Source organism: Talpa occidentalis, unplaced genomic scaffold, assembly GCF_014898055.3.
Source record: "Talpa occidentalis isolate TD23 unplaced genomic scaffold, MPIMG_talOcc4v2.1 talOcc4.12, whole genome shotgun sequence".
NCBI classification, from domain to species: Eukaryota; Metazoa; Chordata; class Mammalia; order Eulipotyphla; family Talpidae; genus Talpa; species Talpa occidentalis.
In genome coordinates this window covers 42812762-42884153 of record NW_023601212.1, presented here as the reverse complement: position 1 = coordinate 42884153, position 71392 = coordinate 42812762, and the positions used below count along the sequence as shown (strand labels likewise).

Genomic DNA, 71392 nt, shown 5'->3' with positions numbered 1-71392 from the left:
TTTTTGAATAGATATTTTACCTCCTTTGTTAGGTTTACTCTTAATAAACTCCATTATTCTTTTTTAAAAAAAATATTTATGCATACAAGAACTGGGGTACAGGCCAGAGGTGTGTGTAGTGGGGGGGTGAGGTGAGAGGATTCACCAGAGACAGAGTAGGGAATGGAACAGGCTGATTGACTAAAATGCCCTGCCAAGGGGAGCAGGGGGTGAGCAAGGAGAGGTCTGCTGGCCATGTGGGTATCTCCCTGGCTGGGGATCAAACTCATGCTGCAGTGGTTGCGGACAGCCTCATAGGTTGCATCTTAAGCCCTTGCACCACCAGGGAGGCCCAACTCCATTATTCTTATAGGAATTCTTATGCCTTTTCTCATGGAGTTATATTATTCTTGGAGTGTTTCTTCATTTTTAAAATTTTATTTCCCTTTTTCCTTCTCTACCTGCATTCTAATTCTGTGACATTCTCCTGAGTTTTTAATCTCCTACATTTCTCTTTTTAAATCCTCAAACTCCATTTTTAACTTATATAGAGTTTCATTTTCTGTCATTTCATTGATTTAATTTCTAAGGACATGCATTTTTTTGAGCTTTTTTCCATTTCTTTGAATTTCTTTATTATTGCAATTCTAAACTTTGTATCTGGTTGGGATAACATAGCTTCCATGTCTATGATTTGGAGTTCTGGAGATTTTTTTCTCTGTGTGTGTTGTACTATTCACTTGGAGACTTTTTTGCCATTTCTCGGGTTTTTCCTTCTGTCTATAATTAGCTTTAGAATCCAGCAGTTATATGTGGGGTTTCCTCTGAGTGTGGATCCTCCCTCCTCACTGTTCAGGGTTCTCACCTATGTGGGTAAGCCCCTGGCAGGATCTCATGAGCTATTATAAGAACTCTGGCCACTCTGGCTCACTCCCTGGGGTCTTACCAGTCTGTGCAGTTTCTGGAAGGGGTCTTATAGGAAGTCACAAGGACTTTGTAGGTCTAGGGAGGAGGTGGGGTCCCATAAAAGGTCAAGAGACTTTCACCAGTCTGGGCAGGCACTGGCTGGGTCCTCCAGAAGGTTACAAGCCTCTGCAGGTCTGGGTGTGGGCTGGCAGGTTCTCATAGAAGTTCACAAGGTCTCTAACCACTCTAGCACACCCTGACATGGGTCAGGGTCTCACTGGGCAGGAGCTGGCAAGATCTCACAGAGAGTTGCGAGGTCTCTTCCAGTCTGGGCAGAGGCTGGCAGGGTCCTGTGGAAGGTCACCAAGTTTCTTGCTACTCTGGCATCCTCTCTAACACAGATCTGCTGTCCCACTAATTTGAACAAAGGCTCCATATGCATTATCTTTATCAAATCATCCACTGATGAAAACTTAGATTGTATCAAAATCTTAAATAGTATGATTAGTGCTACAATGAATATGAGACTCCTAGATGAGGAATTTAATAACCTAAGTTAGATTATATGACTTTACAGCTTTATTATTTTGCATATCAGCCCAATACAAACAACACCTGTGATAGTCTAGGTACCCCCAGAAGCAGACCTTGACACAAATTTCAGTGGAAATCAGTTTATTTAGAAGGGGGTTATAAAATAAAATAAAACAAAGGGTAGAAAAATGAGAACAGAAATTAATCACATGTTAACAAGCAGGTTATCCCTGTGGCAATTTAGGTTCAGTTCCACTGGGAACCCCTGGAGGGCAGCATAGAGCGTTCACATCAGAGGGGTGAGGGAACTGAGGCACCACCAGGTCTTTGTTCAGGGTTGCTCCTAGGGCCACTAATTCCCCAGTGCTCCTGACCTGCCACACATGTGAATTCCATATGCTTTGGTGGACATGGGTTGCTCCGTAACAGACACAAAGTCCTCAGACCAAGAGGGGCAAGCACTGGCTCAAGTGCATCAGTGCAAAGAGATATGGAAGAGTCTTCATCTGCTATACCTGGTTTTCCTCTTCAGCTCTGACAACTCCTTGTGGTCTCCATTTTCTTCTCCAAATCTAATATTGGAGTTGTCCAGGAATGCAGCCTGGTTCTCTTCTCTCTCCTACATGATTAGGGGAATCATGTGGTGTTAAATACCACTCCCATACCAACACTCCTTATATCTACATGCTAGATAAGTCATTTCCTTGGAATGCTTATCCATAAATCCAAAAACCAAGTTTCAATTAATGTGAGGAGCTATGTTAGCAAAAATGTCAGAGAGATAAGCTCCAGAAACTCTCTCTTTCATAAGGCAATAGGAAAACTAGCAAAAATAGTCAGAATCCACTTTCAGAATGCTGGGAAGTGAACCAAATGCTTGCAGCTACCAGGGAGTATTTATTAAAGAAAAGTGACTAAATATCAATAAGGTTAGCTGTCCCCTTGTGGGGTGGCAATCTTGGGAGCAGTGAGGGACGGAGGGAAAATAACTCAAAGTCCAAGTAGTGAGAGAAAGAGAGAGACCTAGAGGAGTTATATCTCTGGAGATGTAACACCTTCCCCAATGGCAAGTCACACTTTTACTTGGGGGTCAGATTCAGGGACCTTGGACAAGTCTGTGGAGGAATGTGCTTGGTGGGATGGGGATTGGGCATGCGCAATAGTCTGGCACAAGTTAGGTGGGGAGTGAATAGGGGCCGTTGCTTGGGGAGTCCATTGTTGCTGCTGATTAAAACATCCTGTCTCTATTCCTTGTTAACAGTTAACTTCCTGTCAGGGTGGTCTAGCTGGTTATGCTAATCTGGCCATAATGTCTGCCTGCTGTTATCAGCAGATATCCTCATACCAAGACTTTTGTCCTGGTGAGAGGGTTCCTGCCTGACTCTACATTTAGTTTAATCAGCAGCAACTTTTGGCGGCAAGCAAAATCCCAAGTTCAAGGGGGGCTGGGAGGATTCCACAGATAGCAATTTTGTGGCCTTTAGCACTTGTAGTGCCATTCCCCCACACTCCTGTTTCATGGTAGCCTTGAACAATAACAGCCCTAATTCTGAAAGCAGCTGGCTGTCACCAGAGACAACAAGGCAGAGTAGAACACTTTCAAAGTCTCATTCCCAGAGAATTGTCATTATTTTCCCATCTGGGGGTTCCCTAGAAGACTCCATTTGCAAGGGTGAGCGTACTTGACCTGACTCAGGGTTCACCCAATACAGAAAGTCTCCTCCCTGTGAGTCCTGTGTTGACCTATAGGCAGACATCTTGACTTCATGGCTGCCTGAGACAGTGGGTAACAGCTGAGACAAAAAGTAGTCTAAACAAAAAACTGAGGAGATGAAATGTCAGTGCAAAGCTCAACTATAGTCCTGGGAACCTAAAAGGTCACACACATGCATAAGGCTGCGTGCAGGTCCATGACTCTGCTCGTGACCACAAAAGACCTGAGAAGGTGCTAGGTTCTGACCTTTGGCTGAGGCTCTACCTATAAAACTCTCAGAGTTGTCATCTGCTTGGCCGAGTGTTGAAGGGAAGCCGCAGTATGTACAGAGGGCCCCTCAGCAAACAGGGAGATTTGTTGTTTCCAAGCATTGAGGAAATCACTCTCTGATCATTAGCTGATCACAAAGCTAACCAAGTAGAAATTTCTTGGACACACATGACAAAGAATAGAGACTTCGCAGAAACCATTCAGAAAAGTCATTAAACAAATAAACACTTTTAAAAACTACAGCAGGCAGCAACAAGAATAGCAAATCCTCAGGAATTGGGGGAATCTGGTTTTCAAAGTTGCTACATATGATATTTGAATTGTTCAGTTTTCTTTTTTTTAAAAAGATTTTTACTTTTATTTATTTAGGCATACAAGAACTAGGCCAGAGTTGTGGGCAGTGTTTGTGTGAGAGTGGGGAGCAAAACAGGCGGATTTATTGAAATACGCATCTGAGGGGAGCAGTGGGTGAGACAGGAAAGGTCTGCCGAACCATGTGGGTTAGCTTCCTGGCCAGGAACCAAACTTGTGCTGCAGTGGCTGCTGATAGCTTCATAGTGCTGAGACTTAACCCTGTGTCACCAGGGAGGCCCCTTTGAATTGTCCAGTTTTCAACAAGAAAAAAATCATGAGATATGAAATGGAATAAGAAGTCCTGAAAACACAGGGGGAGGGCCTCCCCTGGTGGCGCAGTGGTTGAGTGCTGAGCTGCGAAGCTGCCCGCAGCCTCTGCAGCGCCAGTTCGATCCCTGGCTGCCAGCGAGGGTCCCACACGGCGGGACATACCTCTCCTGCCATGCCTGCTGCTATTTCAGCAGAGTATTTTGTCAGTCTGCCTGTTCTGTTCCCCGCTCTGGCTCTGGTGAATTCTCTCGCCCTCCCGTGCTTCTGACTATACCCAGTGCTTGTATAAATAAATAAATCTTAAAAAAAAAAAAAACACAGGGGGGATTGTAATAAAAAAAATTGACGAAGACTTTAACATCAGTTATTCTAAGTATGTTCACAGAACTAAGGGAACCATGTCTAAAACACTAAACAGAGCATGAGACTATCAATTAAAGACATAAACATCAACTAAGTCATAAAAATTATTATAAAGAAGAACCAGAGAGAAATTATGGTGTTGAAAGATATAACAGCTGAAATTAAAAATTCACTAGAGGGACTCCACAACAGATTTGGGTGGGCAGAAGAAATAACCAGCAAACCGTTAAGATGGATCAGTTGAGATTATACAGTCTGAAGAATATACAAGCTAAAATGTTTCTGCTCAGCAAAAGAAACTATCATTAAAACAAGAAGATACCCCACTGAATGGGAAAATATTTGCATATCATATATCTCATCAGGGGCTGATATCCAAGATCTACAAAGGACTCACATAATTCAACAAAAAGAAAACAAAGAACCCAATAAAAAAATGGGCACAAGAGCTAAATAGATGCTTCTCCAAAGACAATATATACATGGCCAACAGACATGTGAAAGTATTTTACATTACTTATCAAGAAAATCCACATCAAAACCACAGTGAGATACCATCTCACTCCAGTGATGATGGTCCCTATCAAACATTTAAAAAATCCAGAAACAACAAATGTTGGTGAGGGAGGGTGAGAAGAAAAAGGAAACTTCATACACTGTTGGTGGGAATGCAGATGTATACTGGTCCAGATTCTATAGGAAATATTATGGGGATTCCTCAAAATATTAAAAATTGATCTAACATATGATCCAGAATTCCATTCTTAGGTGTCTACCTGAAGAACATAAAATCACTAATTTGAAAGGATATATGCACGCCTATGCTTATTGCAGCACTGTTTACAATAGCCAAGTTGTGTGAACAACCTAAATGGTCACTGACAGAGCAGTGGATTAAGAATATGTGGTATGTATACACAGTGGAATACCATTCAGGTATAAAGAAATTGAACTCTTGCCATTTGTGACAGCATGGATAGAATTGGAGGGGAATATGCTAAGTTAACTAAGTCAAAAGGAGAAAGAAAAATACCAGATGATCTCACTCACATGTGGAATATAGAGAAAACAAAACAAAAAAAGGGGAACAGACAAAGTGAAACAAAATAAACCCTAGAAATATGACTGCCTAATCCAAGTCATTAGAGAGGGACAGAAGGGAGGTGACATTAAAGAAGGTTGGGGGCACAATGGTTTGTGGTAAAGGATTATGGTGGTTAGATGGTGGGGGTGGGACGGATCTGAGGAGGTGTGAGCTTATTACCCTAAATCATATAAAGTGTTGTAATACAGTATTACCTCAATAATGGCGGGAAAAGAGTGATGGAAAATTAACAGTCTCAGAACTATGAAATACCGTTATACATACCAATGTGAGAATAATGGGAGTCTCAGAAGGAAATGAGAAGAGGAAGCAGAAAGAATATTTATAGAAACAGTGGTTGAAAATATTCCTTAGTGGATAAAAAAATAATCTACATATCTAGAAGCTGAGCAAATTCCAATTAGGATAAACACAAAGACATTTATCCCTAGAAATGTCATTACCAAATTGTCAAGTAAGAAAAACAAAGAGAAAATCTTGGAAGCAGCAAGAGAGAGAGGTCTCATCATGTAAAAATAACATTAACAGCTAATGTGGCATCAGAAACCATGGAGGCCAGAAAGCAATGGTATTATCACCATTTATTACCTGGGTCCTGGGTATCACTTACCTTGGTGGGAAAGATGGAACTAATCAGATAGCTTTGAGCTCAAAACCTTCCCTTAAAAATAGATCTGTGAAACTCTGCAAGGGAAATGCAGCCCTGCATAGAGTTTAACCTACAGTAACTTGAAAGAAAAAGCAAGCAAGCAAACAAGCAAGCAAGAAAAAAGGAAAGAAAGAAAGAAAGAAGAAAAGAAAGGAAGGAAGGAAGGAAGGAAGGAAGGAAGGAAGGAAGGAAGGAAGGAAGGAAGGAAGGAAGGAAGGAAGGAAGGAAGGAAGGAAGGAGGAAGGAAGGAAGGAAGGAAGGAAGGAAGGAAGGAAGGAAGGAAGAAGAAAGGAAAGAAAGGAAGGAAAGAGAGAGAGAGAGAAAGAAAGAAAGAAAGAAAGAAAGAAAGAAAGAAAGAAAGAAAGAAAGAAAGAAAGAAAGAAAGAAAGAAAGAAAGAAAGAAAGAAAGAAAGAAAGAAAGAAAGAAGAGAGAGAGAGAGAGAGAGAGAGAGAGAGAGAGAGAGAAAGAAAGAAAGAAAGAAAGAGAGAAAGAAAGAAAGAAAAGAAAACTGATTGTCAGCTCCTTTCCTCTCTGCTGAAAAAAGATTTACATTTTGGGAAACAGCAGAATAGAGATCATGAAGAAGGATAAGAAACTGGCATGCAGTCCAATACTGGCCTCTTCATGGGATGCCAGGTCCCTGGCTCAGAGCCTCCATACCCCCACGTCCGTCTTGGCACCTGAGACTTGGACTGGGAGAAACTGCTGGTGCTGCTGCCCTGGGTTAAAATCTGGTGATTTCTTTTTTCCCCTTACATCATTATGCATTTTTGTACAGTAATTGGTTTCTCCCCTCAGGTGTAGTCCCTGTAGTTCTCCCACCACCATAACACCCATGATGCATCACCATAGTCCCCTTTGCTCTTCCATCCCCTGTTTTGACCACTTCTCCTTCCCCTCCCTCGCGGCACACCCCAGATCCATGGTCACCCTGCAAACCTTGTCCTTTTCCTGAACAAGGACCTATACTCCTGGACGACAGGAGACAAGGCTGCTCAGACCACCAGGAGCAACCCAGAGGCAGGCAGCATGGTGGAGCAGTTCAGGAACCTCCCGGAGGGCAGGTGTGTGGAGTGGCTCCACAGACTCCATTATTCCAGAACTTTCTAAGGAATAGGAGACTGTCCCGGACTCCCCAGACTGGGCTGGTCTCTGGGTCCTGTGCTTCCTCTTCCAGATTGAATGTTGTGTCCATTTTGAGGATGGTCATGTGAAGCTGCTTCAGGGTCTTATAATTCTGGCATGGGGACCTAATTTCCACACAATGTCAGAGGGAAGTTCCTGAAGAGGACAGACTTTAGTAGGTGGTTGGTCCAGTTCCTCTCATCTCTTTTCTTCATAATTTTCCAGTTCTGTGCTCAGTCTTCATAGTTCTGGAAACTTCCATGTTGTCCAGGGGGTTCCTTTAGGACTTCATGGGCTACCTCCTCCCTGGCCCTCACCTGATGTCTTCCTCCCCCTGGTAGAAAAAGGAGGAGCCACACTCAGGCTGCAGGCAAGTCTGGACCATGGGCTTGACTCCTCAGAGCCTGGGATAGAGGGGACGGAGCCTCTGGGGGAGATCACCCATCCACTCCTCCCACCGTCTCATCTCTCATGGATCTGACCAGGCTGTTTGGATCTATCCCAGACGATGACAATATCCAGGGCTCTGATTTCTCTTGCTCAGTTTCTGAAGGTGAGACCCTGGAGGCCTGTAGCGGGAGGGTCTGAATTACTTCATGATTATTTTCTTTCACAGTGTGAGATAGCTGCCTTGTGTGGATCTGAGTGAGGTGGGAGCCATCCCAGGGACCAAGTCAAGGTCCCAGCACCTGGAGGTGGCCCCCTACACCAGACTTTTGTGATTTTGAATAGAAACCTGAATATCCAGGTTGAAAACCTTGCTTCCCTTATCTGAGATATGACCTTAAGGAAGTGAAATGAAATTATTTTCTATAGAAAATACATAAAATTGGAGTCCTCCATTCCTGCTTATAAAACAAACTTACTCTTCTTTGGCAAAAATCAGTGTGTGTTCTTCAGTAAAGGCTTGATACACATGAGGCCACTCTGAGAACATTCAGAGCTGTCCTGCTCAAGGGTCAAGGACAGCTCTCAAGATGGTCCTAACAGTCGGAGTCTTCAGGTCAAAGTTATCACCTGGGGCTCAACAGTTGATAAACTTGGTAAGAGTTTATCAGCAAAACTGTATTCCCACTGGAGAGCAGCTTCAGTTGTTTTTGGGAAATACCAGAGGCAAGCTGCAATTGACCTGCGACCATCCTCTATTCAACAGCCTTAGACAAATTATCCTCCATACTCTTTCCTTTCAGAACTGGGCTGACATCTGGAAACATGACAGAAGCCATAAAAGCTTACACTGATAAAAGTGCACAGTCACCTGGGAGAGGAAATAGTACAAACTTTAACAAGTATAAAATTGTGACTCAAAAACCATTCCCTTCTTGAGAATAATCTTTAAAATGCAGTTATCTTGGGCCTCCCCAGTGGCGCAGCGGTTGAGCGCTGGGTTGCAAAGCTGCCCACAGCCTCTGCGGCTCTGGTTCGATCCCCGGCTGCTCCCCGGCCACCGGAGGAGGGTCCCACATGGTGCACAGACCTCTCCTGCCTTGCCCGCTGCTCCCCTCAGCAGTGTGCTTCGGTCCTTCTGCCTGCTCTGCTCCCCGCTCTGGCTCTGGTGAATTCTCTCACCCTCCTGTGCTTCTGACTGTACCCAGTGCATGTATAAACAAAAAACAAACAAACAAACAAATAAATAAAACATGCCTCTATAAAAAAAAATGCAGTTATCTTTTTTCTTACCAAAGAAAGCAAGTAACAACTCAAAGGTCCCTAGCTCTGAGTTGTTGCTTTTTCTCCAGAATATGGGTAATCAAGTTAACCATCTCCATAGGTTATATCCCCACCACAAGGCAGAAAACATCACCAAGCCCTATGAGTGCATTGCTGGTGTCCAGTGGAAGGATAGTCCCTTCACTCCTACTTAGAAAAGATTCTTTCTAAAAATATGAGGTGATGGAAAAGAAACTGATGGGCTATATTGATCAATGAATATATAAACTTCATGGACACAAAGATAATAAAATTGCCTTGTTAACGAACTTCTTGAAAAATCCCAACCCCACATCGACTAAGATGTCTCTAAGACATTATGACTCTGGAGAAATATAAGTGTACAACATGTACAACAGGCTACAGATAATTTATTACCTATTTATTGTAAAGTCAAAACTCAAAAAAGTTCAAAGTAAGTATTTATTTTTTAATTTATATATATTTTACATCATTGTGCATTTTAAAACAATGTTTGCTTCCCCCCCCCTTAGTTGTAGTCCCAATAGAATGCACCTGTGCACCATCACCACAGTCCCCTGTGCTCCTCCTTCCCTCCCTCTGATCCCTCTCCCTCCTTTTCCCCTGCAGCATGTCTCTGGTTTATAATTGTCCATTTTTGCTTTGTTGTGTTTTGTATTGTTATTTTTTCCCATGATGTCTTATTTGGTTTCCCTATATTCCCCCTATAAGTGAAGCCATCCGATGTTTTTCTTTTTCCTTCTGGCTCATTCCACTGAGCATAATCCCTTCTAGCTCCATCCATGTTGTTGTGAATGGCATGAGTTTATCTTTTTTGATTGCTGAAGAATATTCCATTGTGTATATATACCACATCTTCTTGATCCAGTCATCTATTTTTGGGCATTTGGGCTGTTTCCAGGTTTTACCTATTATAATAGTGCTGCAATAAACATAGGTGTACAGGTGTTCTTTTGAATCAAAGTTTTTGTGTCCTTTGGATAGATCCCTAGTAGTGGAATTGCTGGGTCATATGGTAACTCCATTTTTAGTAGACTGAGGAGCCTCTAGACAGCTTTCCATAGTGGTTGGACCAGTTTTCACTCCCACCAGCATTGTAGGAGAGTTCCTTTTTCTCCACATCCTCACCAATGTTTGTTGTTGCTAGCTTTTTTGATATGTGCCATTCTTACTGGTGTAAGGTGGTATCTCATTGAGGCTTTGATATGCATTTCCCTAAAGCAAGTATTTAATGTCATTAAGGGTCATCATTTTACTTGTATGGACTGGCTGCAGTGCTCTTTTTAACTGTACTTATTAATATAAATCCTGTACTGTCCACCAAGAGTCAACATGTTAGGATCATAAATTATTTATGTTTGCAATGTATTTCACTTTTATAAGAAATTAATGTATTCTTTATTTAAATTTTTTAAGGATTTTGAATCCAATTCATTAGTTTGTATTATATATGTGTTTGATTTTGAAGTGTTGTTTTAATTTATACAAAGACTATATTTCATAAGTTTAAGGGTATGAAAAATGCTAGAGGGCCTCCCAGGTGGCGCAGCGGTTGAGTGCTGGGTTGCGAAGCTGCCCGCGGCTGCAGCGCCGGTTCGATCCCCGGCTGCTCCCCGGCCACCAGAGGAGGGTCCCACATGGCGCGCAGACCTCTCCTGCCACCCGCTGCTCCCCTCAGCAGTGTACTTTGGTCCCTCTGCCTGCTCTGCTCCCTGCTCTGGCTCTGGTGAATTCTCTCACCCTCCCGCGCTTCTGACTGTACCCAGTGCTTGTATAAACAAAACAAACAAACAAACAAAATAAATAAATAAATGAAAAACATGCCTCTAAAAAAAAATAAAAGAAAAAAAAAAGAAAAAAAAAAAGAAAAATGCTTAGAGTATTGATTGATGTTTTTTCTTTTTCTAGTTTGATTTTTCTTGGAAAACTGGGTATTAAGACTTTCAACCTTTAATTTCAGGTCACCAACTTACAGGTTATATTATTTCATTGATAAGAAATGAGATAAGAGGTTTGACATGTGTAAAATTAATTGACATTGGGACCATTAATTTTATGTTCTATCACATAGTAGTTATTTATAGGAAGGTAAAATCAGAAATGGCCTATTCCTTATTATGATTATTACTTCAAATCCAGTGTTTAATGTAAAACAAGAAAGTCATCTTGTCATATCTTAATAAATCCAGAAAGAATAAAAGAAAAAGGAACTCTTCTTTTATGAGCTGATACAAGGTCTTCCTAAGGCTTTTTACTGGTGTATTTTATTTATTTTTTTTTTTATAAATATTAAATTTTATTTTTATATTCCCCCATACAATTGCAAACGCCCCATTCTGACCCCAATCCTTCCCCTCCCGCCCCCCACCCCCCAAAAAGTGTCTCTGGTTCATAGTTTTTTGTTGATTTTGATTTTCACTTTCTTATATTCATTTTCCTGGTCCCTTATTTAAGTTTTCTAGATTCCTGCTATGAGTGAGACCATCCGGTATTTTTCTTTTTCTTTTTGGCTTATTTCGCTGAGCATGATCCCTTCCAGTGCCATCCATGTTGCTGCAAATTGCATGTGTTTATCTTTTTTGAATGCTGAGTAATATTCCATGGTATATATGTACCACATCTTCTTGATCCAGTCATCTATTTTTGGGCATTTGGGTTGTTTCCAAAGCTTAGCTATTGTAAACAGTGCTGCTATAAACATAGGAGTGCAGGTGCTCTTTGGAATTGATGTTTCTGTGTCCTTTGGGTAAATACCTAGGAGTGGAATTGCTGGATCATATGGAAGCTCTATGTTTAGTAGGTCCAGAAATCTCCACACAGCTCTCCATAGTGGTTGGACCAGTTTGCACTCCCACCAACAGTGCACAAGAGTTCCTTTTTCTCCACATCCTCGCCAACATTTGTTGTTGCTAGTTTTTTTAATATGTGCCTTTACTGGTGTATTTTAAAGTGTAAAATGCTGGGATTCTGCACTGAAGTTTAAGTCATATGAGTCAAGAAGATTTAATTTTCAGAAATTATAACTATTGTGTATGTGTTGAAGGGTGAAATGTATACATCTAAAAAATAAAAGATTCCATTCTGGGTTTTTAAAAAAGATCTAAAGTTTTTTTTTTTGAGTTTAAAAGTGTCTTTTAAGAAAGCGATAAGGAGGTCTTGACTCAGAAATTGGGCTTAAATAGGAGGAAACAGAGCTGGAACATGATCCTAAGCCCCTGTGACAGAGTGTTTTTGGGTGAACTGCTCACAAAGCTGGGTAGCGCCTAGCCTCTGCATCCCACACCTGCTAAATAAAAATTATACAGTGATTACAGTGTCTTGAAAGTATGCTTGGGCATAGTGGCAAGGTGGTGGGACCAGGGGCCTTTTAGTCTGAACTGGCTTCCATGGGACATGGGATTCAGAGAAGAGGCCGCCAGGTCAGTGCCCATCCAGGTGGGGCGGCAGGTCTCTTCCTGCCTCCTTGGGCAAGTTCAGGGTCAAGAAGAGGTGATCTCAGCATTGCTCTTTGTCTACTTGCCAGCTTTCCTGTCCCTCTGCCTCTTCAATGGCAGCTTCCCTGTACTCACAGCCTCCAAGTGTCCCAGCATGTCAGTTACTGTGCTCGATGGCCTGTGTAGTCATAGGAGATGAAATCTGAGTAGGTGGACGCAACCTCTTTCATGCTGTCTTATGGCTCTTTAGGCCTGGTTTAGTTTCTTTATCCTGCTCATATCTCTTCAGATTTTCTGCTGTTGACTGAATAGCAGTATGAAACCCTGCCGCCTCTGAGCTTGACCTGCTGACCCATTGGGATGACACAGTTCAGTGTTGGTAGAAAAACACAGTCAACTAGGAATCCTATATCTAGCAAAACCATTCCCAGATAAACAACAAAACTGACAAGAGTTTTCTCTAGCAGGACTATCTTGCAAGAAATCTTAAAGGGAGTCCTTTAGGCAGAAATTAGAGGACACTAGAAAGTCACTCAAATCCACATGAAAAAAATAAAAAGGATCAGTATCAGTAAAGGTAACCACATAGGTAAACATAAAAGGCATTATAAATATGTTTGGAACTCATATCTGATTGAAAAGATTTTTTTAAAAAATTTATTTACTTATTTTATGCAAGCACTGGGTACAGTCAGAAGTGCGGGCAGAAGTGCGGGAGGGTGAGAGAATCCACCAGAGCCTGAGTGGGGAGCAGAACAGGCAGACTGATGAAATACACTGCTGAGGGGAGCAGCGGGACAGCAGGAGAGGTCTGCGCACCATGTGGGACCTTTGCTGGCCTGTCGGGGATCAAATTGGTGCTGCAGAAGCTGCGGACAGCTTCACAGCCCAGCGCTCAACCTCTGCGAGGCCCTGAAAAGATTTCTTAAAGCAAGAATTATATGAGTATACAGTGTATACTGATATTTTTCTGACAATGAGCCATAAGGAAAGATGTAATGGAATTATATAACAGAAAAACATTCATATACTTTTGGGTGTTATCCTCCCATTTGGGAGAAAAGCTGTCGGCAGACCAGAGCCAGACTGAATGATCAAAAGGGAGGCTTTCAGAGGCTACCAACTAGGGTCTCCTGTGGGGGATATTCAAATCCCATTAAAAGTATGTGTGACACACACTCATGCACACACTCACTATCACCTGTATTAGCCTCTAATCCAAGACTTCTCAAGTCTTGTATAGTATATAGAGAGATCACTTTGGGATCCTAACAAAGTGCTGAATCTGATTCCATACGTCTGGGTCAGGGTCTGGGAGTCTGATCTCTCCACGGGGTGCTGGTGCTGCGGGTCCTCTGCCCACACTTTGAGTAGCGAGGCCCTTAGCCCACCTTCTAACAGTGACATGGGATTGCAATATTCATTGCCTTAGCATCTAGGGATTGGGTGACTCAGGGAGATCAGAATCCAGGAGGGAGAAATATACAGGCCAGTGATGACATTACAATGTTATGTGTTAATAAAAGTATATAGAGGTGTATATAAGTACAGGGGGGAGAAGGACTAAGTAGAGGGGATCAAAAATTAAAAAAATAAAAATTGCTGCAGCCATGCGTGGATTTCTATCAATGAGCCATTTTGACAGACTCTGGGAACCATTTTGACAGACTCTGTGACTAGCTTGGCAAGACTGTACTTAGCATCTTAGATGGCGCCCTTTCTGTGTAAAGTGATACATTTTCACTCACTTTTGTATTCTGTCTAGTACAGCCCTGCCATATAAGTGCTCCATAAATGCTTGTTGACTGAATAAATTATCCATTTACTTATTTAAAAAAAAAATTAAGGTGGCATCACCTAAATTATATTTTAGTAAATTATTACTTGTAATCTCAGCAACTCAAAAACCTGTAATAAAAGAAATGACAAGGGAGTTAAAAGAATACATTAGAAAATATATGTATATATTAAACATAGCACAGCTAAAATAATGGAAGAATTGAAGAACAAAATGCATAGGACATATAGATAACACATAGCAAAATGGTAACTAACATCTACCTTGTCAGTAATTCCATTAATGTTTATAGATGAAAACTCTCTAGTTAAAAAGCAGATACTGGCAGAAAATATAGTAAGACATTGATATCTGTGTATGAGACACACATTTCAGATTTAAAGAAATATATAGGATGTAGGTAAAAGCATGTAAACAATATGATGTGTCTATGAGATGGATACACATATGAGAAAAGTACGTCAGGCCTGTGAGTTATGCCATGCAGAAAAGAGCTGGAATAATACCCAAAACTGTAAAACTTCTAGAAGGAAACACAGATGAGGTTTGACCTCATTCTTGGCAAAGAATTTTTGGATCTTGGACACCAAGAGGGGGGCTTGGGAGGGGGGTGGGGGGAACTTCGCAGTAAAGAAAATCAACAACAAACAGGAAAGGCAACCTACTGAATTGGGAGAAAATATAGGGGCTAATATCCAAAATAGTTAATGAGCTCATAAAATGCAATGGCAGAAAAGCAAGCAAGCCAATAAAAAGTGGGATGAAGTTCTGAACAGACATTATTCAAAGAAGCAATGGGAGCCATGGAAGCCATGGACGGTCCCTGAGTCCAGGAGGACACAGAGTCTCCAGTGTAGGGCACCGACAGGAGGAAGGAGACAAGGCAGATTTTTGCAACTGGTGAGAAAGAAGTGGCTTGAGTTAGAGTGGGGCTGAGGGACTGGGGCGGGGGTGGAGGGGGAGTTGGAGGGGAGGAATAGAGAAGATTCGTTGACTCATTGATTGCGGAGACAGCAGGAAGAGGGATCCAGAGTGATGGGGGTCTCTGAGAAGTGAAGCCTGGGCAATATTTGTACAACATCAAGCAGCCCACTTCCTCCTTCAACCCTTGAGGGCAATGCCTGAGGTGCATCTTCCTTGAGGCAGTAGCCTTGCCTGGGGAGGCACTGATGGCACCGAGGAGTGCTGATGGGTGGGGAGGACATTTGTGACCATCATACAGACCATCATCCTTCCCCACTTTTCTGTCATTGGAGTCTGAAGGTGGGGAAGCTCACCCTGGGGAAGGACAAAATCTACAGGATATCTCCAGTCTGAGCCCTGGAGGACTAAATAGCAGCTGTGAAGCCCCTGGGGCAGCAGCTCCAGGGTACCCTGTATAACAGGATGGGGCCCCTAGCCCTGTCCCTCTCAGACCCCAAGCAGGGAGTGAAGTAGACTGGCAATGTGGGAATGTCCCTAGGCCATGGTGAGTGGGAATTCAGGACATTTGCCTGAATGGTGAAGCTGCCCCTCCCCCAACCCTAGCCCCTCCCCATGTGAAAATGAGGGAGGTGAAATGAGAAATTCAGCGAGCTAGAGCATCACCCTTAGCAAGTCTTCTTCTGACTATCCCATTAACTCTGCAAGCCTCCTCAGACCCCTCGGTTACCCTTGAAGTATTCAACTTTTTCTTTTTTTTGCCACTTATCTTCTGATAGAAGATTGTCACATTCCTTGCTTGGTACCTGATTCCCTTCCCTAGAACTTCCTACTCCCCCAAGGCTGCGGTCTCTGCCTGCTTCTTCCCTGCTGTGTCCTTGGGTCCACAGCAGCAGCAGCACATGGCCACAGGGCCGATGACCAGTGTATATGTGTAAAAGGAGAGGAGAGCTGGCAACACTCACAGCCTTAAAAGCTCAGCCACCAGAGCCACTTCAGACTTCAAATCCTGCTCCAGTACTGAGGCCGTGGGCAGATTAGCCCTCATGTCTACTCCCCAGCTGTGCAAGCTGAAAACAGTGACCCTCGCAATGCACACAGGGAGTCCCAGGCCAGAGGGTTTGTAGGGCTGTTTAGGTAATCTTACTGTTACCTGTGAGCCCACCAGATAATCACTGTCCACTTTCACAGGTGAGGCTCAAAGAGGTGAAGCCAGAACCCAGGGCTACTCCCCTAGTTACTAAAGTTACCATGTTCAAGTTCAGGCTTGCCTGATTCCACTGCAGTCCCTGCAGGTCACTGAAGGGTTGTCTTGAGCACAGGATTTCTACCCTTTGTAACAAGGGCTTTTATCAGGGGATAAAAAAAGTTCTGGGTTCATCAAATCCATTGTGGCTGTTTTTGTCTACTGAATAGGTCTTCCAAACCCAAATCTAAAAGTTACTTTTCCAAAATTAAAATTTTACCAAAATTCCAAGTATTTCTCAATTCTCTTGTCCCCTTGTCTGTAGGAGTGTTCTCTTCCTGTGAGGGTCACACACAGGCTTGCAGATGACACAAAGTGCCACTAGGTGGCGCACACATCAGAAACCCCCCCGCCCCCCCCCCCCCCCCCCCCCCCCCCCCCCCCCCCCCCCCCCCCCCGCCAGCACCCGGCGAGCCCTCCTTCACCACCCCAAAACCCCCTTGTCTCTGACTCGGTATTTGAGGAACTCAAAACTGAATCTGCTGATAGGCAGGGAAGATTGCATTAGGACCATTTCCTGAAAACAAAGTTCCGTGTCCCAAATGAGTGCAAAACACTCAAAATATTCCAACATAGATACACTTTTACTGAGAGAACCAGTCAACTGATTATAAAATGATAACAACTCTCACCAATGCAGGATTTCTAATGAAGCCTCATCGTTTGAACTACAATAGCCAATAATTTCAGAGCTGCTTTCCAGTTAATTAACACTGAGACACAGATATACCCATTGCCTCCATACCTTGTGGGGGCAGAGAGTTGAAGGGGACATGAAGGTGTGTTAATCTAAGGTCAGAAGAGGTAAATGAACTTTATTGTTGAAGATTATATTAATGGGTATACCATCATGGTCCTAAAACACACTTTTAAATTTTGGGGGGTGTGGAGGGATGGGGAAGGCAAAATGCCTAGGCCCTAGAGTCCTGATTTGGCTCTGGGTATTAGGATTCCTAAAGTGGAATTGATTTTTCCAGGCATCAGGGTTACAGAGGTCACTTTCTGGGGTACTGGGACTGTAGCCAACCCTGTAAATATCTGGCACGCCCTCTCCGGACCTTATCAATTCCTTGCTCACCTGCCAGACCCTGACTCCCTGTACGGAGGCAGCTGAGAAGTGCTGGGAGATGAGCCCCTCCTGGTGGAAACTGCCCGCAGCCATTAATGTGGGTCATGGATAAACACCAGCTCCCTCTCCACTGCTCAGGTGCCCACGTGGGACTCAGTTCCGCTCCCACAGGGGGCATGTCTACAACAAGTCAGCTTTGAGTTTCGGTCTTCCTTCCCCTCCCACACTCAAGTTTTGGGGGATGAACAGGCAAACTATTTGCTCACGAATCCTCATCTCAGGGTCTGTTTCTAGCAGGACTCAAACTAAGGCACTGGTGTTCTTAATCTCTCCCCACTCCAGACATGGGAGCCAATGCTTATAGGTTCTGGGATTTTTCCCTTGGGCGGTATCAGTGTCAGCTGTATGACATGTCCATCTGACACCATCATGGATCATACCACCATTGCATTGTGACCAGAGTGCCTGTATTACATCCCATAATTATTCATTCTCTTTTGTGGTGGGAATGAGTTAGCTCTAGTCTCTTAACAAGACTGAAGATTATAATACTGTTGTCTGTGTCCACTGGTATCAGGTCTTAGGACTCATTTTCCTATTAGTTGCAAGCTTGTGCCCGCAACATCTCTCCCTTCCCCCAGCCCACAGCACCTGGAAAGCGCCACCTGTTCCTGGGGTTTGTAGGTGACCCTGTCACTGGTGAGCATGTAAGAGTGTGCTCACACTAACCAAGATGGCTCAGCCTTCTGGACTGTGACTGGAGCCCAGCCGCCTCAGCTGGGGGAGCCGGCAGGAACAGTGATGTCCTTTCAACCTGCGCCACCATGACTGTCAGTTGTGGCAGTTGCTCCTCATGGCTCAGTAACTGCCGCTGTTTGTAATGGACCGATCAGGTGCGAGCTATGAGCTGATTGGTGCTAAATGGTCCAATCCGACTTGTGGCTGGGGCACCCTGAGAGAGGATGTAAGTGAGGGTGGGAGGGAGGTGAGAGACCCTCAGAAGGAGAGAGACACCCACACCAGCCCCTGAAGAAAAAGAAGATGGTTCCAGCCTCCGAAGAAAGAGGAGAAGCAGCATCCAGCAGCTCCCTCTGAGCTGAAAAGAGAAGCCGAAGGACTCTGTCACAGGCTGGGCCTCGGTCCTGCCCCCGAAGTTGCCTGAGAGGAGCCCCGAACACCCTGGGCCTGGTGCCTCAAAGAGCTGTTTGTTGCTGGTGTAGCCCAACAACTCACAAAGAGCTGTTAACACTGGGGGGTCTCTGACGCCGCCTCTGCGCGACCCGGAGTGGTCATCAATACTGACCGGTAATGTCCAGCACTCGGGGTGACCGGTGGCGACCATCACAAGCTGGGTGAGGTGGCCGCCACTTGTGGATACAGTGAGCTCTTTGTTTCCCCTATTTGTAAATAACCCCTGGTGGTTGTTCCTGGAGCCTGAGGTCTCTTGCTATTGTGCACGAGGGTGAGAACCCACAGACAGGGACCTGTCCCCTTATCGGGCACTGTCCTTTGTGAGGCTATAGCCCATAGGCCCCTACTGTGTGGGTGGTGTATTGCTATAGCCCTCGGCTTTGGTTTTTGGCCTTTTGGCCTTCTGGGGCTTTTTGATGGCTCTCTGGTCTCAGAGTCCAGCAGGTGGGTGGCCGTTCCATCCTTCCATCCGGCCTCCTGCCTTGTTGCCCTTTTTGTAGCCTTATCCACCAGCCCCTGCATCAGGACCACCTTGAATTTGTGGGTCCATCGTGGACATACTTGTCAAGCAGCACGTGGCGGGGTAGCCCACATCCTTCCTTTATCCCTCACTCACCCTGCTTAGGCACTCAGGGTGTTTTCACATCTGTGATTTCCTTTCTATTAAAGCGACACTGGTAGCAGTGAGGTCAGGAAAACAAGTGGCTTGGTGTTTCTGAGGCTCTCTTTTGGCAAAGCAGGGTGATTATCCCCCGCCCCCACCTGATGCATAGCCCAGCCCCCTTGTCCACCTCGTCTCTCCTGTCCTCTGCTCTCAGGTTCCTGAGGAGTAGCTGGGGAATGCCACCTGGCTGGGGATGGAGTCCTGCAGGGGGGTTCTCCAACCTCCAGACCTGAGGACCACCCTGTTTTCCCTGTGCTTCACCTAGCTGGTCACAGTGGGTGGAACCGTTCACCGTCATCAGCATCATCCATGCGGATAAGACCCTTCAAATGCCCATGTCCCACTTTCTGGCTGTGCTTCCCTCTCTGAGACCTGCTACACCTGGTCACCATGCCCAGTATGCAGACTCATCTGCTGATGGAGAGCCAGGCCATCCCCAAGCCTGCTGTGGGGCTCGAATGTTTTCGTTCACGAGTCTGGGGTACAGCCTCTGCTTCCTCCTCACCCTGAGGGCTACGGTGGCTGTGGTCCTTGAGACTAGCAGGATCTTCTCCTCCTCCATCTGCCGTTGCCAACCCCCCCACCCCCTCCCCGCATCACAGCGCTGCTTCTGTGACGTCGCCGGGTCTTGGAGCTCAGCCGGCCCAGAGCGCAGGCAAGGCGCTGCCCCTCTTCTCAGCATCCTGGTGCTGCTGGTCTCCTTCCTCCCCACCCTCCCCTCCTATGCCACCATCGTGGCGGCCAACAGAGGGCCCCCTCCGCCTGGCGGCCACAAGGCCTTCTCCACCTGCGCGGCCCACCCCACGGTGGTCGTCATGCATTTACTGTGTCTCCATCGTCTGCCTGAGGCCTGATTCCGGAGGAAACGCTGACAAGGACCGGCTGGTGGCCGTGTTCTTCACTGTGGTGACGCCGCGGCCCAGCCCCCTGGGGTACACGCTGCACCACGAGGAGGTGAGGGTGGCTCTGAGCAGGACCCTGGCGCCACGCCCAGGGCTTTCCAGTAGACGCTGGCCGCCCTGCCTGGAACGCAGGAGCCATTCCCATGGCCTTGAATGACGTCCCCTAGGTGAGGCCGTGACAAACATGGCCGAGACCCTGCACCAACTCCACACAGGCTGCAGGCATGATTGCCGCCAGTGGAGGGCGCCCCGGACCCCGCCCACCTGGCTGGCTGTGGAGGGCATTGTTTAGCCAGCAATGAGCAAGGACTGGCTCCGACTCCACCATCAGTTTTATTTTGTCTTGCTGGGAAGTCATCCCTTTTCTTTTTTTGCGAGGACTGGGGGGACGTCTAGACAGGGGACCCAAATTGTAACCACCCAAGATTCCCTTTATTATTCCCATCAGAATAGCACATTTAAATACAGATGTTTTAATAATTATCTTTCCTTGACTCCTGTATTTCTTTGGTATATGATAAGAGAAAAATATCTTTTTAAATGTATTGTGCAAATTTTATTTTTTTTAAAGATTTATTTATTCATGCATACAAGAACTGGGGTACAGGCCAGAGGTGCTGAGAGGACTCACCAGAGACAGAGCGGGGAACAGAACAGGCAGATCGACTGAAATACACTGCTGAGGGGAGCAGCGGGCAAGACAGGCGAGGTCTGCCGCCCCACGTGGGTATCTCCCTGGCTGGCCGGGATCGAACCCATGCTGCAGGGGCTGCAGACATCTTCACATCGCTACACTCAACCTCCCGTGCCACCAGGGAGACCCTATTGTGCAAATTTTAAAAAATAAAAATGTAGGGCCTCCCTGGTGGAATAGGGATTTAAGACTCTGCCCTATCAAGCTATCACCAACTACTGCAGCGTGAATTCAATTCCCTGCCCCAGAGATAACCCACATGGCACAGCAGACCTCTCCTGTCTCACCCACTGGTCCCCTTATCAGTATGTTTAAGTACATCTGCCTGTTCTGCTCCCCTCTCTGTCTCTGGTGAATCCTCTCACCCCCTGCACTTCTGGCCTACAGCCTAGTTCTTGTATGCATAAATTTAAAGAAATTTATAAGTAAAATGTATTGTGGTATAATATTTAACCAAATTTTGCCATTTTAACCACTTACTTTTTTTAGTTTTCTAGTTCATTGTATTTTTGGATAACTCTCTTTTATCAGTAATGTGTTTTGCAAATATTTTCTCCCCGTCTGGTTTCTCATTCCCTTTGACACTATATTTTCCTAAGTATTTAACACCAACTAAAATGATCTTATTGTTTATTGTTTGTCTCCTGTTGGGTTTCTTTCTCTTCTTTATTTTCAGTGTATAACATGGTATCTGGTATATTTGATGCAGATGACAACAATTTATTGATTGAACTGTTAACATATTTAGTTTGTTTTATTCTTATTAATGCTATTAAATGAAGTTGAATCCTCCATATTCTTTTCTAAAACTTAATTTCAAGTTATTGCCATTTTACTCTCCCACTGTCTGCTTCCACACCTATGCTTGCCAAGGGTCTGTTTAGAGGTAACCTGGAGTTTCCTTTAGAGACCCCTCCTTCACTCCCTGGGAAGCTCTCATATTCTCCTCCACTCCACATTCTGTGTCCAGAGAAAACAGAACTGAACAGTTTTCAGAACAGTCCATCCAAGTCCATTGTGTTTGGCCATTTTCTCATTAATGCTCAGTCATTTTGGAATTCTCTCTCCCCATCTCACCCCTAAGGCTGGGGATGCCCAAGGTGACTTCTCCAACCAGCGAATGTTTTGAATTCCCACTCTCCATAGCCTAGGGACATTCCCAAAGGGCCCACATCACTTCTTGCTCATAGCCTGAGATGAAGAGGCTGAGGACCCAGGTTTTTTTATGCAGGGGGTCCCTGGAGCTGCTGTCCCAGGGACTTCTCAGCCACTAGGCCCCCAGGACTCACTGGAGATACCCTGCAGATTTTGTCCTTCCTAGATTCTTGGGCCCCCAGGGTCAGCTAATGGCAAAAAATAACGTAAAGACTGATTATGATTTCTTTTTGTGGTTGGAGATGCCCCCCTCACTTCATCAAAACGCCCCACTGCTCTTGGTGCCCACTCAGCTGGGCAAGGCTGCTGCCCAAAGACAGATGCATCCCAGAACCTGCCCTCAAGGAGAAAAGGAACGAGTGGATCACTTATAAAAATGTTGCTCTGACTTAACTTCTCAAAGAGAGCACAGCACCTTAGATCCCTCTCCCTGCTCACTCCAGAATCAATGAGTCACCAAATCTTCTCTATTCTTCCCCCTTTAACTTCCTCCCACCCCCTCAGGCCCACTCTAACTCAAACTGCATCATTCTCTCCTGTTGCAAAAATCTGTTGTGTCTTCTCCCTCCAGTTCCATGACCTGCACTGGACACCAAGCGGGACACTCTATGTCTTCGGGGACTCAGGAGGCTTCCAAGGCTCCCGTGCCCTCAGAGTAAAGTTTACAATTCCCCGTCTTCACATTCAACACCATCGTGACCTGCCCCGGCTACCTCTCTACTTTCAAGTCCAGGTATTGCTACATGGACACTGACATAGATCCATTTTTAAGGTATAATTAACTTATAGCACTATATTAGCTTTGGCTGTGCAGCATAATTACTTGAAATTGATATGTCTATATCTCAAAATGCTCACCACAATAAACCCAGTTATTATCCATCCCATACACGGTTATGTTTTTTTCCTGTTAAAAACTTTTAAGATCTACTCTTAATGATTAACTGTAGGCACTATGCTCTGTATTATAGCTCCATAACCTACTTATTTTGTAACTGGAGTCTGAGCCTTTGACCCCCTTCACCCGTGTCACCATCCCTGCCATTTCCTGCCTCGGCAACCACCAATCTGTTCTATATGTGGCTGCAGTTTTGCTTTTTCGATTTTACATTTAAGTGAGGTCATACAGTATTTCTCTCTGATGTATTTCACTTACTGTAATGCCCTTTGAATCCATCCATATTGTTGCAAACGGCAAATTTTCACTCTTTTTTTATGGCTCTCATTACCACTGATAAGTCATATACACTTATCTACAGTTATAGATATGACATTCCCTACACCCACTTATCTGTATGGACACCTGGGGTTATCTCCATATCTTGGCGATAGTGCTGCATTGAACATAGGGGTGTATGTTTGTTTTTAAGTTGGTATTTTCTCTTTATTTTGGATATATATCCAGAAGTGGTATTTGCTGGATCATCTGGTAGTTCCATATTTCATTTTTTGTGGAATCACCATACTGTTTTATCATAATTGACGTGCCCAAAGACAGTGCAAGAGGTTCCTTTTCCTTACATCCAACACTTGTTATTTCTTATATTTTTTACAATAGCCATTCGGACAAGTATGAAGCGGTATGAAGCAGTATGAAGTATGAAGCGGTACATATTCCTGATGATTAGTGATGCTGAGAATCTCTTCATGTACTTGTTCACCATCTGTATGTCTTCTTTGGAAAAATGTCTATTCCAATTCCCTGCCCATTTTTTAATGGGACTGCATATTCTGCTAATGAGCTTGTGTTTGTAATATATTTTACAAAAATATATTCCTTATCAGATATATGATCTATAAATATTTTCTCCCATTCTGTACGTTGCATTTTAATTTTGCTGATGATTTCCTCTCTGCAGTAGTTGTATTTTCTATGGTCCCACAAGTTAATTTTTTTCTTACATTGTTGTTCATTTTTGTACTGTAATTGGTTACTCCCCTCAGGTGTAGTCTCCTGCCACCATATCACCCTTGAACCATCACTACATTCCCTTGTGTCCTTCCCTCCTTGTTTTGACCCCCTTCCCTCACCCTCCCTGGTTGAATGCCTCAGATATATGGTCAGCTTGCTAGTTCTGTCTTTTTCCTGACCATTTGTTTAGTTTCTCTATATTCCACATATAAGTGAGACCATCCAAAATTTATTTTTCTTCTGGCTTATTTCACTTAGGATCAACTCTTCCAGTTCCATCCATGTTGCCACAAATGGCATCAGTTAGTCCTTTTTTTGGTCATTGAATAATATTCCATTGGTTAAATATACCACAACTTTTTGATCCATTTGTCTGTTTGGGGCATTTAGTTTTTTTTCATATCTTAGCTATTGTAAATAGTGCTGCAATAAACATAGGAGTGCAGGTTTCCTTTCCAGTTAATGTTTTTGTGTCTTTTGGGTAGATCCGTAGGGTAGAACTGCTGGATGACATAGTAGGTCCATTTTCATGTTCTGAGGAAACTCCACATAGCTTCCCGTAGGTTTCACTAGCTAATTATTGCTTTTGTTGCCTTTGCTTTGGAGTCATATCCATAAAATCACCACCAAGTGAAGTCAAGGAGTTACAACTTACGTCTTCTAGAAATTTTATGGCTTCAGGTCCTACAAGGGTGAGCGTACTTGACCTGACTCAGGGTTCACCCAATACAGAAAGTCTCCTCCCTGTGAGTCCTGTGTTGACCTATAGGTAGACATCTTGACTTCATGGCTGCCTGAGACAGTGGGTAACAACTGAGACAAAAAGTAGTCTAAACAAAAAACTAAGGAGATGAAATGTCAGTGCAAAGCTCAACTATAGTCCTGGGAACCTAAAAGGTCACACACATGCATAAGGCTGTGTGCAGGTCCATGACTCTGCTCGTGACCACAAAAGACTTGAGAAGGTGCTAGGTTCTGACCTCTGGATGACCTTGAGGCTCTACCTATAAAACTCTCAGAGTTGTCATCTGCTTGGCTAAGTGTTGAAGGGAAGCCCCAGTATGTACAAGAGGGCCCCTCAGCAAACAGATTTGTTTCCAAGTATTGAGGAAATCACCCCCTGATATTAGCTGCCCAAGTAGCTAATGATCTGCCAAAGCTGCCAAAGCTAACCAAGTAGAAATTTCTTGGACACACATGACAAAGAATAGAGGCTTTGCAGAAACCATTCAGAAAAGTCATTAAACAAACAAATACTAAAAACTACAGCAGGCAGCAACAATAGCAAATCCTTAGGAATTGGGGGAATCTGGCTTTCAAAGTTGCTACATAGGATATTTGAATTGCCTAGTTTTCAACAAGAAAAAATCATGATGTGAAAAGGATCAAGAAGTACTGGGGTCTCCCTGGTGATGCAAGGGGTTAAGCATAGCACTGTGATGCTATCCTCAGTCACTGCAGCACGAGTTCAATCCCCAGCCAGGGATATATCCACATGGCGCGGCAGACCTCTCCTGACTCTCCTGCTGCTCCCCTCAGCAGTGTATTTCAGTCAGTCTGCCTGTTCTGTTCCCCACTTTATCTCTGGTGAATCCTCTCACCACCCCCCAGCACTTCTGGCCTGTACCCCAGTTCTTGTATGCATAAATAAATAAATCTTAAAAAAAAAAATAGAAGTCCTGCATACACAGGGGGAAAATGTAATCAACAAAAATTGACAAAGACTTTAACATCAGCTATTCTAAATATGTTCAAAGAACTAAAGGAAACCATGTCTAAAAAAGTAAACAGAGACCCCGGGTGCAGGGAAATACCTTCCTGACTCACCATTTTAGAACAGGGATCTCTGCGTCCAGAACCCACCTTGACTGCATGGACCTGGGAAAGGGCTATCCCCACAGCCAGAGGTGAGCTGAAGGCCCCCACAAACCAGGCCCCACCTGGGAGACAGTCAGAGCCCAGAGGGGGATCCAGTGATTTGCAGCCAAGCGGGCAATCCAGCCACTTCCAGGGCAGTCTGTGGGACCTCAAGACCCACCTCTGGAATTAAACAAATACAGAAGGAGGAGATTTTCTGGGAGAGCGACCATTAACATATCCATAGTACCACTGCCATACTGGACTTCTGGCATAACAGCATTGGACTCAATTGGACCACCAGTTTCTGACATCCTAGCAAGAACACACCACAATGATGCCAGCCAGTACCAGCGACACAGTGTCCCAACACATAGGACAAATTAGAAAACAAGCAGCAGGGAGAAGAAAAATTACAAGCAACCAAGTATGTCTCCAGGGAAAAGACACACCACAAAAAGACAAACACCAGACTGCCAACAACAGTGGCTTAGAGGAACTTATGAGTCTTCCCAATAGAGAATTTAAAGTTGCATGATTAAAAAACTGAAAACAGTCGGGCTTTCCCGGTGGCACATCGGGTTGAGTGCAGCACTGTGAAGCTGTCTTCAGGCTCTGCAGTGCGGGTTCGATTCCCGGACGTTCAGGGAGATTCCCACATGATGTGGCAGACTTCTCCTGCCTCACCCACTGCTCCCATCAGCAGTGTCTTTGGTCCGTCTGCCTGTTCTGCTTCCCGCTCTGTCTCTGGTGAATTTGCACACCTTCCCGCGCCTCTGACTGTACCCCAGTTCTTGTATAAATAAATAAATCTTTTAAAAAAAACTGAAAGAAGTCAAAAATGATATGGGAAAAATAATTGATGAGGTGCTAAAGAACTCTGGGAAAAGCAATGAAAGCAGAATAGATGAAATGGAAGAAGGTATAAGTACTCTTGAAGACACAGACATAAAAAGAACCAAAACAGAAAAGGAAAGAGAAGTACGAAGGAAAAAGAATGAAAAAAGACTTCAGGAACTATCTGACTCCATGAGGAAAGAAAATATAAGAGTTACAGGAATCCCAGAAGGAGAGGAGAAGAGACAGAGGAACAGAGAAAATATTCAAGGAAATAATTGAAGAGAACTTCCCAAACATGAAGAAGGGGCAGAAAATAGGCATACAAGAAGCAAGAAGAACACCAAACTTCCATGATGAAAGGAAAAATACAGCAAGACACATAATAGTAAAGCTCCCAAGAATCCAAGACAAGGAAAAAATAATGAAGCTGACAAGAGGGAAGAAACAGATAACATTCAAAGGAAAACCAATCAGGCTGCCATCAGACTGCTCTGAAGAAACACTACAGGCAAGAAGAGAGTGGAGGGACATAGTCAACAAACTCCAAGACAACAAGTGCCAACCAAGAATACTCTATCCTGCAAAGCTTTCCTTCCTCTATGAAGAAAGAATAAGGACTTTCCCAGACAAACTTCAGAATTTCATTACGACTAAACCCCCACTCCAAAAACTACTACAAGGAGTCCTAAAGCCAGAACCAACAGAGGGATGAATAACAACGAAACAAGACCAAAAAATCATTAAATAAATAAATAAATAAAACCAGAGAAAAGACAAACAAAATGGCAAATACAGACGCTAACATAACAATATTAACTCTAAATGTAAATGGACTAAACTCTTCAATAAAAAGACAAAGAGTCACAGGCTGGATTAAGAAACAAAACCCAACTTTTTGCTGTCTCCAGGAAACACATTTAACTACAAAAGATAAAAATACACTGAAAGTAAAAGGGTGGGAAACAACCCTAAAAGCAAATGGACCAAAAAAGAAGGCAGGAACAGCTATACTTATATCAGATAAAACAGACTTCAAGCTCAAAAAGGTAAAAAGAGACCTAGCCAGTCATTACAGTATGATCAAGGGGACAGTATTCAAGAAGAAATAACATTAACATATACTCACCAAATGAAGGAGCACCAAAATATATCAGACAATTATTATCATCTCTGAAAACAGACATCAGAGAAAACACATATGTAGTAGGAGACTTCAACACACCACTATCAACAATGGATAGATCAAAGAAACAAAAAATAAGTAAGGACACTAAAGCTCTAAATAAGGATCTAGGGTCTCCCTAGTGGCACAAGGTGTTAAGACGCAACCTGTGAAGCAATCCGCAGCCTCTGCGGCACAAGTTCGATTCCCAGCTGGCCAGGGAGCTACCCACATGGTGCAGCAGACCTCTCCTGACCACCCGCTGCTCACCTCAGCAGGGAACTTCAGTCAATCTACCTGTTCTGTTCCCCACTCTGTCTCTGGTGAATCTTCTCACCCCCCACACCACTGGCCTGTACCCCAGCTCTCGCATGCATAAATAAATAAATCTTAAATAAATAAATAAATAAATAAGGATCTAGACCTCATGGGCTTAACTGATATCTATAGAACACAAACCCAAAAAAATCTGAGTACACGTTTTTCTCAAGCACACACGGATAATTCTCCAGGATCAATCACTTAGTGGGACACAAGACAAACATCAACAGATACACCAAGACTGAAATCATACCAACCATCTTCTCTGACCATGAAGGCATCAAACTAGAAATAAACCATAAAAAGGAGGCAAGGAAACCTCCTACCTCATGAAGATTGAAACCCACACTACTGGAAGACCACTTTACTAAACTAATGGATTAGTTTGATTAGTTTTTCTGTGGCGTTTAGTAAAGTGGCAGAATACAAAATCAACACACAAAAATCAGTAGCCTTTCTATACACAAATAATCTGAAGAAGAAATCAAGAAAACCACCTCTTTTATTATTGAAACAAAAAAAATAAAATACTTGGGAATAAACCTATCAAAAGAGGTAAAGGACCTATACAAAGAAAACTATAAAACACTATTAAAAGAAATAGAATAAGACACAAAGAAATGGAAAGACATCCCCTGCTCATGGATTGGAAGAATTAACATTATCAAAATGGCCATCCTACCAAAAGCAATATACAGATTCAATGCTATTCCAATAAAAATTTCAATGACATTCTTCAAAGAAATAGAACAATTATTGATGAAATTCACATGGAATCACCAAAAACCCTGAATATCCAAAGCTCTTCTGAAAAAAAAAAAGAAGGGAATGGAGGTATCACAGTCCCAGACTTCAAACTATAACAAAGCCATAATCATCAAAACTGCATGGTATTGGAACAAGAAGAGACACACCAACCAATAGAACCAAATAGAAAATCCAGAAATAAACCCAAAGATGTATGGTCAACTAATATTTGACAAAGGAGCAAAAAATATGCACTGGAGCAAAGAAAGTTTGCTCAATAAATGGTGCTGGGAAAACTGGGTCGCTACATGCAAAAGAATGAAGCTTGACTACTACCTAACACCATGCACAAAAACCAACTCAAAATGGATTAATGGATTAAAGAACTAGACATAAGACCTGAAACCATAAAATATATAGAAGGAAATACAGGCGAAAGACTACATGACATACACCTCAAAGACATCTTTACAGACACATCACCCAAAGCAGTGATAGTGAAGGCAAAGATAAACAGCTGGGACTACATCAAATTAAAGAGCTTCTGCACAGCAAAAGAGACAATAACAAAAACAAAGAGAAACCCCACCGACTGGGAAAAAATTTTTGTCCACAACACTAATGATAAAGGACTGATCACAAACATCTACAAAGAGCTGATGAGACTCAACAAAAACAAAGAAAATAATCCAGTCAAAAAATGGGCAGAAGAGCTAAAAAGAAACTTCTCTGAAGAGGAAATGCAAATGGCCAACAGGCATATGAAAAAATGCTCAACATCACTTGTAATCAGGGAAATGCAAATCAAAACTACCAATGAGATACCATCTTACACCAGTGAGAATGGCACATATTAAAAAAACTAGCAACAACAAATGTTGGCGAGGGTGTGGAGAAAAAGGAACTCTTCTGCACTGTTGGTGGGAGTGCAAACTGGTCCAACCACTATGGAGAGCTGTGTGGAGATTTCTGGACCTACTAAACATAGAGCTTCCATATGATCCAGCAATTCCACTCCTAGGTATTTACCCAAAGGACACAGAAACATCAATTCCAAAGAGCACCTGCACCCCTATGTTTATAGCAGCACTATTTACAATAGCTAAGCTATGGAAACAACCCAAATGCCCAAAAATAGATGACTGGATCAAGAAGATGTGGTACATGTACACCATGGAATATTACTCAGCATTCAAAAAAGATAAACACATGCAATTTGCAGCAACATGGATGGCGCTGGAAGGGATCATGCTCAGCGAAACAAGCCAGAAAGAAAAAGAAAAATACCGGATAGTCTCACTCATAGCAGGAATCTAGAAAACTTAAATAAGGGACCAGGAAAATGAATAACTATAAGAAAGAAAATATCAAAATCAGCAAACAACTATGAACCAGAGACACTCTATGGTGGGTGGGGGGCGGGGAAAGGAGGGATTGGGGTCAAAATAAGGGGATTGCAATTGTATGGGGAATATAAAAATAAAATTTATAAAAAAAAAAAAAAGAAAACCACACACAAAAAAATTTAAATTAAAAAAAAAAGAAATCAGCATATTCCATATGCCATTGCTGAGAGTAGTCTGTTAGAGCAATGATTCTCAAAGGCAATCTCTGCCCCACAAGGAACAACTAACAATTTCTGGAGACAATTTTGGTTGTCACACGGAAAGGAGTTTCCTGTTGGGATCTACAGAAGCTAGGGATGCTGTTAATCATCCTACAAGAGGGTCTTCCTGGTGGAGCAGGGGTTAAAGTCACAGCACTACCAAGCTATCGCCAGCCACTGCATAATGAGTTCGGATCCCCAGCCAGGAAGCTGCCCCACATATGGTGCAGCAGACCTCTCCTGTCTTACCCACTGCTCCCCTCAGCAGTGTATTTCAGTAGATCTGCCTGTTCTGCTCCCCACTCTGTCTCTGGTGAGTCCTCTCATCCCCCCACCTCTGGCCTACACCCCAATATTTATATGCATAAATAAGTAAAAATAAATCTTTAAACACACACACACACACATCCTGCAGTGCACAGAACAGCCATACAGAGCACAGAATAATTTGGGCCCAGATGCCAATAGTGACACAGTTGAGAAACCATAGGTTAGAGGTTTAGATCCATGACCCGACAGGAGTCAATGGAAAATCAGATGCTTCCCAGTTTCCTAGAAAGTTGGGTACAGTCTGCTCTTAGTTTGCTGTCAGAGGGGAGCTAGAGCTGTGTGGCACAGGAAGGGAAGTGGGCTGGATACCACGTGGAGACTAAGGATAAAACTTATGCCCAGAGAAAAATATGAAGAAACACTCAGACTTTGTTCACCTGATTTGAGTCACTAAATTGTGTCACCTGAAGCTAGTTCTTTGTACATATGACTTACTAATTTTTTCTTTTTACTTATTTTTTTTAAAGATTTATTTATTTATTTATACAAGCACTGGGTACAGTCAGAAGCACGGGAGGGTGAGAGAATTCACCAGAGCCAGAGGGGAGAGCAGAGCAGGCAGACTGACGAAGTACACTGCTGAGGGGAGCAGCGGGCGGCAGGAGAGGTCTGCACGCCCTGTGGGACCCTCGCCCGGTGGCTGGGGATGGAACCGGCGCTGCAGAAGCTGCAGGCAGCTTCGCAGCCCAGCGCTCAACCGCTGCGCCACCAGGGGAGGCCCTCTTTTTACTTACTTTGTTATTGAAGTAACATTGGTTTATTTTTTCAAAAGATTTATTTATTTATGCATACAAGAACTGGGGTACAGGCCAGGGGTGTGAGGGTGAGAAGACTCACCAGAGACAGAGCGGGGAATAGAACAGGCAGACTGACTGAAACACACTGCTGAGGGGAGCAGCAGGCGAGTCAGGAGAGGTCTGCTACACCATGTGTGTCATCTCCCTGGTCGGGGATTGAACTCATGCTGCACTGGCTGTGGATAGCTTCATAGTGCTGCGTCTTAACCTCTTGCATGTAGAAAGCCCCAAAATAACACTGGTTTATATAGGTTTCAGTCATACAGCTTTATAAATCAAAATCTGTATATACTAATTTCCAACTTTCACCAACCATCTACACATTCCCCGATTTACCCATCCCTCCATTATTTTTTTCCTTTACGCCAATTGGGTAGACTTTTGTATGACTTGTAACTAAGAGCACTCCAATAATCCATAAACATTAGATCTCATCCCCCTTTCTAGAGGGTCCCAGTGTAAACAAAAACTTGTCTTGAGGGACCATTGGTTACAAGAAATAGGATCCTATCCAAACTGGCATCTGTAAAGGAATATTTGTTACCTGGATACAGTGTTGCTTCGAGAACCCAAGGGAGCACAAATTATAGTTGAGATTTATGCAGACCACCATAAATTGCACTTAGATGACAATACATACCTGTTGATGTCAATGCAATGCATATTCAGTTAACTGGAATGGATTCTCCATCTGGAGCTGAAATAATCCCAACCTTCCAGACCCCTTTGAATGCTCGTCTATTATTTTACGTGCTTATTATCGCCATTCTTTTTCTCATCAAGTACCCACCATCCCAAACCAACAACCAGTATTTGTCAATCTACACATGACTTTACAAATGCAACCGACAGCTTAGCATCTTCACTAAACCACCTTTCTTCCAGCAAAGGGAATCTGATTGGCTCATTTTTCTTAAGCTTTATTTTATTTATCTATGCAGACACGAACTGAGCTGTAGGCCAGAGGTGCAGGGGAGTGGATTCACCAGAGACAGAGTGGGCAGATCCAGTGGGTGAGACAGGAGAGGTCTGCTGCGCCATGTGAGTTAGCTCCCTGGCCTGGGATTGAACTCATGCCATAGTGGCTGGTGATCTCTTGCTTGCACTGAGACTTAACCCCTGCACCACCAGAGGGGAAGAGGGGGCCCTGATTGGCTCATCTTAAGTGAGAGAACCACCCTGACACAATCAGTGGAGTCAGCCAAAAGAGGAAGCATGAATGGTCATGATACAGCCATAAAACACACATCCCTCCCTACCTCAGAGAGAGACACTTCCTTCCCCCGAGTTTACCAAACTTTGATTTATATATTTAATGTCTTGCTGTCGTCTCTTTCCAAAGGCAATGGACTTGTGACAAAGAACTTAAAGCAAAGCCTTGCAAAGACAACATCCAAACCACTGAGGGTGGCAAAAACAAGCACATGTCAACCAAATCACCAGATACTTCTGTTATGAGAAGGGACGTGTTGACCCTCACCCACTCCCCTCTCATGTCCTTGTGAGTGACAAGCCAAATGGGCTTACCCCAGGCTGGGGGCTCAAGTTATTCCTGGAGAGTCAGAGGCCTGACCACCATTGACTCCACTTGATCCAGACAAAACCAATGGCACTGAGTGTTAACTATTCCTTTATTAGGTGATGAGGGTAAGTGAGGGCTGTACAATGCAAGGCCTGGGAATTAACTACACAGGATGGTGACCAGAAGCATATTACAAAAATAGCCTAAAAATACTTCTATTCTGGTGTGGGACTGGATCGGGGGAATAACAGGAGGGGTGCCACCCAGGCAGCTCCTTCCATTCCTCCTGTCCCATATTTATAGGGAGACAAAGTGGAACACGGAGCTTTTCCCTGGTCCTCATGTTCCCACCAGCAACCCGCCCCAACTGTTTCCAAAGGAAGGTGGCCCAGGCTAGGGTGGGGCTGGGGTCTGAGGATGGGCTCTCTGCATCAAAAGGGCCCTCCCTCCAGCAAAGCTACTGAACAAGTTCCATCTGGAATGCAGTGAAGTGAGGGAGGTGGGGTGGGGAGGAGGCTCCCAAGTTTTGCCTGACCTCAGGCCCCAGAGGGTGCACCCAGGGGTGCCTACTTGGTACACACCAGGGTCGTGTACTCAGTACACAGGATCCTGGTCATGTCTGTGTACTCGGTACACAGAATCCAGCTTGGCCAAATGGGCCCACAGTCTCAGCCCCACGGGGGCACTGGGGGGTTCCCAGGGGGGAGGGAGCATCTCCGTATATATATATTTTTTTGTAAAAAATAATAATAATAAGTTCGTTTAAATGAATTTGTTTCTATACAAAATGTAAAAAAAAAAAAAAAGAAAAGAAAAGAAAAGAATAATAGTCCACTCATGTCAGAGTGTGAGAAGTGAAAGAGACCAGAGGAGGTAAGAAGGAAGGAAGGTGGGAGCAGAGAAGTGTGAGAGAGGGTGGCAGTCAGGTTACACCCCTTATAAATAAAGGAAGACTGAAGCTCTGGACTGCTGACCCATACAGGTCAGGAGGCGAGGGATGCTGGGGGTGCAGGAGGACAGGTGGAGAGAGGAAGGGGAGAGAGTGTGTCGGAGAGAAACAGAGAGAACAAGGAGGGGAGCCAGGGAGGAATGGATGTGACTTCAACCCCCCAAAATCCAGGAGTTGAGGAGGATCTCAAGCCAATACCTGCCTCTTTGGGGTGACTTCAGGCTGGGGCCCCAGCTGGGTCTGTGCCTGAGCAAGGGGACCAGGGACAGACAGGGGAAGCGGCTGGGCAGACAGCACCACAGCACTTGTGGCAGCGGCCCTGGTAGCACTGACTGCAGTGGCCGTGGCCGGGCTGGGCATGGAGTCTGACCAGTCTGAGAGTGAGGGAGGTGAGGGGCTGGCCCAGTGCTCAGGGGACTCAGGGGATGGGGTTAGGTAAGGGTGCTCACTGGGAACCCGCAGGAAGCGGGCCTTGGGGGGGCTTCCATGGGCCCCAGCTGCTGGGTACTCCTCACCATGTCCTGGGGCAGCCAGGTATGGTGGGGGCCGCTCCTGGGGGGACACAGGGTTCCCAGGATTCAGCAGCTGGGGCCCCGGTGCCAGCGGCAGCAGGAACGAGGGGCCTGGTGGGGCAGGTGGGGGAAGTCTGGCCCAGTCAAGGGGTACAGCCACGGGGTTCAGTAGACCCAGGCTGAGCACACAGCCCCCAGGAGGCTGGCGTCCTAGGCCAACACAGCTGGCACCTCCAAGCTGTGTCAGAGACATGGCAGTGGCCGTGGCTGTGGCAGCCGCATAGGGTCCCTCAAGGGGGAAGCCACCAGGGGATGCAGGGGTCCCTCCAAAAGGCCTCGGAGAATCCAATGAGTCCACAGGAGAGAGGGTAACTGAGCTCTCGGCCAGGGGGCCAGGGCAGGCTAGCGTCAACTTCTTGCCCCGGCCCCGGGTACCCTGTGCCCCCAGCCCTGCCTTTCCTGGGGGTCTCCGACTCTTCTTACCCCCTGACTGGGCTGCCTTAAGGCCTGGAAGGAAGGCCCCAGGAGGGCAGAGAAGGGGCCCCAAGCCATGGGGGCCAGAGGGGCTGCGGGGCCCACTGGGCTGGTCCAGCAGGCGCACAATGTCCTGGTGTAGCCGCTCCTGGGCCACATCTCGTGGGAGCCTGTCCAGGTGGTCGGTGATCTCACGGTTGGCAAAGTGATCCAGCAGCAGCTTAGCAGCCTCGTAGCTACCCTCCCTGGCGGCAAGGAACAGTGGGGTCTCCTCCTGGGGGGTAAGGGGGAGCAGGGGAAGAACCCACAAGATGTCATGGGCAGGTTCACCTAAACCAGGATCACTATCAGCAAGGCTTTCGGCTTCTGGTGGAAACTAGAAGTTCAAACTCAACAGCCTGATAGGCCTGGGCTCAAATCCCAGCTCTGCTGAGGGAAGTTCCTGGGCAAGTCCCTTCCTTTAAACCACATTCATTAAGCACCTACTAAGCAACAGGACCTGGGTGAGGAGAGTGAGGCACTGACCTTAGGCAATAAATTTAAGGGACACCAAAGACCTCAGTCATCAAAATAAATGAATTTTAAAGCATTTTTTAAAATTAAGTTTAATGCAAAAAAAGTCAAAATGAATAAAATACCAAAATGTTATATACGGACAGACTCTACCTCTATACCCCTTAAGCCTCACCCTCCCCATCTGTAAAATGAGAAAGATATTATCTTACAAGTCTTTTTAAGCTATCAGAACAGTTACCTTTAATGAGGATCCACTAAGCACCTTACAAAAGCATTAGTTCATAGAATCCTGGTAAGAGGCATGAGGTGGGTGTTGTTGCTTCCCTACTTCACAGATAAGGACACTATGGTTCAGAGGAGTTAAGCAATTTGCCCAAGGTCACACAGCAACTGCCACAAAGTTCCTCCTCTGATGCACTGTTGGAGCCTCTTGGGCCCAAATCCCACCACTCAGCAAGCAAGGTGAATGCCCTCACAAGACTACCCACCCTGCTCCTTACCACCTGTACGAGATATGGGCCAAGGGCTGGGACTCACCTTGCTATCCTGCATGTCCTTGTTGGCTCCATTTTTGAGCAAGGCCAGGGTGGCCTCCACATTGTTGACAGCTGCTGCCCAGTGTAAGGCTGATTTCCCTAATAGAAAGGAGGAGAGGTAAGAATCAGGACCAGGCCTGTGCCAGCCCCACCATGGCAAGTGGAAATGAAGTACCCAGAATATGGCTTGGAAGGAAGAGGCAGGAATATTTTATAGCTCAAATTATAAAATATTTAAAAGAAAACAGTAGCAAATCTTCAGGATCTGCAATATGGCACCAAAAACACAAGCAACAATAACAGCAGCAAGAAAAAAAAAATAGATAAATTGAGATTCACCAAAATGAAAACTTTTATGCTTTTAAAGATATCATCAAGGGCACAAGGAGTTAAAACGCAACCTATGAAGCTGACTGCAACCTCTGCAGCACAAGGTCGATCCCTGGCCGGCCAGGGAGCTACCCACATGGCACATAAGAACTCTCCTGACTCGCCCGCTGCTCCCCTCAGCAGTGTAATTCAGTCAATCTGCCTGTTCTGTTCCCCACTCTGTCTCTGGTGAATCCTCTCACACCCCATACCTCTGGCCTGTACCCCAGCTCTCGTATGCATAAATAAATCTTTTTTTTAAGATTTATTTATTTATACAAGAACCAGGGTACAGGCCAGATGTGCAGGAGGGTGAGAGGATTCACCAGAGACAGAGCAGGGAACAGAACAGGCAGACTGATGAAATACACTGCTGAGAGGAGCAGCAGGTGAGACAGGAGAGGTCTGCTGCGCCATGTGGGTTTCTCCCCAGCTGGCTGGGATCGAACCCGTGCTACAGAGGCTGCAGACAGCTTCACAGTGTGGCGCTCAACCGCCTGCGCAACCAGGGAGGCCCAATAAATAAATCTTTAAAAAATAAAATAAAAATAAAAAGATACCATCAAGAAAGTGAACAGAAAAACTAAAAATGGAGAGAAATATTTATAGACTATATATCTGATAGGAGACATATGTAAAACATGTAAGAAATTTATATAACTCAGTGATAAAAAGCCATATCAATGTAAAATATGGACAATGATCTGAATTAACATGTCCCCAAAAAAGATACAAAATGGGGGCCTCCCAGTGGCACAAGGTGTTAAGATGCGACCTAATGACGCTGGCCACAGCCACTGCAGCACGAGTTCAATCCCCGGCCAGGGAGCTACACACATGGCGCAGCAGACCTCTCCTTGCTTGCCCACTGCTCCCCTCAGCAGTGTGTTCAGTCAGTCTGCCTGTTCTGTTCCCCACTCTGTCTCTGGTGAATCCTCTCACCCCCTGCACCTCTGGCCTGTACCCCAGCTCTTGTATGCATAAATAAATAAATCTTAAAAAAAAAGATACAAAGATATAGAAATGGCCAATAAGCACATGAAAAGATGTTTAACATCATTAGCTTAATCAGTGAAATTAAATTAAACTATAAGGAGATAGCAATCCACACCCATTAGGAAGGCTACACCAAAAAGACAGAAAATAACAAGTGTTGGCGAGGATATGGGGATAAAGGAACCCTCATACAGTGTAAAGTGGTATAGCCTGTGGAAAACGGTCTAGCAGTTCCTTGAATGTTTAAACAGAGTGTCCAGATGGCCCAGCAATTACACTTCTAGGGAAATACCCAAGAGGAATGAAAACATATAATCACAGGGGCCTCCCTGGTGGCTCAAGGGGTTAAGCGTCAGCACTATGAAGCTATCTGCAGCCACTGCAGCATAAGTTTGATCCCCAGCCAGGGAGCTGACCCACATGGTGCAGCAGTCCTCTCCTGTCTTGCCTGCTGCTCCTCTCAGCAGTGTATTTCAGTGGATCTGCCTGTTTCACTCCCCATTCTGTCTCTTGTGAATCCTCTCACTTGCCCCTGATTTTGGCCTACACCCCAGCTCTTATATGCATAAATAAATAAAATAAATCTTTAAAAATAAATAAAATAAAATGTATTGTGATGATCTTTTTACATCATACTAAAGGTCAGTAGATTTTATACTTTAAATGGGTGAATTGCATGGTATGTGAATTTCATATTACTATAAAGCTTTTTTCAAGAGGCCGAAACACCCAGGTTTTAGCCTAAGCTAACAAATGGTATAACACAGTCCTTTACAGAGGCAAAGGGCTCACCAACAGAAATTCAAAATTCCAGTTATCTTAAGAAAAGTTTTTTCATACTTCTCCCAGTAGAGACCTACAGTCTGCAGTGGAAGTGTGTCTGTTCTTATAGCAGCTCACGAGCTGCCCTATAATTAACCAATGAACTTTAGCCAAATCTTTATTTGTTTGCCCTTAACCTACCTTTTAGCCAATGTTAAAATACAATTTCACTCCTTTGTTCTCAACCATGGTTCCCAACACCTATACAACCTCAGTTCCTTTCTTATTTAGGAAGGCAGATTTATCATTTTCTCCTGCTTCCTTGCCAAATGATTTGCAATAAAATTGCTTTCTCAAAATAAACAAACAAACAAATAAATAAATAAATAAATAGGGCAAAACAAAGATCTAAAACATTCATTCAATGAAATAAGACCTGTAGGTCCTGGTTAGGTCCAGCCACATCTCCCAGGAGTCGCCTAAGATCTGGGCCATTTGCAAATGTATGATACCAGCTTGCCAGTAGATGGCAGCAGAGCAAGTTCTTCTAGCAAAGCAGATGGAAATGAATTACTTTGGGGAAGGGCACCATTTTCTAAATCAGTGGGACATGGAAGTGTAAGTCTGCGTTGAAGCCCTGTTATGAGTGCATAAGTTTCAGTGACTAAGTCAATGTGGGTGTGAGTTCACACCAACAAGATAGTTAGGGCCCAGGTGACACCCCCTTGGCCCCAACCCACCACTGTCTCCCACTGCTTACCCAGTTCATCCACCGCATTGACATCAGCATGACTAGCAATTAGCTCTTCCACCATGCCCTCCACTGCCAGGCGGGCTGCCAGGATCAGTGCTGTTGAGCCATCCACCATACGGGCATCCAGGTCTGTGGAGCGGTTCCGGATGAGAATCTAGGGGAAGAGAGGGCGCTGCAAATAGACTCATGGCAGGTAAAGGGGGGTCAAGAGCACCTCTAAGCCCACTGGTCAGTAGATAAGCCTACTGCCACATCCTTGGAATTGATGAGGTTCAAAGAGCAGCTTCTTGCCAGACCCTGAACTTCCAGAGATCCCCAGGCTACAAATTAAAACCAGCTCTGAAAGGCAGAACTGGAGCTCAAACCCAGATCTCTCTGACATCTGCCGTAGCTCTGAAGTCCAAAGGGCAGGTCCACCTCACCTGGAAGACACCCTGGGCATCAGCAGTGACGGCCGTGTGCAGGGGAGTGCGGCCTGAGTGATCCTGGGCATTGGTGTCTGCCCCAGCATCCAGCAGCCGCTTGGCCGCGTCAGCTCGAGCATAGCGGGCGGCCAGGTGCAGGGCTGTCTCGCCTGTTCGGTCAGTCCTTGCCCCGAGCTGGGCCCCCTGGCAGATCAGGTCTGAGATGATGCTCGCGGATGTGTCTTCTGCCTCATCCTCCTCGGCTGGCATTGACTCCAGGGTCCCCCCACAGAAGGAGGCTAACATCAGTGGGGTGAAGCCATCTGTGGAGACAGGAATGTCACAGGGAGGTGGATACAGGAGCCTTTCCCAGGAATACTATCAAGGGCACTGTGTTAGGAGGAATGAGACACACAGGAGCACAAAAAAGAATGGCAAATGGCAGGATTTCATCCTTTCTTAATCACTAAATAGCATTCCCTCGTGTATATATTCCACATCTCTATCCAATCAGAAAGTATTATGCTTAAAGATGTAAGTCATACAGAAAAGGATAAAAACTGCATGGGCCTCCCTGGTGGCGCAAGGGGTTAAGCGTCAGCACAATGAAGCAATCTGCAGCTACTGCAGCATGAGTTCAATCCCCGGTCAGGGAGGTGACCCATATAGCGCAGGAGACCTCTCCTGACTTGTCCGCTGCTCCCCTCAGCAGTGTATTTCAGTCAGTCTGCCTGTTCTGCTCCCCACTCTGTCTCTGGTGAATCCTCTCACTCCCCACACCTCTGGCCTGCACCCCAGCTCTTGAATGCATAAATAAATAAATCTTTTTAAAAATTTAAAAGGGGCCTCCCTGGTGGCACAGCGGGTTGAGCACAGCGCTGTGAGGCTGTCTGCAGCCTCTGCAGCGCCAGTTCAATTCCCAGCTGGCCAGGGAGATTCCCACATGGCGCAGCAGACCTCCTCTGTCTTACCCGCTGCTCCCCTCAGCAGTGTATTTAGTTCCTTCTGTCTGTTCTGCTCCCTGCTCCGTCTCTGGTGAATTCTCTCACCCTCCCGCGCCTCTGGCCTATACCCCAGTGCTTTTTTTTTTTTTTTTTTTTTATAGAGGCATGCTTTATTTATTTGTTTGCTGGTTTGTTTGTTTGTTTGTTTTGTTTATACAAGCACTGGGTACAGTCAGAAGCACGGGAGGGTGAGAGAATTCACCAGAGCCAGAGCGGGGAGCAGAGCAGGCAGAAGGACCGAAGTACACTGCTGAGGGGAGCAGCGGGCGGCAGGAGAGGCCTGCGTGCCATGTGGGACTCTCCTCCGGTGGCCGGGGAGCAGCCGGGGATCGAACCGGCGCCGCAGAGGCCGCGCGCAGTTTCGCAACCCAGCGCTCAACCGCTGCGCCACCGGGGAGGCCCCCCAGTGCTTTTATAAATAAATAAATCTTTAAAAAAAGAAACCTGCATTGGGCCTCCCTGGTGACACAAGGGGTTGGGACACAGTGCTATGAAACTATTCACTGCCACTGCAGCACAAATTCAATCCCCGGCCAGGGAACTACCTACATGGCACAGGAGACTTTACCTAGCTCGCCCACTGTTCCCCTCAGCAGTGTATTTCAGCAGATCTGCCTGTTCTGTTCCCCACTCTGTCTCTGGAGAATCCTCTCACCCATCCCCTTCCCCCAGCACTTCTGGCCTGTACCCTAGTTCTTATATGCATAAATAAATCTTTAGAAAAAAATTTTTTAAATGCATAACTTCCTTCATGTATGGTACACAAAGGAACAAATCAAATGAATGAACTAAATAACACAAAAATAAACTTTTGGACTGTAACACCAAATTAGCGGTTACCAGAAGGGACACGGGGTGGTGAGGAGGGCGTGAGTCAGGTGAAGAAGTCAATTGTATAGTGAAGATAAAATTGGACTTTTAGTGGTAATCTTAATGCAGTACATACAGACATTAATAATGATGCACACTTGGACTCATGTTATCATGCAATGTTACGTCAATAAAAAATATTTAAAAAAAAGATATGGCAGATCTGCCCATTCCGATCTGCACGCGCGCACACACACACACACACACACACACACACACACCTGTGTCAGGTGGCCCAGAAGCCAACCCAGAATGAGGAAATGTGCAATGTGATTTTCCATAGAAAGACTGCTAAGCAGTAGCAGGTTACAAGACAAAGGAAGAAGGAAGTCAAACAAGCGTTCAAACTCGGGCAAATTCTGGAGGGTTATTTCGAGTAGACTCTGGGGTCAATCCAGTTAAATCCTGGATCTAAACGTGTCTGATGCTTCCAGCTACAAAAGCCAGTAAATCTCTTGTTTTACTTGAGCTAATTTGACTTGATTTGAGTTACTATCACAACCAAATAAGATGTGCCTTTCATATTCCCACACCCACTGCTGAAGAGAGGCCCCCAGGGACATAAAATCCCAGGGCCCAGTAGCCTGAGGCGCCTTAAAGAGAAACACAGGTGCAGGCCATTTGGAGCAAAGGCAAAATTAAGCTGGGGGGGCATGCGGGTTCCTATGAGCTGGCCACACATGGGCAACTGTGACATATTTGCTATCTACAAATCACAGCAGAACATTCCTTGACTACCTACAGAGTATAGCTCGTATTGCGAGGCAGGTCCAGAGACGCCTAGGCTGCTGTTGACCTGATTACGTGACTATTTCCATGGCGGTCTTAGGAGAACTCTGCCTGTGATAACATCATACTTTGCTGACGCAAATGTCTCCTGACACATGATCACAATGTCCCCTTCCCTGTCCCTTGTAAACTTTGTCCCCCATTCCTATCCTACCCTCCAGACCCTATTTCTCATACCACTGTCACATGATCAGCTTTTACTATCCTGTATGATTTCAATAAATGGCACAAAATCTTCTGGTCAAACAGCAGAGTCTTGCCTTACAAACATGCTCCAAGACTGCTGTGTCCGTCATCTCATTTCTGCCACAAAACAGCAATTAAGTTCCTGATGTGGCAAAAACAGATCTAAGATAACATAAGCATGAGCATCCACCCTAGATTCATTTAGGGAGCTACCTGTACCCCATCTTCAGGCCCTATGTAGAGCTGAATTTGCTCCCTCAGGAATAGATATGTGGTTCAGGCTTGGTCAATCTGCATATTCCAGTCCCAGATCACAATGATTGGTTCAGGGACCAGCATGTGATCCTAGTCTATCCAATCAGAACATATCCTGAGACTTTTGCTGGTTCAGGTGAGAACAGGTTTTATAAGGCAGGACTGTCCTGGGGTCACCATATCCCCAGGAATAAGCATGCAGGAACAGAACCAAGAGGTAGTGATCTTGGATCCAAATGTGTCTGATGCTTCGAGTTACAAGAACCAGAAAATCTCTTGTTCTCTCTAAGCAAGTTTGAACTGAGTTATCACTTGCAACCAAGAGTCCTGATTAACACACCCCCACAGACAGAGACTCAGACACCTAGATTTCCCCAAATACTGATCCAAATGCAACCTCTCACAAGTTAGAGCATCCTGGGGGAGGCAGGGTGGCATCACTGACCTGGCCCTCGCACATTGACATCCATGCTGTCAGCATCCGCGTCGCCCTGTGGTGGTGTCAGTGCTATAGCTGGTGCCACACGGATGTCAGCGGCAACCAGGTGATGCTGAGTCCACTGGCGGCAATCCACAGCATCCTCAGCCCCCACAGTGGGCTCCTCCACCTGGAGGCACAAGGACCCAGGTTACCACAAGGAGTTGGGAGAGACTCACTTAGAGAGTTGCTTTGGGTGTCCCCACAGGCTTCTCTCACAGAGATGCACACATATCCTGCTCCTCTTAATGATAAGAAAATGGGGAACTTGACATATCTGAGCTCAAACAATTCATAAGGAAAATAACTGCAATTTTAATCCAGTTTGGAGAGGATGGGGATGATCAAGAACAAAACAAAGAGAATGACACCTGTCAGCACACACCTGTCTCCTGGACATGACCACACAAATCAAATTAAGAGAAAATTCTATTGACAACAGTATCAAGAGAAACAAAATGCTTAGAATTAAACAACAGAAGTGCAAAACTTGTATTCTAGAAACTACAAATCACTCGTAAAAGAAATGCAGGAACAGAGGAGTCCTTCAATATTAATCTGGAAAATGGTAGAAGGGAAGGAAGGTAGCAGGAGACGGTCTGGATACCCTGTGGGGCTGCTACCCAATATCACAAACATGAACATGAGGTAGTGTGCCAAACAGTCACACATAAACATACTGATTTCCCTCACAAGCTAGCATACTGGCCCCAACCAAGAACTTGATACACTTCAGACTCATGGTCTGAGGCAAGAGTGATGTTACAGAAACAGAACAGAACATTCCTAAGTAGCCTGCTCGGGTACTTAACTGCCCAAGGGAAGGCATCCAACACAGAGCCTGATCAAGCCATACCTGAGCTGAAGGACCCAGTAGGGACCTTCATGCAAAGGGAGAGACAGGTGATAAATAGCTAACCAGAAAGGGTAGGAAGGGATGGGACAGTATTCAATGTGGATTTGAGTTCTGATACTGTCACTTAGGAGCTTGTGACCCTGGACAAACCATATTAGAGCACTGGACATCTCACTGGCAAAATCAGGACGACACACACATTCTGCTGTTAAAATACCATCAACAGTATACTGCGTGGTCAAATACCCACTTTGGGATGACAACAAAAAAGCCTAAAAGTGAGCAATTTCTTTAGCTGTTAATTGTAATAAAAGTCTCCATTTCACAAACCAAAATATAGACAGCAAAGAGGCAGCTAGAACTGTGGTGTCTATCAATGACTGCTTTATAGGGTCCTTGTAAAGATGAAATGAGGTGCGCATTCAAAATATTCAGTGCACATCAAAGTTACATCAGCAGGAGGCTGTTAGGCACTGAATCGTTCCATACAATCCTCTCCCCAAAGTCATCTATTGAAGCTCTACACCCCAACATGACTATATTTGGAGACAGGGTTTCTAAGGAAGTAATTATGGTTAAATGAGGTCACAAGGGTGAGTGCCTGATCCTACAGGACAGGTGTCCTCCTAAGAAGAGGAAGGGATGCTGGCACTCGCTTTCTCTCCATGCACACGCAGAGGAAAAACCATGTGAAGACACAAGAAGGCAGCCATCTGCTAGCCTGGGAGAGCGCCTCGTCAGGAAGCAAGCACACTAGTACCTTGGCCTTGGACTTCCAGATTCTGTAACTATGAGAAAATAAGTGTCTGCTGTTTAAGCCACCGAGACGGTAACATTTTGATAGGATAAACCAAGCAGACTAAAACAGAACCCACTAATGTGGTTCCAGGACAGTTATTGGTGCCTGGAACCAGCTGGGCGCACGCTCAGGTGGGGCACCCTCAACAAAGCTGGACCTAGAAGAAAGCAAGCAGACAGCTATCTGGGCCAGGACATCCTCCACTGGGAAGAGCTGGTCTAGAAGGGGCAGGATGGTATGGGCAACATAACTGTTTTCCGGAGCCAGAGAGCAGATACTTTCCCTGGCTTTCCCACTGAACACTGGGTTCCCACCCAGGACCTCGAGGGTAGGGGTCAAATGAGAGGGCACAACCTTTAGTCGTTTGGCCTCCGGGCACTCCGTATCCATCCAGTCTGTGGCCACCTCCCCCATCAGACTCTCGCCCTTAGTCATGTTCCTGTGGGGACATTAGGAAGGGGAGAGATGAGAGGGGACAATGGAGACATGTGGCCTGGGAAGAGGATCAGAGGTGGGGTCAGAGCAGGGGCACAGGTCAGAGTCTAGGCTTGGGATCCAGGGTCCTGGGTTAGTTGGCACAGGGGCAGGATCTGAATACAGGATCCAGTGAGAGGATGTGGGACAGGGTCACAGGGGAAGGTCACAGGGGGAAGTGAGGTGTTATGTTGGGTGACATGCAGGGTCTTAAGGTAGAACTGGAAAGGGACAGGAGTGGGTCAGGGTTCAGATCAGTGGGTTTTGAGAAACATGAGGGTCCCAGGCATAGAGCAAGGGTTACAGAAGATCATATCAGGGAGCACGGAGGATAGAGAAATAGCCAGTGTTGAATAGGTTGTGTTGAGGGATCAGGAGGTCATGAGGTCACAGAAGAGGGATAAATTCAGGGTTTAGGACAGAGCAGCGTAGACGGTCTTAAGGAATCGGTCAAGAAGTTGCATATGAGACCCAAGGCCAAGATGGGTTGAAGAGCATGAGGAATGATGTGGAAAGAAGGTGAGAAGTTAGTCAAAGCTCAGGGTGAATTAGGGCCAGAGCTGGTATTAGGAGGCACAAAATATAGGGGTCAGGGTGTCAATGAGGTGTTGGGGTACAAGCAGGAATCAATGGGGTCAGCAGTCATGTGGAAACAAATGCTAAGCACCAGGGCAAAGTCTAAAAAGCTGGGGTGAGAGTGAGGTCAAAACTGGGTCAGGGTAGGATTTCAGTAAAGGGTACTTGGACATAGAAGACATGGTCAGGGGTCATGAATCAGGAGTGATCCCCAGGGGTCATGGAGTTAGTGGTCAAGGGTGGAGTATGAAGTTAGGTTCAGAGGTCATTCCATGTGGACTCAAGGGTTCACAAGGGCCCCTGTGAGGGAATGGGGTACAAGCAGAGTCCTCACTTCATGCCTAGTGCATCTTGGCCCACAGGCTCCCGCCGGCCTTTGTGGCCAGTGGCCACGTCCTTGTGCAGCGCGAAGCCCTCAGGGAACCAGAGGGTGCTGTGCTCCCGCTTGCGCCGGGCCACCATGACGCCGAGGATGAGGATGACCAGCAGAAAGACGGCGCTCGCAGCCAGCAGTGGCAGCAGTGGCACACTAGGCTCTGGCAGCTCCAGGGGCTCCCCTGCAGGCAGGAAGCAGGGACTTCAACCCCAGCCCTTGCCCAACCCACCTCAGGAGCTCCATCCTTAGTTCCTGACAGGCCAGGGCCTCACCCCGAGCAGCCCGCAGTGGGTAGGGGAAGTCCAGGCGCTCCACTGCTGACAAAGCTCCCAGATAGTCGGCGGCACTCTGGGCATCAGGGAAGCAATGGTCATTCTCTGACGACTGCAGACACAGTCGATTGTCAATCTCCAACATCACCACGGAGCTAAGAGGACATTGGGGAGAGACAGGCAGGTTTGAAAGACACCTGCTGCAAGCAGGCAGCAAGTTCCTCCTTCCTGTGCCAGTTCAGAAGAGCCAGCTCTATTCACCCACTCACATGGCCAGAGCTCCCCAACCTGGTACCCAAGCCCACCACACCCCCAAAACCAGTCTTTTTGTAGCCACTGGTATCCGCTAAGTCATGGATCAGTGGGAAGTTTTCAGGCCCACCACAGTGGATGTCATTAGTGTGAGTGCAGATCACCTGAATAAGACTGGTGTTTCCATCTCCAAGCCCAGCCCACCGCAGAAGCCCCAGTTTCACCCTCACCGGACAGCCCACAGTGGGTACTAGTACCTATCTCTAAGCATTGGCTTCTCCCAGTTTACAGCTGCCCCTTCTCCAGAGAACTAGCCATAGCAAAGTGGAGGCCACTTCATTTGCAAGGGGACAGCCCTCAGAGCACAGTAACTGGCAGATACAGGTATACCAAAGCCAGCCCTCCTGCCCCGGGGTGGGGTCAACTCTGCATGCTTTGCACATTTGTAGAGTTCTCCGTGGAATCAGGCTGAAGGTGGGCCCTGTCTGAGGCTACCTACTTCAGTAATTCCCCTGCTCCATCCTCAGCCCCTCTCCTGACTGCAGTCAGTGCATCCCATATAGCTGACTCCCCACCCAGGCTCTGCTTCCAGGAACCCAGCCCCCCTAATTCCCTCTTCCTTGGGACACCCAGCGCCCCATGTCCCAGATTGCACGCGCGGGCTCACTCTCTCTCTCTGGCTTCCTTCATCTCCTCTTTTGAGCCAATTTCCCTCAACCAATCCTCAAATCTCAGTGTCCAGAGATCACTCTTCTATCCCTTCTCTCCCCACTTGAATTGCTCCACGATTTCAATGATAGTCAATATCCTTTTGTCTTTCACATGTCTGTCCTCAGCCACCAATCATCTCCCGTGGGGCTGCACCATATCCCCACACTCCTCAAACTCTGCAAGTCCCCAAGTGACCCAGGTTTTTCACCCTGTGAACTCATCCGATCATTCGGTCACCCCAGCCAGAGAATGGTACATCAGCCACCCTCTTCCATGCCCCCCATGCCAGCCACACCCAACCAGAGCCCATCTCTAAAATCCAGCCCTCCTCTGTCAGGGCCCCACCCCCTGCGAAACCACACCTCCCTTCTGACTCCTCACTATCAGTATAGTTTGTATTTTCTATGTCTAAAAAAGAAAAACAAAAAACCAATACACATGTCCTCAGCCACTCTGCTATACCCCTGCCTCTCCAGAAGTACAGAAGTAAAGAGCACTAAAGCTTGTGGGGGGAGAGCGTGGATTGGCAATTCTGCTCCCCAAAGGAGCTTGCCCACCTCTGGGGGCATTGTTGGTTGTTACATCTTGGAGGGGAGGTGGAAGGGTGCTTCTTGCATCTAATGGAGGAGTCCAGGGATGCTACTCAGCGCCCAGCAGTGCACAGGACACCCCCCCCAACCACCGCCCGACCCAGCAAAGCATGAACTGACTCCATATGTCAATGGTGCCAAGGTTGAGACCTGCTGTACTCACTGGAAAAGGTTCTCCAAGAAGTTAAAATAAAGAAAACACACAAGACCAATGGTCCCCCATCCCCACTGAGAGCCTGTGTGGTGGCGCCACTCACCCAATCACCTCGGCGGCCAGCTCTCGCCGGTTGCGGGATTCTGAGCCCGGCCAGGGCCGGTGGTAAGGGAAGACCATGGCCTGGCCATTCTCATCCAGGCGGAAGCGCAGTGAGGTGCGCAGGATGCCGCTGAGCCGCTGCAGAAAGTCGGCGCTAGAGCGCAGCAGCTCCTCAGGGGGCAGCAGCACCGTGAGCACCAGCACCCCACGTGCCAGGAGGGCTGGCACTTCGCCTGCACAGTCCAGCCCGTCCCAGCCACACTCCTCCGTGTTGCAGCCTTGATCGCAGCGGCCATCAGCAAAGTGGTCGGCGCAGTACTTTTCGTACACTGGGCTGTGGGCGCATAGGGATGGGGTCAGGGGCCTCTGAATTCCCTGCTCACGTGGGCATGAGCCCCCTACACACAAACTGCAGCGCACCAGGACTCCACAGACAGAAGAGCAGCAGACAGGACCAGCACAGGGACTAGCATGGATCTGCAGGTACAGGGCTTTCTGCAAACCAGCCATTTATTCAGTAACCAAGACTGTCTGCTATTTGAGGGTGCTGCTATAGGAAGGGAGGGTGTGATCCAGGCACAAATCCTTGCCTGGATTTGGAGCTGACATTCCAGTGGACAGAGACAGACATTAGGTGGGATGAAGCAGATTATATATTTCATTCACCAGTCAATAAAATTTACATGTAAACGCATATACACACAGTGCTATATAGCATTAAATAGTAAGGGATAAAATAAAACAAATTCTGGGGGTAGCCAGTGAGAAACTCACTGGGAAGATTACTGAGCAAAGCTTGGAAGTGAGGGAGGCTTCCTGAAGGAAGAACATTCCAGAGAACAGTCATTGCAAAGGCCCTGAGGGAGAACTAAGTCTGAGTATCAGAAAAATTGCAGGCAGTGACTGGGGGTGGGGGTAGGGATGCCAACAAGGAGATAAAGATGAGGGAAGGGTTCCAGGCAGACAGAGGAACACAGAGAGACAGAAGGGGCCAGAGCATACAGGAGGGACAGATGGAATGCAGAGGACAGAGATAAGGCTCCTGAACCAACACAGAGAAGGGTAGGGAAAGACAGGCAGCGTCATGGACAGAAGGAGTGGCAAAAAGGGTTCATGGATGGACAGGGCAGATGGAAGCAGCACATGGATGAACAAAGAGAGACTGGCATTCGGACAGACAGATGAACATCTGAAGTCCATGGACAGACAGCAAGGGGGCATACAGAAATCTGGAAGTACAGAGGGAAGACAGACAGATAAGCAGGGCATAGGGCTAGACAGATGGAATGACTAGGCAGGCAGAAAAACAAACATGTAGGGTCATGGGTGGACAGCTAGATGGGACACACTGAAGGACAGGGCACACATGTGGATGAACAGACAAACAGAAGTGGCACAAGGATGGGCATATGAGCTGCACAGAGGGAAAGACACAGCACTGGGATGGACAAACAGGTTACACCACGAAACAGATGTGGCAGATGAATGGACAGCCAAACGAAATGACCTAAGGATGACCAAATGTCAGGCCATGGCAAATGGATGGATAGAAACAGAGGCAGAGCCCATGGATGGTCAGATATGGCACACAGACAGACTGACAAACAATAAATGGACAGATGGATAAAGAGGCAGGGCCCATGGATGGTCCTAAGGCAAACAGATGGGATGTATAGATGGACAGACTAACAGAGAAGCAGTCATATGTGAAATATGGCCGGTCAGACTGGGTGAATATATAGATAGACGGCCAGACAGACAGCAGACTCACTTGCAGGCGCGCTCACGGCCCCCTGTGCGGCAGTCGAAGTTGTCATAGAGGCAGCTGGGGGAGCTGCAGGCAGGGTCGCAGCGGCTGTTGTTGAAGAGGCGCCAGCACTGCAGCGCCGCGCACTGCCGCCAGGGGTCGCCCACGCTCAGCGAGCAGTCGCCGCCATCCCAGCCGCAGCCCCGGGTGTTGCACTCGCGGTCGCAGCGCTTGTCCCCGCTCTTGGCCTGGCAGGAGGCGCTGGGGCACAACGGCTCCTCCGGGGCCTCGGGCACCGCGGCGGGCACCTCGCAGCGCGGCCCGGCCCAACCTGGCGCACAGGCGCACCGGAAGAAGGGCGCGAGCGGCATCGCGCGGCAGGAGCCCCCGTGGAGACACGAGGAAGCCGGGCAGCTGGCGTTAGCGCCCCCCGGGAGCGCCCCCCGGAAGCCCCGGCAGGCTGGCCCCGACAGCCCCGGCGGACAGGCGCAGCGCGGCCCCCGGGCTGTCTGCTGGCACGGGACGCCCGCTGGGCACTGCAGCTCCCGGCAGGAACGCGCCACCTGTTCGCACCGCGGGCCCCAGAAAGGCTGGGGGTCGGTAGAAGGAGAGAAAAAAAAAAAAAACCGCATGAGTAGGGTAGGGGAAGCGGGTGAGCCAGGGAGAAGGGGTGAGGGGGAGGGAGGTGGAGAGGGTGGAGAAGAGGATTACAGGTTAGGTGGAAGGGAGAGAAGAGGGTGGGAAGGTCTGGACTTGGGAGACGTTGAGCCTACAACCTCCCCAGGTCAGGACACAACCTCTCCCCCTTCCATGGCAGCCAACCTGGCTCAGAGAAAGCCCTGCCTTCCTTAGGAGACCATGCCTTCAAACCCCAGACACAAACACACACACACTCTCTCTCTCTCTCTCCAGGTAATTTCAGCATTTCCCAGAAGCCCCCGTTCCTTCACCGAAAGCCACATCCTCTTTTCCACCTCACTCCCCTCTTCTCCTGGGGACCCAGACTCTGGATATGACCCATAGGGGCCACTTACCGGGATGCAGTGGCAAGCAAAGGTGAGCCCACCCCCAGAGCCTGGGCTGGGATGGCACTGGCCTCCATGCTGGCATGGCTGGGACTGGCAGGGAGACAGGACAGTTTGACAGCGGGGACCTGGGTGAAAAGGGGTGGGGGTTGTGGATCAGCCACAGTCAGGGAACACAGACAGCATCCCAGGCCAAACCCCTCTACCAATTACCTGTGAAGCCAGCATGGCAAAGGCAGTGAAAGCCCCCACCTGGGTCCTGCAGGCAGTCGCGAGTGTGTGCTGCATGACAGACACCTGGGCGACACTCGTTGATGTCTGCCTCACAGCGCAGACCAGTGTATCCTGGAGGGCAGCTGCAGCGGAAGCCACCTACCAGATCCATGCAGGTACCATTGTGTAGGCACCGGGGACTGGCATCCAGGGGTGGCCCTGGGCCACAATCATCCTCATTAATTTCGCAGAGCACACCTGGGAGAAGGGAGCATGGGGGGACAATCAGAAGGGGATAAAGATCCAGCCTCCTCTCCTGTCCCCCACCCCTGGCCCTGAAGTACCCTGTGTCCCGGGGGGGCAGGAACAAAGATATCGAGCCACAAGGTCAATGCAGAAGCCCCCATGTTGGCAGGGCTGGGAGGCACACTCGTCCACATCATCTTCACAGTTATCGCCAGTGTAGCCAGCCGGACACTGCAGTTGGAGTCGGGTGGGGGAAGGTGTTATGGAGACAGGGGCCCACTCAATGCAGGGGGACAGACACTCCCCATGCAGACACAGCATGCAAGCATAGAAGGATACTGTCACCCAACACAAGGAGATATGCCCAGTGTGCAGAAAATGCACACAATATAAGGAAACACACTCACAAAGAAGGACACAAAGACACGGAAGGCCATAGACATCCAGTGTCGAGACACATACAAACACACAGGTCAGAGACACAGGAGAAACACCCAAATCCATCCCAAACACAACTCTCTGGCTCATGCCTTTACACGAGAGATGCCTTACACAGAGAAACACATAAATACCTACAGCAAACAACCAAAGAGAGAGGACCCCCAGACAGTAACACCCCCAGACCTACCCAGAGTGATACCCACAAAATACACCCAGAATCACAAAAGCAAACCCCCAGGCAAGCCTAGGGAGAGACACACCACACCAGCCCAGACATACCCAGGCATGACTAGCTGCTTTCTGCCCTTCCTCAGACGCCCCTTACCTCACACATATAGCCTCCCATGTAGCCTCGGCAGGTACCCCCATGCTGGCAGGGCTGGGCCAAGCAGGGATCCACTTCCTGCTCACAGTGGCTACCTGTCCGACCCTCTGGGCACACACAATAGTGGGAGCTGTCCTTGTTCACACACTGCCCTCCAGCCTGACACAGCTGCTCCAGCTGCACTCCTGCAATAAGGGGCAGTGGTGTCAAGCACACATCCCCCTCTTCCCCCCTGCACCACACACCAAACATTCCTGGCATCAGTCACAGTGTCTCACCCTCCCCTTCTCTCTCACTCTAACACACATACATGCACGCCTTGAGTCTCAACAGATGCACTACACAACCTATCACAAACCCTCATTCAGCTCACACCAGCAGAACATACACACACAACTGACCACTGAGTCCCCCTCACCTATCTGGGCTGCTGCCTCCCTGCAGGGCAGACTCTGGATGTCACAGAGGCGGCCACTCCACCCAGCGGGGCAAAGGCAGTAGAAAGAGGCTCCAGTCCGGGTACAGCGACCCCCATTCTGGCAGGGCGAACAGCTACACCAGTCTATCAGCGTCTGGAGGGTAAGCTCATAGCTTTAGGATTTGGGGAACCCCTAGAAACCACACCCCAGCTTCCTTCTCAGGATCCTAGGCAGGCACCAACCACAGAACTTCCAGATCCCTCTCCCAGGGTCCGGTCAGGCCCCTTACCATAACTCCACTTCAAACCCCTGCCTGGGATACAGGCCAGCCCCTCCTGCAGTTGCCCAGCAGACCCCTGTCCAGGATCCCAGGCAGGTCCCCCAACCCAGGACATTCCTCCAGACTCCTCCTCTCAAGACCTGTGACCCCGCCCACCTGGCAATAGGTGCCTGTGAAACCCTCAGGGCAGGCACAGAGGAAGCCAGGGTGGGTGGCAGTGCAGATGCCCCCGTGTACACAGGGCTGCGAGAGGCAGGGGTCGGCCTCATGTTGGCAGTGTGCACCCACATAGCCCGGGCGGCACAGGCAGCTGAAGGAGTTCACGCCGTCCACACAGGTCCCACCATTGAAGCAGGAACTGAAAAGGAAGCAAGGGGGTGAGCCAGGCTTCCCCCTCACAGGCCCTGCCCACTTCTAGACACACACCCGCCACCAATGAGTGGGTATGCTCAACACCCTGCCCCCAGCTCAGAATCAGAAGCTGCAGCCCCAGTAGAGGCCCTGCCCTGTCCTGCCCCACACTTTCAACTTACTAGTACTTCAGCGCTAAAATGGGAGCCACATGGAGAACCCCTTCCCCAGGTCCTGGCCTGGGGAGGGGATGGGGGAACAGAATCGTTAAGATTATCTCCAGATGCCCTGCTTCCCACACACAGCCCCACCAGGCATCAGAGTCCAGAGGTAGGTGTCAAGTCAAGGACCCCACCATCCACTTCTTCTCAAGTATGATGCCCCATCTGATGGCAGAGCCCCCAAATCCCAAGAAGAGGTCCCACCCACCTGGAGCTGCAGTCAGGTAGGTCCTGCTCACAGTAAAAGCCTCCATAACCCAGTGGGCAGGTGCAAGTGAAGGAAGCCACATGGTCCATGCAGGTGCCCGGACCACAGGGGCTGCTCAGACACTCATCCACATCTTGAGCGCAGTGGGGGCCAGCAAAGCCAGGGAGGCAGGAGCACGAAAAAGAGTCCACACCGTCCTGACAGGAGCCACCATTCAAGCAGGGGTCTGCAGCGGGAAGTGGGGGGAGGCCTGTCACTGTCCTAGTCGCCCATCAGCACAGCCTGACCACCCACATCTTGCATAGAAGGGACTCAGGAGGCAACCAGGCTCAACTGAGAGGGACACATTTGATCTGAGGAATCAAATCTGTCCACTTTTGTGTGGCTCTCCCCCTCCAATATCAGGAAACCTCACCTACATGGAAGGGGGAGAAGGGAGAGAACCAAAAGTTCCCTTTGAGCTTCCAAACACCTGCTGCTGGTTGTGTCTGCTCTAATCCTGGGCTGGCACGAGAGGCCTCCCCAGACCTTCACTGGCCAGGACAGTGGCCACTGACATGTGGATCTAAAGTCCTTGAAATGTGGTTCGTCTAAATTGAGGAGTGGTGTAAGTCTAAAATACACACTAGACTTTTTAGACTTGTTTGTTTTTTAAACAATGTAAAATATCTCAATTATTTTCATATTGATTACATGTCAAAATGATAATATTTTTATATATTAGTTTAAAAGTATATCACATAGGTATATTTTACTTTCATAATGTATTACTAGAAAAATTTTCATTGTGTATGTGGCTTATGTTATTTGTCTAGAGGACAGCAGTCTTGGAAAACTCACTGGTGCCTATTACCTCAAACTTTACACACAGTCCTGATTTGCTCTCTATCAGGGCAGCAAGTCTGAAGCCTACAGGTTTCAGAGTCAGCCAGGTCTGTGTTCTAATCCTTGCTCATCCCCTGATATGCTGCATGACTCAAGTAAGTGCATTCTTTGGATCTCAATTTCCATGAGTAAAATGGAAGAAGTAAGAGAACAGTGAAGATGAAATGAAAGCCCAGTGCTAGGTATACATGATGGACTTGATTAACACGTTCCCTAGGGCAGCATCTCCCAAGAGCCCCCCTGAACTCACTGGGGTCACAGTCATTAATGTCTTGATCACAGGAAGGGCCACTGTAGCCCCCATGGCAGGTACAGCTGAAACTCCCCGCCAGGTTGGTGCAGGTTCCATGTGGGCCACAGGGGGAGGGGCCAGCACACTCATCCACATCCTGCTGACAACGTGTGCCTGGGATGTAAGGTGACATCTGGGGTTAGACAGTATAGGTGTGAGGTATCTGGTGCTCAACCAGGGGCTGAGATGAGTGAAGGTAAGAATTAGCTATGTTGTCAAAAGCCTCTGGGCATCTGCCTCTGGAACATGCTGTTCCGGAACTACCTTTTGTTTCAGTAGGTGGCGGTGAATGCACCCTCTCAGTGAGGTCCTCCAGGAAGCTATCAGCAGACTGAGTCTTCTCTTCCCCACCCCCTTGTCCCTTCCTAGTCTCCACAACTGACCCCATGGGCTTTGTGTGTCTGTATCCACCTCTGTTTCTTCCCAAAGAAAGCCCCTCTAAATGGCAGTGCCAAAAGCGAGTCCCCCTCTGGTTCTCTAGAGTCACCCAGCATGGGTACAAAGGAGGCAAAGGAGGGGAGGAAGAAAAAGCAGCTGATGTACCTCGCCAGCCCGGGGGGCAGGAGCAGACAGCCAGCTGGCCAGGGGCAGATTCACAGTGGCCCCCATGCTCACAGGGGTTCAGAATGCAGGGGGACAGCAGCTCACACTGATGGCCTGTGAGGGGCAGGTAGAGTGAGATTGTCTTAAGAGATTTCAAGTTCCCATCTCCCCCCAGGCCCCCACCTTAATACCCACCTCCTAAGCTCCTGGGGGCTAAGAGGAAAAGGAAAAAAGGCAAATGTAAAGGGCAGAGAGGAAGTGAAATAGAGGGAAATGAGAAGAAGGGGGCAAAAGGGGGGTATTGGCAGAGGAAAGTGGGGACACACACCCTGGACACCAGGGGGACAGGTGCAGTGGAATCCCATTCCATCACTGGTGCAGGTGCCACCAGCCCGGCAGGGCTGGGATTCACAGGCATCTCTGGCAAGTTTTTGGGTGCACTGGGAGCCACTCCAGCCAGGCTCACACACACAACGGAACCTGTTGGGGGAGGCAATAAGGGCCAGCACATGGGCAGGACAGTAGTCGGAGGGTCAGGGCTTGGGGAGAGGCCTCACCCTCCAGGCGCATCATGGCAGACACCGTGACTGCAGGGCTCCTGGGCACAGGGATGACTTGGGGGGAGACAGAGGGGGGGCAGGGAGCCGGGTGGGCAGAGGCAGTGGAAACCGTTGTCCCCATCCATGCAGGAGCCTCCCTCGCCGCATGGGCTGGATGCACATTCATTGATCTCCACATTGCACAGGGCCCCTGGGGAAGAGGAAGGCAAACTTTATCCCAGGACAAGGACAGCCGAGCCAACTTTGCCCTTTTAGCATGGCCACACCCTTGAGGAAGGACAATCTTATTCTCATAACCTGTCAGCTCTCACAAGTTAGGACAGCCACCTACTCAACTCAGATCATCCTCATCCCAACTTACATGAAGTCACTTTCATTTCCAAGGGTTACCTTGGGCCTACTCAGAAACATCCCCATGCCTGATTCTGGACACCCTCATCTATGTTCCAGGATAATCTTGTGTCGGGATAGGTTAGGACAACCTCGTGTCAATGAGAGAACAAAGTATGGACAATCTTGTTGACAACCATGTACAAAGAGAGGGGTAAAACATGGACAAGAAAGACACATGATTTCACCCCCACCCTATAAAGAGACCCCTTTCCCATGGCAGCCACTTGCCCACCTGTGAAGCCAGGCTGGCAGACACAGTCATAGCGGTTGATGCCATCCCTGCAGACTCCAAAGGTGCATGGATTGCTGAGACAATCATCGATATTCACCTCACAGTTCACACCTGGGGAAGGGAACATGACAGGGGTAGCCACTACTGCGCCCGACCAGGGGTACCGTTCCCAAGTGGGATACCTCTTCAGATGCACAGCTCCCACCCAAGCCCAGCCCCAGGCCTCACCTGTGGTGCCAGGAGGGCAGCGGCAGAGATATTTGTCCACCAGGTCTAGGCATTTGCCCCCATGGCGGCAGGGCTGGCTGCGACACTCATCCACCTGGCTCTCGCAACGTGTGCCAGTGTAGCCTGGGGCACAGGCACACGAGAAGCTGGCAATGCCATCCACACAGCGCCCATGGTGACACGGGTCTGGTGAGCAGTCATCCACATTGCGCTCACAGAGCACGCCCTCGAAGCCTGCAGGGATCCAGTGCGTCAGAGTCCTCCCGCTCGCCCAGGTCCTGCTCACAGGTCTGGCCTAGCCCATTCCTGGCTCAGGTCTACCTCAGGCCCGCCTATGGAGCTCAGAGGGGCCAGGTTCAATTCGTGCCCCTTCCCAAACCCGCCTCCACTCCACCCACCAGACAGCTCCAGGAATTGCCCCTGGCCAAGACCCTTCCAAACAAACCCCACCCCCAGGGTGGCCCTGCCTCCAGGCCTCATACTATCCAGTTCTGCCTCATTCTCACCTGAAAATGGGGATACAGGACGTACCTGGTTGTAATAGGTTGTAATAGGTTGTAATAGGGGGCAACACTATGCCCAAGTTTTCACCAAAGCTGTCTTTTGTCCTTTCTCCCACCGGCCCCGCCCCCAGTTTTCCCGACCAATCATGGCCCACCCTCACCCTCGGCGCAGTGGCACTCGTAGCCATCTGGCTGGTCCACGCACTTGGCGCCGTTCCTGCAGGGCGTGCTCGCACACTCATCCACGTCCAGCTGACACATGACCCCGCTGAAACCTGGGGTGGGGAGCAGGATGAACAGGGGCCCAGAAGCGGTAAGAGCCGTAACTCCTTGCCTGCCCTGCCTCGTTTTGGGGTAGGAAGCCCATTTACTTATTTTTAAATTCATCTCAATGTATTTCATAATATATATCAATAGTTTCTATTACAGGGCCTCCCTAGTGGCCTAACAGTTAAATCTCGGAGCTATCAAGCTATCACAAGACACTGCTGCATGAGTTCAATCCCCGGCCAGGGAGGTAACCCCATGGCGTAGCAGACCTCTCCTGTCTCACCTGCTGCTCCCCTCAGCAGTGTCTTTCAGTCAGTCTGCCTAGTCTGTTCCCCGCTCTGTCTCTCCCCACTCTGTCTCTGGTGAATACACACACACACACACACACACACACACACACACACACCCCGCACCTCTGGCCTACACCCCAGTTCTTCTATGCAATAAATAAACAAATAAATATATTTTTTAAATAGTTTCTATTACAATAGTTGTCTGCTCACATGGTCTTATAGAGTTTCCTGTCCTAGAGTCTTTGCCCCTGCAGGAACCCATCTTTTTCAGAATCCCTGACCCAGGGTCTTTACCTGAGGGGCAGGTGCAGCTGAAGCCATTGACTCTGTCCTTGCAGACCCCACCATTGACACATGGGCTGCTCTGACACTCATCCATGTCCACCTCACAATAGGTGCCAGTAAAGCCTAGAGGGAATGTTGGGGGTGGGGGAGGCAAATACTCTCCTTATAGACAATTCCTCTAAGCCTTTGGCTTTGCTCCGAGCCCAAGTTTAGATTCCATTTTTTGCCTCAGGCTGAACTATGGCCTAACATTTCACTTGCATCTAACTCTGCCCAATAGAAAGTAAAATTAATCCAGGAATGTGTTCCTGTTTTATGACAAATTGATGTCAATCATCAAAATGGGACTCCATACTGTTCATCCAGCAGGATGTACCTCTACTTAGTCCAGCACATTGCATGGATTCAATGTGGGGTAAATTTTCAACCTAGCTGTGGCCCCAATTTGTTCAAGGCATACCTTCAGACAACCCCCTTCCATCTCCATGTCCCCACACCATGTCCCCAGCTCCCTGATCTCACCCTCATACCATCCCCAACCCCCAAAGGGTCCTAAATCCCAGGCCTATTCCCATTTGATCATGGCCCCTGCCTAGCACAAGATTTCCTTGTGGTCCCACCTCTACCTCATCCAGGCTTAGGTCTCTTAGAATACCACTCCAAATTCAGCCCCACCCCACTCCCACTCTCCAGCCCACAGGTTTCTCTAGCCCCACCCCTAGCCTCGGGCCCCTCCGGAGCCACGCCCACTATATACCTGCCATGCAGATACAGGTGAACTGGCCTATGCGGTCCAAACATGTGGCTTGGTTTCGGCAGGGCCCAGATAGGCACTCATTGACATCTGTCTCGCATCTCGGACCAGTGTAGCCACGGCCACACTGGCACAGGAATGAGCCCTGTGTGTTCACGCACTGGCCCAGGTGTTCACAGGGGTTGGCACCTATGAAAGTAGGCACAGTGGGGTAGATGTAGAGAGCTGAGGACCTGCCTTTCCTCTCCTTCCCAACGCTAAGATAACATCCCCAGCCTCCCTGGTGGCTCAAGGGGATAAGCACAGCATTATGAAGCTATCTGAAGCCTCCACAACATGAGTTCGAACCCTGGCTGTCCAGGGAGCTACCCACATGGTACAGCAGACCTATTCTTACTTGCCCGCTGCTCCCCTCAGCACAGTATTTCAGTCAGTCTGCCTGTTCTGCTCCCCACTTTGTCTCTGGTGAATCCTCTCACCCACCACACCTCTGGCCTGTACCGCAGTTCTTGTATGCATAAATACATCTTTTAAAAAAAAGAAAAAGATAACATCCCCTTTACCAATGGAGCACTCATCCACATCCTGGTCACATGCCCCACCAGTAAAGCCAGGAGGACAGGTACAGATGGCCCGGCCATTAACGGGGTTCGTGTCACAGATAGCATCCTCATGACAGGGGTTGCTGACACAAGCATCATCCAAATGACACAGCAGTCCTGGGAAGCAACAGGCAGAGGTCAAGGGTACACCTTCTGGTTCTGCCCAGTGGTCCCACACACCAGCATACTGTTTTATATTTTGTTTTTACGAACCAGCACTGTATTTGGTAGCTGTTTCTCCCCAACCATTTATTATTAAAAAAAAAAAAAAAAAGGTAACATGGGCTAGGGATTAAATCTCAGCGCTACCACTGCAACCTCCCGCAGCAAAGCTACCTGAGTTCAATCCCTAGCCAGGGAGCTAACCCACATGGCGTGGCAAACCTCTCCCATCTCACCTGCTGTTCCCCTCAGCACTATATTTCAGTAGATCTGCCTGTTCTGCTCCCCACTCTCTTTGATGAATCCTCTCACCCCCCACATCTCAGGCCTACACCCCAGTTCTTCTACACAAAAATAAATAAATAAAAATCTTACAATAAAGAAATAATTCTTTTTAAAAAAAAGTATCAAGTTGAATGACAACAATGTATTGTAAAAAATGTCAAACATACAGAAAAGTTGATTCATAACCTACCACCTAGATTCAATTATCGTGAGCTCTAGCTTTTTTTCTGAATCAACTGACAAGAAATTGGAAACATCCACATGACATCTTTAAATCTATTGCTCCTTTTTCTGATGATCCATACTCTCATACTTTTTTCTATAGAAACCAGTCTGGGGCCTCCCTAGTGGCGCAAGGGGTTAAGTCGTGGCACTATGAAGCTATCCACAGCCACTGCAGCACGAGTTGAATCCCTGGCAAGTTTGATCCCTGGCCAGTTCGATCCCCAGCCAGGGAGCTAACCCACATGGCGCAGCAGCCCTCTCCTGTCTTGCCCGCTGCTCCCCTCAGCTGTGTATTTCAGTCAATCCACCTGTTCTGTTCCCCACTCTGTCTCTGGTAAATCCTTTCACCCTCCACCCAAGCCTCTGGCCTGTACCCCAGTTCTTAAATGCATAAATAAATTAATCTTTAGGGCCTCCCTGGTGGCACAAGGGGTTAAGCACTGCACTATGAAGCAATCCGCAGCCTCTGCAGCACAAGTTCGATGCCTGGCCAGCCAGGGAGCAACCCACGTGGCGCAGCTGACCTCTCCTGTCCCGCCCACTGCTCCCCTCAGCAGTGTACTTCAGTCAGTCTGCCTGTTCTGTTCCCCACTCTGTCTCTGGTGAAATATCTCACCCCCCCGCATCTCTGGCCTGTGCCCCAGGTCTTGTATGCATAAATAAAAAAATCTTTAAAAATAAATAAATAAATAAATCTTTAGAAAAAGAAAGTTGTCTGATATGCCATTCCCTCCATTTCCAAGTTTCCCTCCAAGCACCATCTCTGATCTTTCCCACTTCCCAATGTCCTCTCTTTCTTAGTTAGAATATAGCTCTCCAGTCCCATGGCATCCTCACAGACCTCTCCCAGGCTTACCCCTCATCATAAATCTGGCCTCTAGAATAACCATTCTAATGCTCAAGTCAGACCCCATCCTGGCTCCCACTCAAGAAATATCAATGGCTCCCTGTTGCCTACATAGAAATAGCCACTCACCAGTCTTGCCCATGGGGCAGGCACAGTAAAAGGAGGCCACCCGGTCATGGCAGGTAGCCCCATGGAAGCACACAGCCGTGGCACAATCATCGATATTCTGACTGCAGCTCTCCCCTGTCCAACCATTGACGCACACGCAGCTGTGGCCACCCAGTGTGTTGAAGCAGGTGCCTCCATTGTGGCAGGCATTGGGCTGCAGCTGACACTCATCCACATCCTCTGTGCAGAATTGGCCTGTGACACACACAGAGGTGCTATGTCCAGCCACCTGGACATACCCACCCAAGGCCTGTTACCCAGCTCACCTCAGCCCCAGTGCTCACCTGTCCACTCTGGAGGGCACTGACAGTTGTAGGTGTTGACACCATCCACACATGTCCCCCCATTTAGACATCGGTGACCTGGACAGTCATCCACATTCACTTCACAGTTCTGACCCTCGAACCCTGCCATAAGAAGGGAACAGGAAGATGGCCATTGCCAGGTCGACCTAAACCCCCCCCAACCCTGACACCTCCCCTAAGTCCCACTCCCTCACCAGGAAGGCAGGCACAGTCGTAGGTGAGATCACTACTTTGCCTACAGGTGCCCCCATTGCGGCACGGTGAAGGAGCACAGGGCACAGCAGGACTCTCACACAGTGGCCCCGTGTAGCCAGCGGGGCACTGGCAGCGGAAAGAGCCCAGCGTGTTGAGGCAGGTGCCACCGTGGTGGCAGGGGCCGCCTGTCCGGCACTCATCCACGTCATTTCTGCAGCTGCGGCCCTGATAGCCAGGTGGGCAGGAGCATATATACCGGCCATCAGTCCCCACTGAGCAGCGAGCACCATGGGCACAGGGGTTGCTGAGGCAGGGATCTGGCAGGGAGCAGTCAGGGCCTGGAAGGACCAGGAGAAGATGAGCCAGGGCTGGTCACACTCCTGCCTGCCTCCCTCTCCCCTCCAGGCTCTCCCTTACCTCGGAAACCACGGGGGCAGCGACAGGAGAACCGGGCAGCACCCGCCACCACAGAACTCTGGCAGACACCACGGCCAGCACAGGGTCCTGAATGGCAGGGGTCTTCCAGCTGGCACCGTTCACCCACCCAGCCTGGCGGGCACCTGTGGACAGACAGCTGTGTGGGACCGGTACAAGGCAGGAGGGCCCCAGACATGAAAGATAGGCATGAAGTACACAAACAGCCCAACAAATACACATGTTCATTCAATCATCAACAAATATTCACTAAAATACCTATTATATTCTTAGCAATAGAAGTGCAACAGCAAACACAATCAAAATGGTCTGAACCCTCTGGATGCTCACAGCCAGATCAGGCAAAAGAAGATATATAAATAATGAATTAATATACAACATGTCAGCAGGGGGTGGTAAGGGTCACGAGGGCCATAAAAATGTAGTGAGTGGAGTGGTAAGTCCAGAAAAAAAAAAAAATGCCTATGTCCCAGAACCTGTGAATGTGACCTTATTTGGAAAAAGTCTTTGCAGATGCAATTAAGTGACAGACATAAAGATGAGGTCATCACAGCCTAAAGAAGGTGAGGGAGGGGGCCATGGGGCAGTGTAGGGAAGAGTATTTCAGGCAGCAGGCACAACAAATGCAAAAAGTCTCAGGCTCCAAAATACAATCACCCAGCACACAGAGACTGGTAGAAGAGGAAATACACAGATACACACACAGAGGGATACCTCAACTCAGTGTATTGTCAACACCCAGACACCCGACCCACATCCTCCTACTAAGATATGGGCAACAGGAGGACCCCACTAATATACAACTCCTCTCCTGGGGGCACATGCACTGTCTCCTTCCATTGATGGAGGGAGGAGGTTGTCACCGCTGTTGGTGCCCTGTTGCTGAGGGAAGGTCCTCCAGCCAGCAACCCCTCCCAAACCCACCAAACAACCTTGAGCCTGAGGAGAATATGAAAACTGGGAGGAAGTGTTCTTAAGACTGGAATTCTTCAGAGGGACACTGGTGGGGGTCAGAGGAGGTACTTGCAGAGGCCATAGGGTTCAGCCCCGCCCCTGTGCTGACCACCCCTTTGGAGGATCCTTCCCTCTGGCTTGTGCCGGTAGCTTGGAGCTAAACTCAAAAAGCTAACCCAGTCTTTAGCGTCTCTCTCACGATCTCTCCATGCCGGCTCCCAACCAAACAGGTTAGTCGGGGCCGGTCAGGGGCGCAAAAGGTCTTAAGACCGGAGGGCCCAGCTCCCTAAGACCCGCGGCGGAAGAACCTCCGCCGTGACTGCGGTCCGGGAGGGGGCGCACTGCGCCGGCCGCCTAGGACTGCAGGTCCCAAAGCCCGTCAGGGCGCGGCCGCGTGGTCCCCTCCCGGCGCCGAGGGCTGATTCCCACGCTCTGCGCCCCGCGCCCCTGCCGACCGGTCGGGCCGGTTCCAACCTCCACAGCGCCCCGCCCCACAGCCAGGGCTTTGGGGGAGATCAAAGCGGGGAGCCAGGACTTGGTAGGGGAAGGTTGGCAAAGGGAGGCGAGGATTAGGAGATAGAAACAAGGATTTGGGAGCCTACTTTGAGGGGGACACTGGAGGACCCTGCGGAATGTGACAGACTGGGGAGTACCTGAAAGGACACGAGTGTTGAAAGAGATTGGGAAGGGGGGGAGCTGCGGGAGGTGGTTCCCACGGCCCGGCGCCTGGGACGGAGCCCGCTCCACTTCGGGCTGGCCGGGCTCCGGATGGTAGTGCGCGCCAGTGCGCGCCGGTGATTCACCTGTCCGGAGAGGGGGCGGGGCAGCCGCGGGCGCGTTCACCTGTAGGCAGGATTCCAGGTGTGGAGCTCCACTGCACAGGCTCTCCGCCTCCCGTGTGAGAGGCTGCAAGTAAGGTCACACTTTCTCCGACCCCCACCATTGCAGACTCCCAACCCAAGAAAACAATTCAGGGAGGTTAAGATCCCTACACAAGTGGGGCTCCAAAGTGCATGCCTGAAGCCACCCCAGATCTATCTAGTTTGGGCCAGGTACACATGTTGTTGAATAAATGAATACATTAATGAGTCAATTAATGGTCACTAGATGAAGTGGTGTTACTAATAATATTAAGAAAGGAACCAAGCGTTTCCCCCATAACTTCAAGAGTTTCCTCTTACAGCCCTAATTCCTGTGTCCCTACTATTAGTCTTACTTGTAATATTAACCCCTGTCTATTGAGACTTACTAGATGCTGATTACTGTGCTGAGTTCATCAAATGAAAGTTCTCTTCGCGTTACAATCAAGCTCATAAAGGAGGAACTACCACTCCATTTTTCAGATGCAAAAACAGAGGCTCAGGCCTCCCCGGTGGCGCAGCGGTTGAGCCCTGGGTTGTGAAGCTGCCCGCAGCCTCTGCAACGCCACCAGTTCGATCCCCGGCTGCTCCCCGGCCACGGGGGGGGGGGGGGGGGGGGGGAGGGAGGGTCCCACATGGCTCCCAGACCTCTCCTGCCGACCTGCTGCTCCCCTCAGCAGAGTACTTCGGTCCTTCTGCCTGCTCTGTTCCCCACTCTGGCTCTGGTGAGTTCTCTCACCCTCCCGTGCTTCTGACTGTACCCAGTGCTTGTATAAATAAATAAATAGATCTTTAAAAAAATAAAAAATAAAAACAGAGGCTCAGAGGCTCAAAGCATTTGCTCAAGATATCCCAGCGCCCAGAATTTAAATGGAGTTCTGTCTCTGTCAGCAATTTCCCAGGCCCTTTCCTACACCCCTCAACTTTCTGCCTTTCCTTGTATTATCCAATGACTAAATTCTTGGACCCCTTCATGGCCACAAGTCAGGAAGAAGCACCCATATTTTACAATGCAGCAAGGTTCCAAGTGGGGAGGTGACTAATCCAAGGTCATATGGCAAGAACACAGCAGAGCAGGGCTGTATCACAGGTCTTGAGATAGGAGAGGGTACCTGCCACTGCCAAGTCACTGTCACGGGTCCCCCTCCACCAGGGACTCTATAAGGTGACCTCAGGCAGCTGAGAACTCTGTGATATTGAGGTCATGGGCCCACTTTCCAGGCTAGGTGACTGAAACTTCATGAGTTTAAATTCCTAACAGGAAGCAACATGATTTAAACTCTGTCTGGGCAAATTCTAGAGCCCCTGCTCAAGTCCAATGTGGAGACAAGAATTTGCCCAAGCCAAACACACACAGGAGGCAGTAGAGACATCCATGGTGGACACAGAGGCAGGGCAGAAGGCAGACACTTCCCCACAGAGGGGCCACTGATGGCTCAAAGCCAGGCACTCACAGGCAGGCAGCCTCCCGGGAGGGCAGCTGGGTGCAGCGACCTCCATTTGCACATGGGCTTCCATCCAGGCAAGGGGGAGCTGTGGGGTTGGTGAAAGAAAGTGGAAGGAAGGTCAGGGAGGCGCACAGGAACCCCAGTCTGGGAGTGACAGACCCCTCCCTCCCCAGGCAACAGCTGCACTGGGCTGGGGGTGTCTCTACCAGTGCAGGGAGCCCCCACCATCTACAGTTCCCACGGCCCCCTGCCCTGGCCCCAGCTGTTGGGGCTGCAGCTGTCCCTGCCAGCTAGAACCCTGGGAACCACAAGGCAGGGGCAGGCAGGAGGAGGGTCAACTTGTGCCAGATGTGGGGGCTCAGGAAACTTCCAGAATGAGGGTGCTGAGGCAGGAAGTGAGGATGCTGAATGTTAAAGGGAGATCTAGGGCTGTGTGCCCCAAATGGGATAGGGCAGAGAGATAATGAAGAGGGGCAGAAGCAGGGAGTTCTACTTTCCCCTGATGCCAGGCATCTATTCCAGCAGGGCTCTGGGGAGAGAGGCCAGGGCATGTTCCCCACACCTAGCCAGCAATGGGTTTAACAGGAGTAGGGTATGTGTTGAAGGGAGAGGCAGCTGGCACAAGACCTGAGCTGCCCTGTCCAGCGTCCCCATCCCTGAGGGCTTGGTCCCTCTGGGGTGCGGTACAGTCTAACTGTCCTGCCAGATGGGTCAGGGGCGTGGTTGGGTGTGAGGTAGTGGAGAATTGCAATTGCATGTGCAGGCAGGTATGGTGCCACTGTGTGTGGGGGGGAGGGGGTCATTGGCGAAAAACAGATAGCTAGGCATAAAAGAGGAAACTAGAAACAAGCCAACAAGAAACACAGAGAGGAGGCAGTTGACAGAGGCAGACAGAAAGGAAGACAGTGAGCTAGTGAGAGACAATAAGTTGAGCTGGACATTAGAATTGGGCCAACATGGCAAACATCCCTCCCTTAAGGGACAAGCAAACAGGACACAATCACCCAGACAGGCAGGCACCTGTGGGTGTTTGTGAATTCACCCTGAGGACCGCATGACAGAGGCTGTGGGCCTCTATGAGCTGTGGGCTATGTGAACCTTGTATGTGTTCCTGGCATGTATGGATGTACAGACATGTGTGTCAAATACGTGTAGGCTGGATCTGTTGTGTGTCCACATAGCACCATGTATCTGGGCATACAGTCTTGTATCTGTATGTGACCTGTGTGTGCACAGATGTGTCTGCATATGGGCTGGGTGTGCCTACCTGCATGTGTGAGCTAGGTGCAGGCATGTCCTTAGACATGTCTGTGTGCCTCTGACTGTATGCAGGCAGCTGTATGAGACTTTGGACCATATGCGTGAACAAGTGTGATTATATGTGCACATTTTTATTGTGAGCTGTGTATCTTATGTGAGCCAAATGTGCACATCTGGAGGTTCACTCTGTGTGTATGCCTGCAACTTTCTCTCTAGTATTTGTGACCCAGGGCTGTGTGCCTGCCTGTGTGTGACAAGCCGTGTGTGCACACGTGTGTACACACATGGACGCTTATTTGCGAGAAAGCCCCATGGGGTGGCTGCTCCTGCCAGTCCTGCCCCACTGGCCCCAGAAGTGGGCTGAAGTGACCACCCCCGTCCTTCACCTTTCTCCTGTGAGCCCCAAAGCGGGTGTCAGAAGACACAGGGCCCGGACCGCTAGGCTTGCCCTTGTCCCTCATTCCCTGGCTAGGCCTCTCTTGGGGGTGCGCCCCCTAAGCCCCCCGCCTGGGCCCTGCCGCCGGTCCTGCTTTGTCTGGCAAAGAAAGCGCGAGGCCGGCCAGAGGGAGGGGGTGTCTAGACGGCGCGGCCATTGTCCCGGGCGGGGGAGGAGAGCGCGAGGAGGGGGAGGGGCGGGGGTCCCGGCAGTCAGAGGAGAGGTTCTGGCTGCAGGGAGGGGGCACTGGAACCCGAGAGGAGCACGGACGTTCGGCCCCCGATTCCTCTACTCTCCTCCCCGTGAGGGGGCGCGGTCTCGGGGTCGCCCGGTCCAGGCAGCCCGGGGAGGGAGCGGGGCTTAGGGCCGGGAGGGGGGAAGGGGCTCGGACTCCGCTGCGGCTCCAGCTCCGGCTCCAGCTCCGAGTCTTGACGCGCTCCGGGCTGGGAAGTTTTCTGCGAGTTCAGAGCTCCGAGAACTTCGCGCCCCCTCCCCACCCCGCCCCCGCCCGCTCGGCCCGGCCGGCCCCCCGTCTGTGTGGTGAGGGTTTGGGGGGCTTTTGTCATGGGGTTCCTAACCTAGGGGTACCGACTCCCACCAGGACTCCAAACGGGCAGGGGTTCAAAGAGAGTCCCAGAGTCTTGGTGCCCACCCCGTCGCGCGTCCTCGGTCCCCGCACCTCCAACTCCCAGTCCCGGACTTCGGGATCCATTCATCCCCACCTGATAGCGCCGGGGTCCCGCTCCTCAGACCCCGGGGGCGCTGCCCTCCCCTTCTGAATCGCTACCCCCATCCAATCCCCCCACTCCCCCCGCCCCCGAGGTCGGCCCCAGGCTCCCGCGGCGCCCCGCGTCCCAGCTCAGGTCCTGGGCTCCAGCCGCCCCCCGCGCCCCCGCGCCCGCCCCTCACAGACTCGGGAGCCCCGCGCTGCGCTCCCCCCACCCCCAGGTCCCGGCCCCTCACCTGCAGCCCCCGGCCCCGCCAGCAGCAGCAGCAGCGGCAGCGGCAGCGACCGCACGGACGGCAGCGGCGGCGGCGGCGAGCTCGGGAGGCCGCGGCGGTGGCGGCGCGGGGCCCCCGGCCCCATGGCGGCCGGCCGCGACCCTCCCGCCTCCCTCCTTCCCCGCTGCGGGCGCGTCCCAGGCCAGCCTCCGCGCCGCCAACTTCGCCGAAGTGAGGCCGCCGGGCCGCCCCGCCCCCAGCCCGCGGCCGCTCGCCCCGCCCGGGGGACGGCCCTGCGCGCCCCCGCCCCGCGCCGGCCTCCCCAGGCCCTGCCCGCCCTCCGCCCGCGCGCCCGGGCCGCGGACCCTCGGAAACGCCAGCTCCCGCCGCGGGCCCGACCGCAGTGGCAGACACACCCAGCCTCGTGAACTCCTCCCTGCTCCCCAACACGCACCCAGAGCCGGGGACACGCAGCCAGGACACTAACACAGACCCAGAGGCACCCCATTAACTGAAACCAGGGACGTCCGGAGATGCTCGAGAACACACGGGCACGATGCTCCAATGCAGACAGAGCATTTGGGGACTTAAAATATGAAATACTCACAAAGCCAGGCCCAACCAGGCCTGAGCCTGCCTGGGAGGTGTTTTCAGTCCTCAAGCACATGCTAGGAATCTCCTGCACACACGCACACAAACACTTTCCAGCCCTCTCTGAAAGCAGCCCTCTTTCTCCTCACTACCCTGTGTGAAACCCGAAGGTCCACCCCAGCCCCAGACACACCCCACACTTTCTGGCTCTCAGTCAGTCTTGCTCCAGTTAATCAAGCAGCCCACCCTGTTCATCTGCTGAGAATGGGGACAACCCCCCAACTCCACATCCAAAGGCCCCAAGTCCAGCACTATGAGCTCAGGGCTGGGTCAGTGACAAGAACGAGAGACTAAGGAGAAACACACAGAAGAGTTGGTTAGGATTCTGGGGGCTAGGGGTGTAATTTTTTCATTCATTTATTCATGTAGGTATAAAATTCCAGCTCCGTGTACACTTTCATTCCAGAGGCTAGGAGTACACTTTCCACCCACAGAGAGGACTTATTAGAGGAGGCATAGCTCAGAAGACCAAACTGGAGAGAAGACATCCTAACAGAGGGACAGGCCAGCACCCAGAGGAAGGCGTGGAGTTGAGACAGAGGTCCAGCTGACCAAGAGGAGGATGAGGAGAAAGAGGCCAGGCTGACTCCACTGTATCTGGCTAGGTGTTGTAGCTTCAGGGAAGAGGAATGGGTTTGGAGGTGATGTGCTGAATTGGAGGAACCTGGTCACCCATCAGGAGCTGAACACTGGGCTGGCATGGGGGACCTTCAGTAAATGTCACATGGGCAATTGAAAATTTTTATTTTGAAATAATTTCAAACACAGAACAGTAAAATTTCCATATACCTTTGTTCCAGATTCCCCAACTCTACCCAACTTTGTCACAGTTGCTTTATACTTTTACATATATATTTTTGGCATTTTTTTAGCTCAAGTTGCAGACATGATGTTCCCCAGCCCCAAATACCCCACAATGTGTTTCCTAAGAACAAGGGCATTCTCTTACCTAAACCACCACACTTTTCACCTTTGGTCTCTGTTCAGTTTCCTGAATGCTGCTTCCTCTATAGCATGTTTCTTTGTCAGTCTAGAATGTAATCCTGGACCATGTCTCTTGGTGTCCTTCCACCTGAATCAGTTCTTCAGCCCATCTTTCATGACACTGGCATTTTGGGAGAGGTGAGGTCACTTGTTTCACAGAACACCCCCAGCTGGTTGGCCTACTGGTTCCTGGGATTCAGGTGGCTGCATCTTTGGCAGGCACCACAGAAGGTGTGCTGGTATTCCTCCTCCTCATGCAGGGTACCAGGTGGTGGGTATTGATTCTTCACATTAGTGATATGAAATCGCTTGCGTGAAGTCCACCCAGTTTCCCTATGTAAATGCTCCATTTTCCTCCCACCTCCCCCTTGGTAGTGAATAAATATCATTTAGGGAGACACTCTGAAACTAAGAGAATATTCTTGTATCTACAGGTTTTGTCATTTGTCATTTATTATCCCCTCTGATACTTTTATAAAAATTGAGATAAAATTTGTGTGACATAAAATTAACTATCATTCTTAAGTGTACAATTCAGTGGCATTTAGTATATTCACAATGTTGTGCAACGATCAGATCATTCCTGTCAAGTTCCAAGATATTTCTATCACCCCTAACAGGAAACCCTAAATCCCCAACCCCTGGAAACCACTAATCTGCTTTCTGTCCCTTTGTATTTGCCTGCTCTGGACACTGTGTATCAATGGAGTAACACACAATGTGGCCTTTTCCACCCAGGTTCTTTCACTCAGCCTGATGTTTTCCAAGTTATTCACAAGGTGGTGTGTGTATAAGGGCTTCCCTCCCTTTTATGACTGAATAATATTCCCCCTGAATGGCCATACTGTCATGCATTGCTTAATGATCGGGTCACCTTTTTTTTTAAGATTTTATTTTTATTTATACAAGAACTGGGGTACAGGCCAGGGCGCAGGAGGGTGAGAGGATTCACCAGAGATAGAGCAGGGAGCCCACTTTCTTCAGTGCCGGTATCAGGGTCTGTGGTCCAGAGGCAAAGAAAGAGACTTTGGGAGGGGTGGCTAGCTCTTCCCCAACCTATCTGAGAAGAATTTTCTGGGATGAATGCTTTATGAGGTGCTAAGCTCCCCATCACAAAGAAAAACCAAGGAACCTGAACAGATTTTGCTAGACAGGAAGTCCAGAGTGTGTGACTGTTGATCTGGCAGCCCCTGGTCTGTGAGAGTTGGAGACAGAGAGCATTAACGGTAAAAACACAGGCTGAGTACAGCATGAAGAGTGGGGACAAAAGAAAGACATTTACAGAGCCCCTATAGCATCCCTTTCTTAATCTCCCCTAACTTCAAGACACTGCTCAGCAAACAGAAGTTGGGTCCTGCTCCAAGTTTCTGCTGCTGCCCTTCAGTCACGGTGGCAGGACCAGATCCCTCAGGGACAGGACTGTCAGAGTGACCATTCCCACGGTCTTGCAGAAGGCAACCACACGGTTCCCAAATGGGGAGGGGAGGGGGGTTGTAGGGACAGACTTGAGCCCTCTACCCTGCCCTTGCTCGTCGCCTTGGCCAGGGACTGCATTTCTCCTCAATGAGTTCAGTCCCTGGGGACACAGGACCTGGGACCAGGCCAAGACACAGCTGCCCAGCCCAGGCCGGCTGACTAGAAACCTGAGAATGTGCCCTCAGCTTCTCCTCCTGGGACCACATGGAAGCTGAGGTCAGGTCCTCACACTAAGGCAGTGGGACTGTGGCACCCAACAAGAACCAGCAGGGGTGGAGACTGCTGGCTGTGGGGCCT

General features: G+C 48.6%; 1 protein-coding gene and 2 long non-coding RNA genes across 4 annotated transcripts; 2 read left to right on the top strand and 1 right to left on the bottom strand.

Annotated features, from left to right (window-relative positions):
- Positions 1 to 32908: 32908 nt before the first annotated feature.
- NOTCH3 (notch receptor 3) lies at positions 32909 to 68129 on the bottom strand. Its single transcript, XM_037506051.2, has 33 exons — positions 68006 to 68129; positions 65353 to 65431; positions 62067 to 62209; positions 61649 to 61987; positions 61434 to 61556; positions 61111 to 61344; positions 59424 to 59579; positions 58864 to 59049; positions 58116 to 58229; positions 57420 to 57533; positions 56756 to 56989; positions 56528 to 56638; positions 55900 to 56092; positions 55671 to 55822; positions 55343 to 55456; positions 54758 to 54913; positions 53623 to 53848; positions 52999 to 53200; positions 52562 to 52715; positions 52144 to 52328; positions 51476 to 51608; positions 51132 to 51389; positions 50928 to 51046; positions 49918 to 50483; positions 48148 to 48480; positions 46338 to 46492; positions 46024 to 46246; positions 44994 to 45078; positions 42952 to 43114; positions 39421 to 39725; positions 39005 to 39152; positions 36119 to 36216; positions 32909 to 35339 (listed from the first exon to the last, which is right to left on the bottom strand). The coding sequence occupies exons 1-33, from the start codon at positions 68127 to 68129 to the stop codon at positions 34266 to 34268; spliced, it is 6999 nt and encodes a 2332-aa protein (XP_037361948.1). The 3' UTR covers positions 32909 to 34265.
- Positions 50379 to 51302, top strand: LOC129145488 (uncharacterized). 2 transcript variants are annotated; one of them, XR_008551113.1, is made up of 3 exons: positions 50379 to 50489; positions 50806 to 50949; positions 51184 to 51302. It is a non-coding gene; the product is annotated as an uncharacterized LOC129145488 (long non-coding RNA). The 2 variants fall into 2 exon arrangements; XR_008551112.1 differs by lacking the exon at positions 50379 to 50489 and adding an exon at positions 50521 to 50545.
- Positions 52565 to 54235, top strand: LOC119241056 (uncharacterized). Its single transcript, XR_005124240.1, has 3 exons — positions 52565 to 52722; positions 53499 to 53638; positions 54028 to 54235. It is a non-coding gene; the product is annotated as an uncharacterized LOC119241056 (long non-coding RNA).
- Positions 68130 to 71392: the final 3263 nt, after the last annotated feature.

Bases quoted from the DNA above. Each gene is read 5' to 3' on its own strand.
- NOTCH3 (XM_037506051.2), bottom strand. From the start codon at position 68,129: ATGGGGCCGGGGGCCCCGCGCCGCCACCGCCGCGGCCTCCCGAGCTCG. The intron at 65,432-68,005 runs GTGAGGGGCCGG...CCAACCCCACAG, and splicing joins GGCGGGGCCGGGGGCTGCAG to CTCCCCCTTGCCTGGATGGA. The intron at 61,988-62,066 runs GTAAGGGAGAGC...TGGTCCTTCCAG, and splicing joins CTGCCCCCGTGGTTTCCGAG to GCCCTGACTGCTCCCTGCCA.